The 60,948-nt window shown below is 39.3% G+C and overlaps 8 protein-coding genes, 2 long non-coding RNA genes and 1 pseudogene across 19 annotated transcripts in view; 5 read left to right on the forward strand and 6 right to left on the reverse strand.

Annotated features, from left to right (window-relative positions):
- Positions 1–3,393, forward strand: part of LOC111320778 (gamma-tubulin complex component 3 homolog) — a 19,036-nt gene extending 15,643 nt beyond the window's left edge. Inside the window, exons 18-21 of the mRNA XM_088728095.1 lie at positions 403–534; positions 1,387–1,527; positions 2,404–2,523; positions 2,991–3,393. Of these exons, the coding sequence (XP_088584221.1) occupies positions 403–534; positions 1,387–1,527; positions 2,404–2,523; positions 2,991–3,158 (561 nt within the window). The 3' untranslated portion in view covers positions 3,159–3,393. The remainder of the gene's footprint in view (positions 1–402; positions 535–1,386; positions 1,528–2,403; positions 2,524–2,990) is intronic.
- Positions 3,394–6,576: 3,183 nt separating this feature from the next.
- Positions 6,577–7,706, reverse strand: LOC148727394 (melanocyte-stimulating hormone receptor-like). The gene has a single exon (XM_088728096.1). It carries the CDS (start codon positions 7,585–7,587, stop codon positions 6,700–6,702), a length of 888 nt encoding a protein of 295 aa, XP_088584222.1. The 5' UTR covers positions 7,588–7,706; the 3' UTR covers positions 6,577–6,699.
- Positions 7,707–10,839: 3,133 nt separating this feature from the next.
- On the reverse strand, positions 10,840–11,981 carry LOC148727395 (uncharacterized). Its single transcript, XR_015989832.1, has 2 exons — positions 11,609–11,981; positions 10,840–11,348 (listed from the first exon to the last, which is right to left on the reverse strand). It is a non-coding gene; the product is annotated as an uncharacterized LOC148727395 (long non-coding RNA).
- A 9-nt stretch (positions 11,982–11,990) lies between these two features.
- LOC148727396 (uncharacterized) lies at positions 11,991–13,892 on the forward strand. 2 transcript variants are annotated; one of them, XM_088728149.1, is made up of 3 exons: positions 11,991–12,506; positions 12,597–12,840; positions 13,242–13,892. In XM_088728149.1, exons 1-3 carry the CDS (start codon positions 12,262–12,264, stop codon positions 13,248–13,250), a joined length of 498 nt encoding a protein of 165 aa, XP_088584275.1. In that variant the 5' UTR covers positions 11,991–12,261; the 3' UTR covers positions 13,251–13,892. The 2 variants fall into 2 exon arrangements, with proteins under 2 accessions (XP_088584275.1, XP_088584274.1); XM_088728148.1 differs by having other exon boundaries at positions 12,597–13,892.
- LOC148727397 (uncharacterized) lies at positions 13,698–16,809 on the reverse strand. 7 transcript variants are annotated; one of them, XR_015989830.1, is made up of 5 exons: positions 16,036–16,809; positions 15,294–15,722; positions 14,943–15,028; positions 14,148–14,339; positions 13,698–13,859 (listed from the first exon to the last, which is right to left on the reverse strand). XR_015989830.1 is itself a non-coding variant. In XM_088728147.1 (3 exons), the coding sequence occupies exons 1-3, from the start codon at positions 16,411–16,413 to the stop codon at positions 15,023–15,025; spliced, it is 813 nt and encodes a 270-aa protein (XP_088584273.1). In that variant the 5' UTR covers positions 16,414–16,809; the 3' UTR covers positions 14,860–15,022. The 7 variants fall into 7 exon arrangements, 1 of the variants encoding a protein (XP_088584273.1); XR_015989829.1 differs by lacking the exon at positions 14,943–15,028 and adding an exon at positions 14,577–14,725 and having other exon boundaries at positions 14,148–14,295; positions 16,036–16,808; XR_015989828.1 differs by lacking the exon at positions 14,943–15,028 and adding an exon at positions 14,577–14,725 and having other exon boundaries at positions 16,036–16,808.
- Positions 16,810–24,149: 7,340 nt separating this feature from the next.
- LOC111338095 (uncharacterized) lies at positions 24,150–32,507 on the forward strand (annotated as a pseudogene). Its single transcript, XR_015990036.1, has 7 exons — positions 24,150–25,286; positions 29,471–29,574; positions 30,045–30,160; positions 30,343–30,400; positions 30,664–30,744; positions 31,246–31,301; positions 31,512–32,507. The product of XR_015990036.1 is annotated as an uncharacterized LOC111338095 (transcript).
- On the reverse strand, positions 31,432–32,703 carry LOC148727398 (uncharacterized). Of its 2 annotated transcripts, XR_015990038.1 has the most exons (3): positions 32,591–32,703; positions 32,388–32,500; positions 31,432–31,989 (listed from the first exon to the last, which is right to left on the reverse strand). It is a non-coding gene; the product is annotated as an uncharacterized LOC148727398 (long non-coding RNA). The 2 variants fall into 2 exon arrangements; XR_015990037.1 differs by having other exon boundaries at positions 32,388–32,617.
- A 145-nt stretch (positions 32,704–32,848) lies between these two features.
- On the forward strand, positions 32,849–38,820 carry LOC111320728 (uncharacterized). Its single transcript, XM_088728942.1, has 2 exons — positions 32,849–32,932; positions 36,279–38,820. The coding sequence occupies exon 2, from the start codon at positions 36,348–36,350 to the stop codon at positions 37,191–37,193; it is 846 nt and encodes a 281-aa protein (XP_088585068.1). The 5' UTR covers positions 32,849–32,932; positions 36,279–36,347; the 3' UTR covers positions 37,194–38,820.
- Positions 38,821–39,430: 610 nt separating this feature from the next.
- Positions 39,431–48,682, forward strand: LOC111320774 (uncharacterized). Its single transcript, XM_088728047.1, has 10 exons — positions 39,431–39,597; positions 41,078–41,194; positions 41,939–42,035; positions 42,372–42,411; positions 42,534–42,628; positions 42,854–42,952; positions 43,998–44,074; positions 44,571–44,604; positions 44,914–45,064; positions 45,546–48,682. The coding sequence occupies exons 1-10, from the start codon at positions 39,542–39,544 to the stop codon at positions 47,078–47,080; spliced, it is 2,301 nt and encodes a 766-aa protein (XP_088584173.1). The 5' UTR covers positions 39,431–39,541; the 3' UTR covers positions 47,081–48,682.
- Positions 48,212–54,298, reverse strand: LOC111320747 (UDP-glucuronosyltransferase 2A2). Its single transcript, XM_022923435.2, has 5 exons — positions 53,886–54,298; positions 51,484–52,084; positions 50,625–50,831; positions 49,767–50,055; positions 48,212–49,497 (listed from the first exon to the last, which is right to left on the reverse strand). Exons 1-5 carry the CDS (start codon positions 54,027–54,029, stop codon positions 49,215–49,217), a joined length of 1,524 nt encoding a protein of 507 aa, XP_022779170.2. The 5' UTR covers positions 54,030–54,298; the 3' UTR covers positions 48,212–49,214.
- A 684-nt stretch (positions 54,299–54,982) lies between these two features.
- LOC111320685 (UDP-glucuronosyltransferase 2A2-like) lies at positions 54,983–60,315 on the reverse strand. The gene is made up of 5 exons (XM_022923348.2): positions 60,129–60,315; positions 58,604–59,207; positions 58,110–58,316; positions 56,888–57,176; positions 54,983–56,658 (listed from the first exon to the last, which is right to left on the reverse strand). Exons 1-5 carry the CDS (start codon positions 60,270–60,272, stop codon positions 56,376–56,378), a joined length of 1,527 nt encoding a protein of 508 aa, XP_022779083.2. The 5' UTR covers positions 60,273–60,315; the 3' UTR covers positions 54,983–56,375.
- Between the last annotated feature and the right edge of the window lie 633 nt (positions 60,316–60,948).

Raw genomic sequence — 60,948 nt, forward strand, 5'->3', positions numbered from 1 at the left:
TTTTTAACCAGTTACAATGACGTTGATCATTTTAGCGTAACTGAAACTTAATTTTATTGATAGTTTTATGCTAATCCAACATTTCATAACCTTCCTCTCGCTCGACCTATCCCAGCTGTATTCTTATTGTAATTATAGTTTATAGATATTCGTTGTAAGAATATTTTTATAAGTGTAATATAGTTTTTACTATTGTTAGTCCTATTCATACATACACTTATACTTCCTTTCTTTACGACATGTATTTTGTTACTTAACTCTGTTTCACAAATTTAGTTTGAGGGCCACTAGTTACTCAGTTGAAGCACTGTCACGTGTTACCCTCGTTAAATAAAGTTGATTGATTGATTGATTAACCTTTCAAGTGCTGTAAATAAAGAAATAAATGTCAATTGTATTCAGGTATTGGAATGTTGCTGGGCAGACCTGAAGAAACAGGTTGCAGAAGCCAGTGATTTGGATCATATTATTGCCGCACATGAAACATTCCTGGACCAGGTTCTCAACCGCTGCCTTTTGGACACCGAGTCAAGAGTAAGTTATGTAGTTCTTCGTGGACTGGACTGAGCGCATTTCAATGGAGTGTCGTAAAAACAAAACCAAAGTAATCACAATGGCCAATCAGGAAAAAGGAAAAAACCTTCAAGAGTCAATGAGAACTCAGAGTCAAATCAGCCAAACTGCCAAAAGCGCGGAAAAACGCGGGTTAACCCTAACTGCCAAAAGCGCGGGAAAACGCGGGTTAACCCTAACTGCCAAAAGCGCGGGAAAATGCGGCTGACCAAGCCGTGATTGGTTTTAGTTTTGCATCCGGTTGATTGCGCGAGTTTTGTGGACCAATCACCGAGAGAAGTAAGGCGAAAACGAGGCAATCTCGGTTTACTTTCGACAACCAATTAAAAACTGCTTTAGTGTAATCTCCATGTAGAGCATTTGTTTTAAGTGATGTTATACCTAAACCGAGATAAAATATCAAGGGCTATTCAGACCGAATAAAAAGCGAGGAGGACTCTAAGTTCAAACATGAGTATTGCAGGAAAGCGCGAGAATTTTGCATTTAACGGGACAGTGTGAACTCGAAATGAAAACACGCAAACGTTTTAAGTTGGTGGAGGAAAGCATGGGAGTTTTGCATCTGACTAGTATAGGGGCTTTGAAGATTTGTTTAGACCAGTCATCATCATTGATCAGTGACACACTGACTCGGTGCGCCTCGTGTTGTTAATGATACCATCATCTGTCGTCTATTACTAAACAGACGTACGGAAACATGGAGTCTGTATTTTAAAATGTTAACACCCCTCTTGAGAATATTTCTATCGTGAAGTATTTTCACTAATTTTATTTCATGCAATTAAAGTGTTATCACTGTCGTTTTTTCTGCAGCCGATGCTGACCCAACTGCGGACCATCTTTGATCTAATCATCCAGTTTCAGAATGCACAAGAATCTTTCTTTTCTGCTGCAACCACTGAACTACAGTCTCGGCAGAGATTAGAAAAAGCTGTTGAACTTCGAACGGACGAGGTCAGATCGTGCTCTGTTTTCCTTAACGCTAAACTTCATGAGGACCCCTAAATGAATGAAAATTTATTTTACCCTTATCATGTCAAGTATTTATTATTCCACTATTACGCCAATTTTTCCCACAAGGGCATTGGAACGCGCAAAATATACCACATTTCACTGTAGACTAGGACAACGACCCAAATTTGATTTTATTCCGAATTTTAGGTTTTGTCTTTTAGAGCAACAAAATTAAAGCGCATCAGATTTTTTGTAGGCCGTTTAGAACACTTATGGATTATATTTTCAGGCTTTGTTTGCACAACTGCTTATGGAGCGTTCATAACTACGACGATCACTCTCATCTTCAAAGAATACTTCGATGCTTGGATAATGCTGAAAACTTGAAGCCAAACCACTCGAAAATGACATAATAGTGGAATAATAAATCCCTTTTTCGATGGTTTAACATGTAGTATACGTGCTATATTTCCTCGTTGCCTGTAAAATACAACACAACTCGCAAACTATCCGCCCGTATTAAACCTAATAAGATGTATGTATCCAGTAAACAAAAATTTTGAGATTTAATGATGGACGACTTAGTGCAGTACACATCAAAATTAGTAGTTACATTCTCCGTACGGTTCTCTCCAAATTTCCTATGCTGCTGGCAAGGAGAATTTGTGGAACAATCTAGAGTTTCTTTTGTCGGTAATCATTTCCTTTATTCTTATAACATTGATGTTTGATTTGGAGTGATACTGTGAGGTGGTTCTGTTCTAGGGATTAAACAGTTCGGGGATTGATGAAGAATAGCTTAATGAGATTCTTTTACTTAGTTAGACGAGACAGGTTGTGTTTCTGGAGCTTATGTTTGATTTTCTTGTTAACCAGGGTGACTGGGGTTTGACGGAGTGGGACGAAGAAGAGGAGAGGAAGCGGTCTGTGAAGTTTATAGATAATGTTATTCCAGATACTCGAGCTCAACTAAAAGTGTTGTCCAAGTCCTACCAGGTGAGGCTATGACTATTATGAAAGTAAAGTTTAGCGCCAGTTCTAAGCTGCTAGACTTTTTTTTTTTTAATCCATAATCAAGGTTCACTTCCTCCGGAACAATTTTCAATCGAAAGAAATGTGGGACTGAAAACGTTTTGCGTTAGTTTGCTCTTCCATTTGTTTTCTTTTGTTTAGTTTGAGTTCTCATTGGTTGCTTGTGATATTTTACTTCGTTCTGATTGGCCATTAATGACAATAGTTACAATCCCATCGACCAATCGGAATGAGGGTTTACATTATCATTGACCAATGCGAACTTAAAGTGAAAACAACCAAACTGCTTCAGCGCGCGAAAACGCGGCTGACCAAGTCCTGATTGGTTTTAATTTTGCAACTAATTGGCGGAAAAGAGTGGCGCAAGTTCCTGGACCAATCACAGAGCTTAATTTGACACTGACATTGATTTTAATATTCTTTTCCTCCAGGATATGGTTCAACAGTTTCTTATGATGCTGACCAGTCATCAAGATGTCAGCTTGAGGTTCCTCAGCTTCAGACTGGACTTCAACGAACATTACAAGAAAAGGGAACCCAAATTACGAAGTCCTCTTACGCACAGATATAGTAAACGTGTTAAGACCCCGGTACCCTAGAACGTTCTCTGCCTCTATTACGCTCTCAGAGCCTTCGTTACCTCTGTCCAGCGGAAAGGGAGCAGGGGACTCTGATTTGCTGATAAATCAAACAAAAACAAGGATGTGAAAAGAACGAGTTTCTGGGCAAACTAAAAATAATGTCTTTGACCCGAGTCTTGCGGTGACAAGGAAAACCAAGGGGATTGTGTCAGGGAGCGAGATTACCTTTACATTAAATTTTCCCGACCCTCAAGTTTTTTAGTGCAGTTTTGCTAAAAAAAAAAAAATGTGTAGAGATCAATTCAGGATTTCGGACCAATTGTAATTTAAAGGTCGGCACACACGAGGGGACTAGTCCCTGCGACTAGTCCCAGCGACCAGTTTCATGCGACTAGTCCCTTCGTGTGAACTACACATTTCTGTGGTCGCAGGGCCCAAAATTTAGTCCCTCCGACCAGTCGCAGGGACATGTCGCATGAAACAAATGTTTGTCCCTTCGTGTGAACTGTTTGTGCGACCATTCCCTGCGACTAAACGGTAAATAAACCAATCACGGGTCAGTAGGATGCGTGACTTCCGGTATTTGTAAACATTGCAGTTTCTATGAATTTTCCCCGACTTCTAGATTTCTACAACTGAAGAATAAAAAACTATTTCTACTTTTGTAAACATATACAGATGTCTTGGAGCCGTTTTGATGGAATTTTTACCCTATTTGACTCTGTGTCTGTTAAAAATAATAATAAAAAAAAAAAAAACGGAACACGTAAAAGCATGAATAATCCGACTGAATAAGTGTAGTTCGTTTGCGTTGATGTTGAATAGTGCTACAATGAAAAGTTACCAAATTTTAATTGTTTTCGTGTAACGCTCCAGACTAAGAAACATCTTTTGCCTCTTAATTTTCCTATGTTCTTGTGCAATTGAGTGCCCTCGTGTGAACGCCTTAAGGGACTAGTCCTTGCTACCGGTCCCCTCGTGTAAACCCTTCAAAGACTTGTCGCCGGGACTAGTCGCACGGACTAATCGCAGGGACTAGTCCCCTCGTGTGTGCCGACCTTAAAGGTAAAGGGAGCAATAGGAAACAGATACTTCAGTTGCCAAATACCGTACATGTGAATATCCTCGAGAGGAGAGGAGTAGAACCTTTTGCTTAAATGTGATATGAACACAATAGGTAATAAATTCGTGTATCTTTGTTTGAGTTCAGGTACGCGAGGTCGCTTCATATAACCATTTACCAAGCTGATGATTAATCTGAGTGCGGGCATGGATGTGTAGCATGCAGTGGGATTTCCCTTGACACACCTAAAATGCTCAGTTGAAATTGTCAAAACAATTGGCTCGTCAACCCCAAAGGGTATTTGTTGCGTTTGCCTTCGAGCAACTCTTACGCTTCACTCGTGTTCTCCAAGCTTCCCACGTGCTTCCAGATTTCGATATTCCCACGCTGATGCGTTGATAAATCATGCAGAATATAAGTCTCAGGTTGTAAAATACATTTGGTATTTAATCCCCACTTAATACCTTACTTTAATCCCTGAAGCAAACACTTTCCCTTCAACTATCAATTTTTTGTAACAACCATTGCCTGTCCAATTATTCTTTTGAATGTTTTCGTGATTGTGGCAGTAAAAAGATACAAGAAATTACAGACAAATTCGAACATTCCTCTGGCCAGTTTGGCTTGCGTTGATCTCGTAGTTGGCGCAGTTTCTATGCCATTGACAATCGCTCTTGATGCACTGATTCTCCATAGAACTGGGTCGGAGAACATAATCTGTGCGATCGATCGCATTGCTGGCTTTGTACTGTACTCAACCTTCAACGCATCATTTTATCATTTGATCTTGATTGCAAATGAGAGGTATGCAGCTGTGGTAGCGAATTGTAAGCGAACTGTATGAGCGAACTGTATAAGCGAACTGTATAAGCGAACTCCAGAACATTATAGGCATAAAGCTCCACCATCAGCGTAACTGTGAAAACTTGCGAGACGAATTTCAATTCACGGGGCTAACATTTGGTAATACTTGCTTGCATCTGTCACGCGAAGCGGCCGTGACATCCATTCGTTGTCGGCTTCGCCATCAAGGAAATTGTGAAAACTTGCGTGATGAATTTTTCTTCACCGGGCTAACGGTTCGGTGATAATTTGCGTGCATCTGTCACGCGGCCGTGACATCTTACACGATGCAAGAGAAATATCTCGTTAACTGTGGCGCAAAGATTGAAAGTTCAGCAAAAAGTAATACCGACTCCCGGTTAGCTCAATGGATAGACCGCTGGACTGTTGTGCAGGAGGTCGAGGGTTCGAGCCCCGGCCGGACCAACACTTAGGGTCTTAAAATAATTTAGAAGAATTTGCTGCCTTTCTATAACATCAAGAAGTGGTTAGATATTCTAGTCTTCTCGGATAGGGACAAACAAATGGAGGTCCCGTCTCCTGCAGGGTTGGGGTAGGAGACGTTAATTTCCCACACACGAGATTACTGTGTGATGGATGTCCTCCCCTGGGTTGAGATTATTGGGCCCGCAGTAATCGGCGCAAGCTGTTGCGGTGTCACTGCCGGTTGGCGAAGCTAACTAAAATAGAAATAAAAATAAAATTAAATAAATCGAAAGATAACGGCAAACTTCAGACACCGAAGGCCACAAACGATTCCCCGCAAAGGAAGTAATGATCAGCGCCGTTATTTTCGACAAAATTAATGCTCGGAAGTGTTGAAGAATCCAAAAGAACTCTAATTTTTTCTTATCTGAACATACACCAGGGCAAAAAAAGCTGTAACTAAGAGAAAAGGATAGAACATATTCAAGATAAAGCGGCAAGTGTCAAAAATAGGCCCGCATATCATCGTGTTTAGGCTTCGGCTACCATATGCAATGACAAAGAAAAGAAACCTCGAATGGTGTTGTAAGGGGATCAATTTCATAAACATGACTTTTAAAAAAATTAAAGCATAATATATACCTGTGCAAATACACTTGACCAGCGCAGATTAAGACAAACGTATATTAACAGAATTAAATGTGATATTTAAAAACCGCTTTCACCTAAGAAGACTAATAACTTAACAGGGTTTTCTCAGTCGGGGAATTTCAGAACTTCGTATCTTTGCTCCGTTATTTTTCTCTTTCGGCTCATGATTACAGCGTATTATAGTGTATACTCATCTATGCCCATACTCTGTCATTTGATCGATTTAAGAGTTGTAACTCAAGAAAACAGTTATAGATAACTGTAAACCTTTATCTAAGTCAATGAAATTGTTTGCTACGCCGTCAATAGTACTGAACTAAGAAAACAACTCATTTCTCCGCCTAATCCGGTCGGCAGATTTCAAGTGTAATCGGCTTTCCAGCAGTTATAAACAAACAGCTTCTCCTCGACATTTGAATTGATTGTACTCCAACTTGAGGTGATGCAGTAAGACGAATTTGGTGCAGCTGGAGGTTTATACCTCGATATGACTGACTCCGTAATCACTTGATAAATAACGAGGAAATGCGCAGCACCGTGACTGGAGCTAGAGTCTCTGATCAGATCATAAACGTTTCAGGTCTGAAACGATCGCCAAAACAGTTGTTTCAAGGCTGTCCTAATTTCGGTATCTCGCCAACTGTAAAACAATGGATTTAGCGAGGAGTTGACAAAAACTAATGTCATCGTTGTGATATAAACAATAGAATCCCTCTTGCTCACAAAATTCAGTTGAAGGTAAACTGCAAAGGGCATATAACAGCACAAAAGTAAGATATACAGGAGAAAAATATTCACAGCGGATCTCACGAATCTTTTTATGTGCAATATGTTTTCGTTATTCGCCGGTTGCTGTTGTAGCTGCAGCTGTTGCTGAATTTGTCTTTGATGGCGTCGAACAATGAGGTAGATTTTCAAATAAACAGCAAAGTTCCCAATTAGAATGCATATAATAAAAATGCTGGTAACTTTGAAAACCAAGTCGAAATTCAGTAGCCAAAAAATTGAAAAAAGGGCGCCGTAAAGCCAAATAAGTATTACTATCAAAGTGGTACGAAATGGTGTAACTACCATTTCATATCTCAAATGCAGTTGAACAGCAAGCAAACGGTCTAGTGTAATTGCTGAAACAGTGTACAAAGACACAGTACAGGTCATGCTGCCCAAAATATGAAAGTAGACTAAACCTTCTCTTGTTGCTGAGGTTTCCATTTCAGCCACAAAAATAGGTTGGACAACCAAACCAATGGAAAGGTCTGAAACAGCAAGACTTGATAAAAGAATATTCGACGCCGAATGCAACGATGTCTTCCAAATGGTTAGTAGAATGCTTGAGTTTCCGAGTAGCGCTGTACAGCTGAAAAAAATATTTATATAACGTATGACGATCATGTAATTTCCTGAGAACTCTTGCACAGAAATTCCTTCGTCTTGTAAAGGGTTTTTTGTTGTGTTATTGAGCATCACTGTATCCTTTGAACGTATTTTCCTAAACTATGAAGGTACGCCTCAATGGCGAACGATTTTAAATACTATGATTTCTGCCTTAAATCTAATACTCCCTCCGACAGAACTTCATTTATTATTTATATCATCCTGATTGACTCTGGCAATGTCAACAAGGTTAGTGATGTATTTAACAAACTTTTTAAACAATATGTCCGATTTTAATAGTTTTCTTTTTTCGCAGACAACCTAGTATGCCTTCAAACTGTAATCTTATTGGCTAGATGTGAGAGAGCGTAGCAAGTGTGCTGTTTCTAAACCGAAGTAACCATGGGAACCCTAGACACTGGCATGTAATGAAAATACAAGATCCATTCACAATACTAAAGAAAGAGGTTCTTGATGTACACATTTGTAGAACATCCATTAATATATAGTTATAATTTAATTAAAGGAATTTATTCCTAATCTCTCTTAAAAAGCTGAAAACATACGAACAAGCGTTTCGACCATTTTCTCAACTACAAAATCTATCAAATGTGTAAATAGACAGTGGCGGATCCAGACCTTGAGCTAAGGGGGGGGTGTTTTTGTTTGTGTCTATTCACCTGCCGGCTTTCCTTCCCTTAGCGTTTATCATTTTACCCAAAATAAGGCAGGGCGGCCCCCCTCTACCCCTCCCTTAGAACTGCTACTGATAGAGATGATGTATCATATATTATGCAATGGTGGCTGAAATTTTTCTCCCTCGTGTCCTCGACGCATAACTTGAAGCTGTTATTCTCGCATCGTGATTTTTTTGCTTTATGTCGTGCCTGTTCCTGTGATCCGTGAAGTTTTCCTTTTAACTTTTTTTCCTACCTGCTTAATGTGCAGCTGCCTAAATTGTACTACAAACTGCATCATCCAGAGTGAAGCTTGCACCCATAAAGGCAAATAAGCTCACAAGGCGTAAGTTGTCACAGTGTGACTTTATATCCAACAAATCAGATTAGAACGAGAGCTAGAACAAACCATTAGACTCAGTGCGTAGTACAAATTGGAATTTAATCATGCTTGATTAAGCTCAATGCCAAGCCTCAAAAAGTCCATGATTATATTAAAAGCTTTTTTTTTTTGCTCGTCTCATGATAACCCGTTAGTCACTTACCGATTACTCTTTTTCAGGCGACTACTTCCATCTGCTACGCATGCATAATACTCCATGGTGATTGATAGGTTTCAGAAGGCAGTTTTAGTGGATTTTGATTCTTGCTGCTTCGCTGATGGGTTGTTTCTATATTTGTGTATTGCGTTTGTGCATGACCGACACTTTGAAGGAAGTTCGTGGTCACTTGCGCTTGACTGAGCACATTTTGCTTCACTCAGTTAAAGTCCCTATGACACTTATTTTTTTATTATTTTACATCAAAATAGAACGACTCTAGAACATGTTTTAAAATGTCTGGCCGAGCAAAGAGGGGACTGGGCGCCTACGTCACAGTGGTAATTTAAGCATGTGTTCTTATCATACAAACAAGGGCTTTGTAATTAGTAATTTCCCTGGTTATTTCAGTGATAGTTATGTGTCATTATGTCCGATATTTCCTGTTGTTCTGACGAAAGTTTCTTCTCCGATGACTCGGATTTTAATTACATTCCGGAAAACGTGGGGATTAAATCCGAAGTTGCAACTCAAAGCGGTGAGATGGAGGACAGGGAGGACAACATAGAAGGGCCAAATTCAAACGAGCCATTTGCGTATCGAAAAAAATAGAAAAGGGACAGAATGTTAACAAGTCCTTTGAAAGTTCTCGAATCTACGGGAAAGTGGTACGTTACATGAATTTTTGCCGACTTTAGTGACCGCAAGTTTAAGCTGGACACCGTCGTCTTCTCAAGCCGGGTTCTCGAATCTTACATCAATATCGCTTCTATTTCTCTTACGCAAGACTTAACAAAGTTTTGAAGCAAACAACTTGCAATTTGTTTGATATGGTTGGACATAAACAAAAACATAAATTTTGTACTCAGCACATCGTCTTAGATCTTTCCAGCGGGAATTTACAAATTGGTGTCGTTGTGGCAATTGATGCACCGAGTTCTTGTTAAATTTTAAAAGGCCATTGTTGTCATAAGAGCAAGGATTGCACCCATTCTCTAAAATCACTGGCTGAGCTGGAAGATACGAGGGAGCCGATCAGTTGAGAAATCCTCCGGCTTGAAATGTACCATATTGATATTTATTTTCCTATTAGTCTCCTCTCGCAGCCGTTCCTCGTCTCGGGATCCCTGTGTCTCCCTCCCCACAAGCAGCCGTTTGTGGGGAGGGAGACACAGGGATCCCAAGGCAAAGAACGGCTGCGAGAGGAGACTATCATCCTATAAGCTGAGGGATTTCTGCACGAAAATACAATGAGAACTAATCAAACGTTAACAAGACTGGGGGTTCGGCTTACGGCTGAGTATTTCTTTAAAAAACAAAATTCTTACAAGAGAATACCGAAAATCGAATATATATTCGGCTAAAAGCCGCGCGATGATCAACACACACAAATTACTAGTCTTATGCAAAATTATAGTTACCCAATTAATTTTATTTGAATGGAGCCGTTTTTTTTAGTGATAACTTCAAGAATGAGTGTTAATTCGTCGTCTTCTTTGCTGTCGGCCTCAAGGCCATCCTATAGTCCGCTAGTTCAGGCAATTTCATTCGTGTGAATGTTATCATCTTCTGTGGGGTGTGGACAAAACGTGGCCTAGGCCATGGCCTACCCTATGGCCTACCCACGACGAGCTTTATACGACTTTGAATTTCTTGCCCCCTCCCGATTTTGCGCTATTGAATAGCGCAAAGTCAGGAGGGGGTCTAATTTTTCTTCACGTAGCATCTCTGCGGGGCAAAAATTTAATGAAGGATTTTCACAAGGTGTTGAAAAGTGAGGTTCGGCACATGGCTATCTATCAACAGATTTAATTTGACACGTCAGTCTAGACAACATTATGAGGTAAGTATCGAGTGCGCTCCGTGGATCACAAAATGTAGAAAATGCATCTTCTCAAAGTAAACAAAAATTACGAGACGCCCATATTGAAGTGTGCGTCGTTTCCTTTATGTTGAGCCAAGCAGGAGCACTTTGAAATCTTTGAGAAAAAGTAGGAATTATAAGTACGAACCTATGAGAGATTAGCTAGTACGAACATAGTTCTCAAAGCCATTAATCAATCGATCGATGATACAGCGCGCGATAGTTGCTGTTCTTATCAGAGTAGGAAATCAGTAGCTTTGACTCTTAGCAGAGCGTTTTATTTCGTGGTTCCTGCTTCTACATTCAACAGTTACCTAAAGCCAGCTGAAAGATGCTACAAATTAACATGCGAGAGGGTCAATGTGGCGAAAAAAAGTTAATTTGAAATTTTTTCACCCAGTAAAAAGGTTCAGCTATTCCTAAACTGCAAATATATATATATTTTCTAAAACTGGCCTCTTGGCTGGATGGAGGTGCACTGCATTCTGAAGTATTAAGGATAAGGCTTCCATCTCTTATTTTTGTAAACATTATTCGCCATAATTCCCAGACTAAAATTGTCACTAGCGACACTTAGTCCATGTTGTCCCCCTCTCAACGAGTTCTCCTTCATCGACGTGTTTCTGATTAAGGACCTCTGCCTCTGTATTTATTCGCCTGCGGCGATCTGCGATCCTAGCTTACCTCTTTTCTTTCTATCTTTTCGTCTTTGCTTTTGCTTCTTTATTCGCTCTTTGTGAATTAGCCTCTCCTGTTCGTCGCTTTCGTCTTCTTAAAGAAATCGACAACGCACAAATAACTCGAAGTAGAACGCAACGCAAAGTCGCTAAACACTCGGAAAGTGACTCCTCTTTATTCAGGTATTTCATACGTCAACTTAATCGGAGAAAAATGCTGCTTTCGTGCTCTTTTTAAAGAGCATGTAATAACTTTAGAGATCGCTAAATTGCTGTGGAAACTTGACTGCGAAAGAGAATCACTATTTAGATCTGGGTAGTGACCTGGAAATAATGGTAAATCTCATTACCTACCGCCGGCTTGAATACACGTATCCCTTGTCGTAGCTTTCATATAATGAATCTCCGGTTTGAAACACACGCGTTTGAAACTCATGCCGGAATAGTTGGTTCTTCCGCTCCAAGAACGTGAATGGCTGGACGCGAAAACGGTGCTCACTAACCATGGCAGAAATCTACGTTACAAATTGCCTAATATGCGCGAAACACATGACAACAAGAAGGGCGTTAGAAGAGCATTACAACCAAAAGTATCCTTGTTGTGATACTCCACAGAGTATCGTCTTTCCTAACTTGGGAAGTAAGCAGGCTCTAGTAGAGAAGCCACAACTTTTAACTGGAATGGGCATACTTGAAATAGCTGGCAGAAATCATGGAGCGTTTAAAGTGTATATGACACGAAATTTTTTTTTTCGTTGATAGCTAGTTCCATGTGTATAATAAACGGTTTGAGAGTTTAAAATGAATGAAACAATTTTTTTGGTCGATTTTTAGCGCCCGAAACACGCTAAATTTATGTGTAAAATTGTTCCCGGAGACTGGGCCGAGAATTGGGACTCGTGACGTCAGGTTGTTTGATCCTATGATTGGCAAGGTCAACAACTTTCAGTGTTTTCCTTGTAACACGCTGTGATTACTCGCTCAATTCTATCGTTTCACGCTTCGAAATGTCCAGCGATTCCGAGAGTATTGAGTCGTCTGACTCTATAGAAAGTATGGATTGTGGAATAAGCGACAGTTCTGAAGAGGAATGGGGAGTTATCACTGGTGTGATAGCTCCATATCAAGATGAGCCGCTCGCGGACGAGAACGACGAAGAAACTGGCGTTTCGAGCGAACAAACCGATGTTGATGGACTTACCCCGTCAACTCTGGAGGCTAGATACGAGAGAACTGTAGACGTAGACTCCTGGTTAGTAAAACTGGTCCTTTAAAATTCCTTGTAGATAGACTTATAGCAAATCTTTGTTAGACAACAATTCATTTTTGCTGTCTTCTTCAGGTGTCGCTGCAAGCAATGTAATACCGGGACGTTAGTTGGTTCCCTGGAGTTTCGATGTTGCAGAGAGGTAACAAATTCATCTGCAAAGATGGTTTTTGATGGTTCCATTAAACGGATAAAATGCATCACACAACACGAGGACTACGATGCGATTAGGAACCGCGCAGTTCTTCTCCAAGTGGCTCCCTTGTTGAGAAACCAGGATGGTGGGACTTACCGTCGCCGAGGTGGAGTCAGAAAACGAGTCAGTACATTTTTAGTAAAAACATAAATAAAAACATACAATGTGTAAACTAGCATAATCACTTTGCTGGGCATAAAAGATTAAGCTTCAGATAAATCAGGGTAAATTAAGGCACCTCAAGCTATAAAAGTTGACCAAGTTAAGTTAGATTTTGCATTTACTTGGACTTTTATCTGATGCACTGACCTAAGATAAAACAGGAACTAATAAGATTGCTTGCAAAGTAGCTTGTAGGAAAATGTAAGCTTGAGAAATGCCCTGCAGTTCATTATCAATTCCTAAACATAAATATTTTTTATTTGAATGTGTGTGTCATGGGGAGGTGAAAGGCAGGGTCCTGTAGTAATGTAGAGCATTCTTACACACCTTCCTATATAATTTTCATTGTGCTTTTACTCTAGGTTCATTAGAGCTGTTGGATACCGATGGACCACAAGGTGGCTTTGTGGCTACATGGGCTGGGATAACAGAAGACCACTACCAGCCTGTGTTTACCATAATATCAGAACTAAATACCAGTCACAAAAATTAATACCAGAGGTTTTGCTGCTGCTCATGACAGAGACTAGCATAGTACACGTAATCAAACCTATGACATGATTGTTCTACACTGATTGTCTCGGTAAACAACAATTTTCAAATTGATTTTCATGGGTGGTTGTTTCTTGTTCTATTGTTTGGTAATGTATGGACTGTGAACCAGAAACAGCTTAGGTTCTACATGCACACTAGTTTGACTAAATTTAAAATTTCAACTTGTTGTAGGTACAGTGCAAATATTGTAAGTCGATGAGTACAGTGCAATGCAGGCATGGAAAATTTGAAGTAAGAAGGAAAATTGTACCACGCAGAAAACCTTCCTGTGACAAAAGTTTGGTCACTTTATTTTTTGCAACGGCTTTTGTGACTTCGCAATGGTTTTTGTCATATTGAGCAATTGTAAGGTCCTCTTGAAGTGGGTTGACTGCTGCTTGAGGTATTGTCACTGATAGACATCTGTAGTTTCGCCTGCTCTGCTTCTGTAAAATAAATAAATTTATTTAATTATGTTAGTGCATTTTTAGTTTGTTTGTTTAGCATCCTTTTACTATGGAAAAAACATGTAGAAGATATCCTCCGTGGAGACAATCACATTGTGCATTACCATGATGGCAAACTTGTTCCCAAGGTCTATCTTTTCCCCAGTTCTAGTGGGTGGGAAGAAGATAGACCCTGAGGACAAGGTTGCATGACAGTTGGTACGTAGAACATTATGTCATATTTGAACATTGCGCTTCATGAGCTTTGAAGAGTCAAAGCAAACTAACCTGGTGGAAATAGTGACGTTTTCTTCGTTGCCTTTCTTGCCTGGTAAAACTTTACAGCATCCTCTTTATTTACTCTGTCTGGGAACTGCTGGTTGAGGGGTTCTGGTACCCTTGCTGCATACTTCTCATCTACTTTCTTCATTTCTGCCTATGGCAAGGTGAAGAGAAGATTCTTCAGTGTGTCAACATACCCTGAAAAGATCACAGCCCAATTCATATAAAATGTCGACGTCATTTGAAAAACATGCAACAGTGTTTTATCAGATATAAGGAAACAAGGTGAAGCAGAGTCCTTTACACAAGATGCTGGTCAATAGTACTTATCATGGTAAAAAGAGTGATCTGACTCTTAACAAAAGAGCATAACATTTCCTACACTTAGTTCAGTGTAGCCACTGTACTTTTAAAATCATAATGGTCAATAATTACCATAGCTAGGTGGAGATGCCACCTCTCTAACAACCTCTTCTCCCAGTTTAAATTTTGGATAAGTCACCCGAATGTATTCTTTTCCATCGCTTGATGTTTGGGTTTCTCTTCTGAGGTTTTCATTAAAATGCAAGCTTGCCAGTATGTGCCTAGAAAATTTTACTTTAGATGAGCGAACACATGAAAATCTGAAAATGAGATTGTGTATGATAATGGTTGGAACACAAGGGAAAGAACCAAGGAAAGGAATTAAGGGGATGGGAATGTGATAAATGATAAATACTGTTTTGTGTAGTTGCATACATTGTAGACATGTTGCATGATGTCTGGTCAATAGATCATGTGTAACATTTAGCAGTCACATACCCATTCATTTTCAAAAATGACAGTTTTGAGCTAAAAGTGCAATACAAAACACTACTTTGGCCATAAAACTTCCAGGAATACTACATCTGCAGAGTGTAAAAGGAAAAGGATAAAATATTGTTTGCAACATATTTAGGTGGGAGTCACTGTAATACAACATATACATAGCTACAAAAAGAACCTAACCAATTACTTTCTATAATAACAAACAAACAAGATGGAATAAATTATCCAGTACTAGTGAGAGTGAGTAGCACTAGGAACACTTGAATCAAGTTCAATATGGATACTATTCTTTCGCCATTATACAAAGCTACAAGAAAGCATAAATAGGTTTTGTTTAGCACTCACACTTTTGAGCTCTCTTATCTCCTTTTTCTGTTCCTTTACTATTCTCCTTAGACGTATAGTTTGCTTCTTCTGACTTTTTAATTTGGATTTATATACACAATCTACACAAGAGCTGCCTTGCAATGGTGTTACGTTGGGGGATGGTGTTGTATTGACTGGCGTAGCACAGGTATTGTTGGTGGAGGTCAAGGCAACTGGAGAAGTGAAAGGAGTGATAACAGAAACAGTAGCAGTTGAGGTATTGGTGCTGCCAGAACTTTCATCAGTTGGGCTCATGCACACATCTGTTGCGATGTTGAACGGATTCTCTTCATTTGTATCATCATCATGATCATCTACAAGGTTACTCATTGATTCTTCCCTGGCCTCATCAACCTTCTTTTTCTTCGCCTCTGACTCATGAAAGTCTGCAAAGGCATCACGCCTTAGCTGCAGCAAAAACATAAAATATCCTGGTTGATAAAATATATCGAGCACAAGACACCCTTGCTTTTGCTAAGATTATGTGTAGGATTCCAAACGATCACAAAGCTTGTATAAATCAATACTCAAAACTCCAGTGAACATGTTGATGATTCACTAAGGTATAGGTTTTAGCAGTTCAGTTTGCTTTCAGCACGGCAAAACCGCAATTAGACACGGACATTTTACACATAAATGCTTCCAAAAGAATAGGTTATTTACATCAGAAAAACTTACACATGTTAATGTTTATGATCGGAGATCACGAGAAAACGCTTACCTGTCGCCTTTTGCGATCTGTCAGAACTTCAGGACCTTCTGGTAGAACTGCATGTCTTGTTGGAACAGAGCCCTTGATAAGAACTTTGTTCCGTTTTATCTGCGTCATACCGTCCAGCGAAAATGCCAAGCTGCCCTCGTAACAACTTTGCTCAAAGTGAGCCGAACACAACGAGGCATGTTTGGCAACAGGTTCGCCGAAATCAACTCGGTGCCGCTGCACGAATTTCACCCATTGGGCTCTCACTGTTGGATTTACAGGAAACTGGTGCATCGAAATACCAGGTGTGTAGCTGGTATTCGTACAGCTTCTATTGTTGGGCGCCCCAGCCACACAATAACGTCCACCTTTCCGTACTGGCCTATTCTTTTCCGCCATAGACCACTTTCATAAATGGCTGCCGGATTAATATTCTTTTGTTTAAACTTAAATTTTCCCGAGTGGCCTCGCTTGAGATAATGTATTCTTGTGAATTTTGTACTGGAGAACGAGGCCACCCTGTCAAATTTATATGTAAACAAACGAATTGTAATGCGGCAGCCATTTATGAAAGTGGTCTACTGAGTCAAACAACCTGACGTCACAGGTAAAGTTCACGTGACCTTTTGGCCGAGCGTTCGAGGGGACAAATTTCAAGCCAACTTAGCGCGTAGTTTAAACGAAAACTATGTATTTATAATTATTTTCAACGATTTTTAACTCTCGAACCGTTTGTTATATATATCGAACTAGCAGAAAACAAAAAAAAAAATTTCATGTCATATACACTTTAAACTCTGCACATAACCCTAGAGTTCCTGGTAAGTACTAAAAAAACAAACTTGGATCAAACTCTTCAGACTATTCGTAATGCTACCATTTATCTTTCTCCAAAGGGTTTTTTTTCTGCACAGTTCCACGTGTTATAAGAGCTTAATTATTTCGTTGGGTCTTTGATCAATTTTACTTCAGACAGCCGCTTTTTATCAGTGTAGCAAAGCAAACAATTTCGGCTTTGCTCGAACGAAGTGCATCAGTTTCAAGGCCGGACTGTATCGACAACGGCTCACATGCTCGCGCCCAGTATTGAAAATGAGAACAAAAAATGGCCAGTTGTCTTGATCCTCTATTCCGCATATTTTTACAAACTATAAGTGAACTAGAACCCCGAAACCAGTTACTTGCAATGGTTGTAAGAGTAAGACTTGTGGCCCTCACTATGACTTTCCATGTCATGTACTTTTTGTTACCAGGCAACGAACAACACTGGTGTATGTTTTGAGACCAAAAGAAGATCAAATAGCGTAATTCAAATGGCGACTGAGGTTATATACGCCCAGGAGTATATAACCTCAGGGTTACACGTCGTCCTGAGGCCATCTTGAAGCACTTCAGTGAGACGAGCGTTACTTTTAGTGTTTCTTAAAAATATTTTTATCATAATATCGTGAAATTTTAATGTATTTTGTACGCCTCTGTGGACTTGACTAATACTTTAAAATTCTTTCGCAGCAAAGTGATGCCACTTCACCTTTACAAATGTAAGACTTGATTTTTTTGGGTCATTTACCCAGCAAAGTAGGACAAAACTCTTCGTAAATATGTCCTTTAAAACTTACAACCTTGGTGACGTGGAGCGAGCTCTGTCTGACCAAGTTAAGGTAAAGTTGTGCTTGACAAAATCCTTCATTGGCTCCACAGAAATAACAAACGTTGTTGTTAATCTGTCGGGGCGTGCTGCCCTAGAAGCTGCAAAGAAAATGCAAAATTCCAAGAAACCCTCTCTGCAGTCACAACTAGTCATAGATGTTGGAGAAGAAACGGAACTACTAGATAATGTGAATTCATATGGTATCCAATTTTTCGGAATTCAACAAATAGAATTATATGGGAAAAGCCCAATCTATAAAATATATGACAATGTAACTAAGAGAAAAATATATATGACTCTTTTGACAACATATCTTTTCTTTTCTTGCTTGCCTGCATGTTAATCTTTCTCAAAGCACTAAGAAATGTCACTCCAAGGTTTCCATCACAATAATACACCACCTAGATAGAAACAATATAGGCACTGAATAACATCAAAACCATTATTATAGACATTCATAGTTACTTGTATTGTACTACATACAGTGGATAAACACATACATGTAGATGCCATCAAATGAGACATTCAGTTTTTATTGTGGCTTCTTGTTAAGACTGAAATATTTAAGAAAACCACTCACAGTAATGATTCAAATACATGTACTATAAAAAATACTTTTGGCCTCATTGTAGAATAGGTAACAACAATATTCCTTTGCTTGCTTTAAGTAGTTGAATAAAGACTGAATTGATCATGTTAAGTTCATTATAATTTCCACTTTTGTGTGCAAATGAGAACCACATGAAAAAAATTACCATACAGTCATCACTAGATAGATAAGCCAAGCTCCTTTCCTGTTTCAGGCAAGCCAAGCAGTGATCTCAACATTTATTCACTAAAAAAATATGAAAACAAAGAACCAAAATTTTTCATGTGATCTTACCCTGTTAGTGCCTGGCAATCACCTGTAAAAATTAGACTTCCACAGAGTACCAGCTTAAAATAGGTGAACCTTTTGTCTGCTCTAGAGAACTAAAGTTCCAAAATTATTGTCCTCTGGTTACAAATTAGGATATTATCAATCAAAATATAGACTTGTTTATAAGTAATTACATTAACATTTTAGTACCCAAGAAACACCTGAGGATAAATTTCCCACAGAGTCACAGTTTGAAAAGCCGAGTTCCTCTGCTGTTTCAGGCAGGCCAAACAGTGATATCAACAGTTTTTCGTGCTCGAAAAACTAATTTCAAAAATGGTTCAAGTAAAATTAATAACATTTTAGTGCCCTAGAAACACCTGAGGATAAATTTCCCACAGAGTCACAGCTTGAAAAGCCAGGTTCCTCTGCTCTTTCAGGCAGGCCAAACAGTGATACCAACAGTCTTTTACTCGACACAAATTAAATTCAATAATGGCTCATGTGGAATTAATAACACTTTAGTGCCCAAGAAACACCTGAGGATAAATTTCCCACAGAGTCACAGCTTGAAAAGCCAGGTTCCTCTGCTCTTTCAGGCAGGCCAAACAGTGATACCAACAGTCTTTTACTTGACATAAACTAAATTCAATAATGGCTCATGTGGAATTAATAACACTTTAGTGCCCAAGAAACACCTGGGGATAAATTTCCCACAGAGTCACAGCTTGAAAAGCCAGGTTCCTCTGCTGTTTCAGGCAGGCCAAACAGTGATACCAACAGTCTTTTACTTGACATAAACTAAATTCAATAATGGCTCATGTGGAATTAATAACACTTTAGTGCCCAAGAAACACCTGGGGATAAATTTCCCACAGAGTCACAGCCTGAAAAGCTAGTTTCCTCTGCTGTTTCAGGCAGGCCAAATGGTGATACCAACAATCTTTTACTTACTACAAACTAATTCCTATAATTAGTTTGAAAGGGAAATTTTACCATTTTAGTGCCCAAGGAACACAGAGCTGCAGTTTGAAAAGCACAGTTCCTCTGCTGTTCCAGGCATGTCAAACACTTACCAAAGTTTCCAGTTCAAATATTTTGTTCCCAAAAAGCACCTGGAGATGTCATTTCTCACAGAGTCACAGCTTAAAAAAGTCAAGTTTCTCTGTTACTTCAGGAAGGCCAGACAGTAACTGAAATTGAAAAGGACAATTATTAACACTGAAAGTGAATTATTTGAATGGTGCAAAAGTAGTAGCTACATGTAGTGGCCCATATTCCATAGAAAAGAAAAAAAACTCAAAAAGAAGCCCATTTAATGATCTGAATCATTAACTGCTCTCTGTCAACTGTTCAAGAGTTTACTTGCTCAAGTTATCTTTTGGATCAGACATAATTTCTTGATTAAGGTTTTGACTTCAAATAGTATCCACATTTATCCATCCAAAGAGGAAGGCTGTTAAGAATACAAAGGGCAATGGTATCTCAAATGCTAAAATTTGTAAAGGAACAAAGTGGATATTCCAAGGGCTAGGTGGCTAACACCAAAAACCTTCTGAAGGGGATATGGGGATGCCTGTTTTCTAGAAACATTGACACTGCTTAGGCTCAAGTTTTGTTTGTTTAGTTTTTGTTTTTTTTTGGAAAAAAATGTTCAAATTACCCTTAAATGTATGACATAACAAACAGAGTTCAACACTGAGTCCATGCCCAGCTAGCACAAAATTTTCTTCATTGACTTTTTCAAGAAGCATGTATATAGTCAAATGTAACTAAGAAAAAAATAAAAGTAAAATGATAATTTACAAAAATTAATTTTAATAAAATATGACCTAAACCTGAAAAGGTTAATTAAAAGTATTTTTTATGTAAAGCATAATCCAATCTGAAATGCAACCTTTAAAGGTAGCTTTGTAATGTTTGCCGTCAACAGTGAAGCCTTCTTCTTTCAGAACTTTATTCTCCTCATTTAGCCAAACAAACAACTTCTACACCTTGCTCCTGAGAAAAGTAAAAAAAAAGTCTAAGGGTAAGTCTATGTTTGAGTTTGGATTATCAATTAACAGTTACCCATTACCTGTGATAGGGAATGATAAAGAAGTTATATCCACAGTATAGTAAAATCAAACTCTACTAACTTTTTCTCAACACAATTAGCAATCGCAATTGGATAAACAGCCAGAGCTAGCACTCTATTAAGAACCACAGAGCCCTTTGCCAGTTGTGATAGCTAAATCAATTGGAACAATTCTAATTCTCTCCCTACAGTACAAACAAACAGTGTTATCATTATCAGCAGCAGCATCATGCAGTACATGTATGTGCACAAATTGAAAGTGGATTTAAATGTTCATCTTAGATTCAGCCATTTAGATAACCCAAAAATTTTCCTTACCTGCAAGAGGTCTGCCAGCTCGTTTCATGAATAAACGAGGTCCTATCGATTTATCCAACTTCAGCAGATCTTTAAGCGGTCGCTTTATATCTGAAAAGATACAGGCGCGACCACTGTGTCGGCTACTGTAGCAGGCGTAGATAGTGGCGTCTCCAATCCAAGCGATCCAAGCTGTCTTGAGCTGCCGCGAAAGTTCGATCTTCCAGCCATTTCCGAGTCAAACTGGTGAAAATTTAATAATTCCCTCACCAACCTAAATTGATCTGAAGCAACCACTAGCTATTCAACGAGATTTTTTCGTCGTAATGCTCTTCTAATTATTCTGAAGAGGGCTGAAACATTAACAGTGTCCTTCTTTGGCGACGAACCAAACCACGGTGGGTCGACTTGTCCACCATTTCCATCGACCAGATCGCGGACGCATACGTCTGCAATGTCTTCAATCACTCCTCATGAACTCTCTTCATTTACAAAACCAGTCGTTTGATACAGTGTATCAAATTTTGCCAGGATCGAGCGACAGTCCGAAAATTCGGCGAAGAGGATATAGCTTCGCCGCCATATCTCGTTCGCGCCAATTTTTGTATTACGCGCGACGAAGCACTTTGTTATATATTAAGTGTAATTAGAGTCGAAAACAAACCATTTATGGACACATGATCTGGTTTTCATTTGTACAGCGCACTCAAGATATACTTAGCACCTTCATCCACCGCAAACTGTGCAGTCATGACAGATCTGTAGTTTTGCTAATTCGATTTTCTTGACTACCCCGGAAATTAGAACCCATACCCAGCTGTGAATTTCAAAGTCGCATAAAGCTCGTCATGCTATGGCCAACCAGTGGTCAGATTTTTAAAAGGATAGCATTGCTGGAAACCTTTCAACGTTTTCCTGAGTACTGTCTTACCAACGACTTTCTTCTGCTGTTTTGGCGGCCACATTCCGATCGAAATTTCTTAACCTTCTGATAGAATAAGGAAATCGAGGAACAGAAGCCGGTTAAACGCAACTTTTGGGCAAACGTCATCATATCAGCTCTCCTTTCAAATTAGTGCAATACTGGCCCTTTCTTTGGAAAAGCAAGTAAAGTTTGCGAAATGTTTACGACGGCGATGTGTGCGTGTCCCGGGGTGCTCGTTGCAAATTCATTACTCTACAGCACTTGAGGGCACTTAAAAAATTGGCCCGGCACGTAGTTTGCGTTTTCATACCTGGATATGTATGCTCTCTGATATAACGCCGTTCATTACATTTTTACACCAGCACTCCACTATATGTTACTAACTGACCGCCTGCATCATAAAGCCCCATTCTGCGTATACTCTGCGACTACGTAATATTGGCCCCTCCTATCCCCTCCTCCTTAACCTACCGTTATAGTTGAGTGCTGTGATATTTGCAGTGTTTCGTTCCCTCGGACGTTGAAAATCGTGTTAGCGACATCTTAGAATACCCTTTTCAGAGACAGATAATTGTACACCAGCGTATTCGTTCGACTCTTACTGATTTTATTTTTATTTTCTTAAAAATCTGACCACCGGTAGGCCATAGCGGGTAGGCCACAGGGAAGGGCACAGGGTAGGCCACAGGGTAGGCCACAGGGTAGGCCACAGGGGAGGCCATGGCCTAGGCCAGGTTTTGTCCACACCCTCCTCTGTGCCGTTGAGCGCGTTCGAAATCCCTCATGTTGTAGATGATTTCTCCTGGAATTTCTTCTCAAGCCCGTTTCACTTTGGATCGCTACACAATTTCCTCACCTTTAGCCCCAGAGTTTATCCGCTGATAGCATATTCCCGTAAAGAATGAATGAAAGCGAGATTTTTAGAGTAACTGCTTTGACTTGTTTTGAAAACATCCGCAACTGGCCAATCAGAAACAGCTGTTCCCACGGCTAAGTAACGCGATCTGACAGAAATCAGCTGAAGCTTTGTACTTTGCTTCCCAACATTGCATTTTATCCTGACTACTCTGCCTCGAAAAGGAGAAAACCACTTCAGAAGTGTTTGATCTAATAGAGGATACTTCGAATACAGCTCGTTTTGCTGATATTTTAAGCTCACCATTCGTCTCAGTTAACAACTCGTGTGGACCTCTTTATAATATTTCAACAAAAGTTTGCGTCTCGGCTTATAGACGGGATCGGCTTATAGGAAAATGATTGGAGTACTGAGCATAAGCGCAAATTCAAAGTCGGTGTCCACTTATGGCTTATTTTTCATAAAAATCCAACAGTTTCTGAAACCTTAAAGCGTAGTACTTTAGCGATTGGCGTTTTTTACGAGAGCCTTCCAATTTACAACTACTCATCTTTTCTCCTTTAAGAGAAGCCTTAGAACAAATTCAAACATTTTGTTATTTTCTCTATTTTTTACATACACAGATGAGAAAGAAATAGCTTATCTGCTCATTATCCTATAATAGATGCGCAACAGTCTCAATTCTCTCAAGGGTGGATAACGCTGTCCACTGGTTAATTAACAATTATTCCACGAGCGTGCGTTGGATATGAGATGATAGATAGCCAACTCGGCGCTACGCGCCTCGTTGGCTATAATCATCTCATATCCAACAAGCGCGAGTGGAATAATTGTTTTATTCAAAAAAAAAAAAAAAAAGCCCTCAAGATTTTAGACAAATCTTCTCGACTTTATTTTGTAAGAAGAAACTGGATGTTACAATGTACAGATATTAGATTATGGTGTATATTGGCTCATATACCATAATGGCTAAGCGATTAAAAAGTCTTGAATTGTATTATCCAATGATCCAGTTTTTAATAAATTGCTGATAGCGTAATAATTTTTAACAATAATTAATAATTATTCTCTTATTTATCCGCCCTTTGAATATTCGGGGCATTCGACATAACCAACGTCAAATTTTAGGGCGAGATATCAAAATAAACTTGCTTGTTTACGAAAGGAAATCTGGAGAGCGTTACCAGATATCAATCAAAAGCACATGATATTGTCAGGATTAGGGCTTAAACTTTCGTTCCTGTGTATTTACACTGCTCGAACTTCTTATTGCGTATTTGGGAAAAATTACATCCTTGCTTTTTCAGCTTGTTTATAACCTGAGAAAGCAGCCGTCCTTTCGCTCCCTTCGTTTCCCCGCAAAAGAAACGAAGGGAGCGAAAAGACGGCAGCTTTTCTCAGGCTACAACATAGGGGAATCCATCCTCGGAGACCCAGGGGCATTGAGTCGATTTCAAGTAAAGGGCAGAAGAGCCCCTGGGGACATTGTCTTACAAGACTAGTTCCAAACGGTCGCAGTCGTTCTGGCATCTGATTGGTGCCAGAAAATCTTTGTGTTTTTCTGCCCAATCAGAGTGAAGTGTCGTTTGGAGTCCTTTCGTGTGTTTTAAACACGAAGGCGCGCTATAAAAAGGCATTAGCTCCTCCCCCTAATTTTGAATTCACCCCAAAAAATAAAGATGGCGGACGATGAGGAGAACCGCAACGAACACTTAGTATTTGTTATACTTGTCAAAAGCAATAAAACATAACCAGAAACGGTCGCAGAATATCAGTAGAGTTATTTTTCTGTGAGTAGTTTTGTTTGGAGTACAATATTTCCTCGTTTCGTGTAAAAAACTTGCGTTGTTACAGTCAAATTCAAATCGCCCGCCATTTTGAGCCTCCCCTACCCAACAGGCTATCCGTGGGGCTATCTTTGTCTATTGTGAGTCTTCATTTCACCGGTACTGTGGCAAGCAGTGTTCCAGTGAATTTATGCGCCAATATTCGATATATTACAGGCCCGATCGAGCAGTAACGCGAACGAAATAATCGTTACTTCGCTTCGTAAGATCGGAGTTGTCTGAGAGAATTTCTCTTAGTGTGAGACCTTTTGTTGAGGTTACTCTACGATTCGACTCGGAAAATGGACAGCTTTCCCCCTCCAGATAAAAAGAAACGTACAAAAATCAACAAACGTGCAAATGAACGGCGAGATCCAGCGGAACGAAACCCATTTTCAGTCTGACAATTGAAGTAAAAAAGGATCAGCAAAGTCGTTTGGAAGTTATCAAACAGAGGAAAAGCAACGCTAAATCGGCTCTTTGTATAGGTAGACAGACGCAAAATACTGATTTAATGGAAAGACTTCTCTCGTATTTTGAAATGATTTGTTCATCAGCTGTGGATAGTAGCTCTTTATCCATCACCAAGACTGATGTGCTCGAATGGCCGAGAATCCATTTTGTGAATTTTGTGGCGAAGATTACAAATAGGCTTCAGCTACTTTTTCAAGTCAAGGGCACGTTTGTAAGATTGAAGTTCATTCCCTGTGTGTAATGACTCAGTTACTAGGCTCAGTTTTGGAGTTTTGGGACACCCTGCAAAGTACTACGCCAATGTTAGGTGAGTATAATATGTACATGACGGCTTACTGTATTTTGCGAAACGAAACGAAACGAAACGAAACGAAACGAAACGAAACGAGTAAACCCGTACTGTATTTTGCGAAACCAGCTCTTCGAAGACTCTAGCGATATATAACTTATTTCTTCCGATTCGTAAACACAATTCGTAGATATAACTCGATGCAGTGATGATTTATAAATAAAGACTTTGAGCCAAAAGGTCAGAAGTGCGCCGTTTCGCAAATTACAGATATGTAAATCTGTAATTTGCGAAACGAGCTCTTTGAAGACTCTAATGATATGTAACTTATTTCTTCCGATTCTATAACACTTTTCGTAGATACAACTCGATGCAGTGATGATTTTTTAATAAAGAGTTTGAGCAAAAAGGCCAGAAGTGCACCGTTTCGCAAATTACAGATATGTAAATCTGTAATTTGCGAAACGAGCTCTTTGAAGACTCTAACGATATATAACTTATTTCTTCCGATTCGTAAACTCAATTCGTAGATACAACTCGATGCAGTGATGATTTATAAATAAAGACTTTGAGCCAAAAGGTCAGAAGTGCGCCGTTTCGCAAATTACAGATATGTAAATCTGTAATTTGCGAAACGAGCTCTTTGAAGACTCTAATGATATGTAACTTATTTCTTCCGATTCTATAACACTTTTCGTAGATACAACTCGATGCAGTGATGATTTTTTAATAAAGAGTTTGAGCAAAAAGGCCAGAAGTGCGCCGTTTCGCAAATTACAGATATGTAAATCTGTAATTTGCGAAACGAGCTCTTTGAAGACTCTAATGATATGTAACTTATTTCTTCCGATTCTATAACGCTTTTCGTAGATACAACTCGATGCAGTGATGATTTTTTAATAAAGAGTTTGAGCAAAAAGGCCAGAAGTGCGCCGTTTCGCAAATTACAGATATGTAAATCTGTAATTTGCGAAACGAGTTTCCCACCAAATCTCACACGTGTCACGCATTCTATTGCGTAAGAATGAGAAATAACTAGATTCTATAACACTTTTCGTAGATACAACTCGATGCAGTGATGACTTTTTAATGAAGAGTGTGAGCCAAAAGGTCAGAAGTGCGCCGTTTCGCAAATAACATATATGTAAATCCGTAATTTGCGAAACGAGCTCTTTGAAGGCTCTAATAGCATTTGGTTAGTACCAGATAAAAACCAGGTCAAAATTGGAATTCTGCCCTTTGACATTGCTGTAGCATGTGTTAGAAACCTTGCGCGTACCGCAATGTATGTTTGTACATTTATTAACCCATTAACGTCCAGTGCGCCCTCATGCGCCCGGAAATAAAACCCCTCTGAAAATCCAGTGCGCCCTCATGCGCCCTGTCAGATATGACTCGTTTTTATTGGCTGTAGCTAAGAAACCGTAGTCCCCTGGGTATTGAAATATAACTGAACGTGACCTGCATAAATTAACCTTTCATTTGATGTTATGTTTTTCATTCAGCGATTCGTGTGTGATTTTTAGCGAATTTTTGAAAATAGCATTCAGTATTTTAGCGTGGCTTTTCGCGGATTTGACGATACTTCGCGTTCTTCCGATGAAGAAGAAGAAATCTTTCCTGGTTTTTCTCTCTCGAAGTGGCTGAAAATCGACAGGAACGGCAGAGAAGGCTACAAGAAAAATCTGCGTGATGTTGATGGAGAAATCGGGTAGATCTTTGATTTCGGCAAGCGCTAAGGGGGAACAAACTCCGATGTCCATATTTTTGCTAGCAAAGAAGAAGAAGACGATGAAGTAGATAGCGACAACGAAGATATGCCTTTGGGGTTCAATGGTCAAACACATTGAGTGAAATTGACATCGAAGAGTTTACCATAATTTCCTCATGGCCCAACGAAAGATCTGGGCGAGGGTGCAACATCGAAGGATTTCCTTAATCTTTTCATCGACGATGGGAGAAAGCAAAGTGATAGACGCGCCTTCGAAACATATGCTTGTGAGCAATGCGGCGTTGCATTATGTCAGCAAATGCGTGGCGAACTCTCCTGCTTTTCAAAATAGCACGAAGGAAATTAACTCTTAAAAAACACTTAACCTTTGATCTTAAATTGTACCTTGTTTTTTTTTCGTTCTTTGGAGCGCTGTATTAGGCCGTAAAGCCCAATTTCATTTCACCTTCACTTTGCAAGTCGTGAACTGGGCAAAGATAAAAACAACTTTCTTTGTTTGGTATAATCTAAGCTTTGTTCGTAGTCTCTAACTGAAAGGGTTCTATTCAATCGATAGTTATTTCATTCTTCAATACTTCCATAGACGATTTACTGCCAGGTCTGTGTAAGCTTAACTCGTAACTTCTAGTTTTTTTTTACCTCCTGACGTTCACTGATGTCAGCACTGGCGGTAAATTCAAATTTGATCTGTGCAAGAAAACTTACGAATTTCACTCTCTTACCCGTGAGATGGCCTGTTTTAATGCAAAATGTTTTTGACCAATTCTTTTTGTTTGCATTTCTGCTGAGTTAAGAGCAGCAATTGAGACTTACTGTGGTTTTAAGATGTTTTCATTTCCTTGTACATAGTAGGTAGTACAGCGATGGTCACTTTGTTTACTTGATGTCCATACTTTAATATTTTTTTTAAAAAAGCATAACATACATCTTCAGTATTTAAGCAGTTTAAGTAATTCTTTATTGTATTGGCAATCATGTTTTAAAGTTTCACTGCTGAAGAGTAAAACCAAGACATAAAATGGTAAATTTGTTTGGACCATGTGGTTTTTTTTAATTGGACAGCCATTTTGTCTGGATTTTCAGGGGTGGTCTGGGCTGAGGGCTTTGGACCTTAATGGGTTAAAATCTACAACAATTTTGTTATTTTTTACCGGCCGCCTAGTCCAGTTGATAGTTTATGAACAGAAAGCAATTTATCTTTAGGGACTTCTTTCCTGTCCGCTACCTTTTTTAATTACCATATTAGTCTTTCCGAAACATTTCCATATCAGGTTACTAGTTATTTCTCATTCTTACGCAATAGAATGCGTGACACGTGTGAGATTTGGTGGGAAACTCGTTTCGCAAATTACAGATTTACATATCTGTAATTTGCGAAACGGCGCACTTCTGACCTTTTGGCTCGAGCTCTTTATTAAAAAATCATCACTGCATCGAGTTGTATCTACGAAAAGTGTTGTAGAATCGGAAGAAATAAGTTACATATCATTAGAGTCTTCAAAGAGCTCGTTTCGCAAATTACAGATTTACATATCTGTAATTTGCGAAACGGCGCACTTCTGGCCTTTTGGCTCAAGCTCTTTATTAAAAAATCATCACTGCATCGAGTTGTATCTACGAAAAGTGTTATAGAATCGGAAGAAATAAGTTACATATCATTAGAGTCTTCAAAGAGCTCGTTTCGCAAATTACAGATTTACATATCTGTAATTTGCGAAACGGCGCACTTCTGACCTTTTGGCTCGAGCTCTTTAGTAAAAAATCATCACTGCATCGAGTTGTATCTACGAAAAGTGTTATAGAATCGGAAGAAATAAGTTACATATCATTAGAGTCTTCAAAGAGCTCGTTTCGCAAATTACAGATTTACATATCTGTAATTTGCGAAACGGCGCACTTCTGGCCTTTTTGCTCAAACTCTTTATTAAAAAATCATCACTGCATCGAGTTGTATCTACGAAAAGTGTTATAGAATCGGAAGAAATAAGTTACATATCATTAGAGTCTTCGAAGAGCTCGTTTCGCAAATTACAGATTTACATATCTGTAATTTGCGAAACGGCGCACTTCTGACCTTTTGGCTCGAGCTCTTTATTAAAAAATCATCACTGCATCGAGTTGTATCTACGAATTGTGTTTACGAATCGGAAGAAATAAGTTATATATCGCTAGAGTCTTCGAAGAGCTGGTTTCGCAAAATACAGTACGGGTTTACTCGTTTCGTTTCGTTTCGTTTCGTTTCGTTTCGCAAAATACAGTAAGCCTACATGACCTACTTTGCAAGTAAGCATTATCGAAGAAAAATATCCCAGGAAAGTTTGTCACATATATATATGAAGAGTTTACATGTACAAATATATCCTCTTCGATTATGTAACTTATGGCTTTCCACTCTGTTCTCCCATGTTTTGTTTCTTGTAATAAATCTGTATGCTCAGGTGAGTGATACTAAGAAAATATATATTTGCAGAGTGGTTCCTGCATTCACATGTACTGGACTTACTGAAACTCAGTATCATGGTTTTACTGAGGCCGCTGGCATTGGCTGTGTGATGGACAAAACAATAGACACAAGTATGTGGTTTTTAACATATACACTGTTGTACACTATCTTTACTATTTCTAGGATGTGATCCTCCCTGTGTTTTAACAGTAGTGTTGTAATAAACTTTATTATAAGACTCAGGCAGCCAGAGGGCCAGTATCTAAAATCAACCAATCAAAATGCTCTATTGCCGGTCCAATATTCTCTAAGTATTGGACCGGGCATTGTCCTGAATGATCCTGCACTTGTGAAAAAGCTTTCTTCAGTCGTATGATAAATCTCTTATTAACCAAGCTTACTCGGGACTGTACTAGGAGAATATCGGCCCTTGGTCTTTTTTTGTTCGGACCTCCCTGCACTCAGTCCATACTGTCAAGACCTCAAGTCGATATTCTCCCAGTATGGCCCTCGCACTTGGTTAACAAGATATATATCATGATTTAAATCTAGCTTTTACTGTACCTTGCAGGTTATTGGGCTGTATCATTTTGTTTGGCAGTATATAAAGACCAGGGATTTGGATATAGGTCTGTAGTTCAGGAATTGTGCAACAAGACAATGGCTGGTGCAAGGGCAGAAGTTAAAGCTATGCAAGGCTATATTGCAAGTGGGGATGTAAGTTAACATGCAACCAGCTACTTGTTCATTGTGTGGGTTCAGTGTTGTTGAAGTTATTTGCAGTGGGCAAAATTTGAAATAACACCTTATGCAGTGCTAGGTCATTTTGTACCTTCATTCAAGTTACCTTCAATGCTCAGTTTCCTTCCATTCATTTTTTATTCTAATTACTCTTTCAGTGTATGATAACAGATGCCAGACATGACTGCATTCTACAGTGACAGCTATTTCTATGAGGTAAGCAATTCCAACCGAATGCTAAGCCCCATGAATTTGATAACTTGTGCCTCACTTTTCTGAAAGCCTGTTTCCACTTCTACCATCTTATCAGTCGTCTTTGTGATTTTTGCCCCCCCCCCCCCCCCCCCCCCCCCCCGCGGCATTTTTAATAAATCGATAGCTCTGTTTCTCCATTTTGGCTGTTATGATGTGGGATTCCTGTCTTACTAAAAACCATAACATATCAAACATACCCCTGCTTTTAGCATACGACTTAACAGAGGTGGCCCATGACTGTGTCAGATCATTGAAAAATTGGTTTGAGCAAAGAGGCATCAAGAATTCCTTTGACACCTGGCATGGTAAGTATGTATAAAAGTTCATATGTCAATGACTGTGTGGTGCTCTTCAGTTTTGTCATAATTTATTTAATCTGTTACCAGCATGTTATCTAATAATCTAAAGGAATCAAACATAAACAAGACTTTTGGTGTTTGTTGATCAAAAAAAGTACTAAATCATTCACTCATGTCATGTCATGCATTGAGTGCACTTTACAATTTATAACACATTGGCATTTTTTTCCTCACTGATAAAGTTGTTATTTTTGTAATCTATCTATGGTCACGATCAATCACAACTTATTATCAAGACTGAATTCATTTGAAATTAGTGTTCCTTTCACATTTGCATCTATTTTATTCAAGACAGTACTTGTATTTACATGTATAGTATAGTGACGATGCTTGTAGGCTTTGCCATATGCCTTGCCTAGTGTATATTTGACAGCTTCTAGGTTGTTTGCAGAAGCTCTTAAAGTGTCACGATATAAGGCTACTACTTGTTTGCTTTCCTTTTTTCAGAGATGATGTAGCTTTGGTCTTGGAATGAGTTTATTGATGATCAAGGATGGTTCAAGGCAAAGTATTATTTCAGTTGCTTTTCCATTTTCTGTTGAAATGACTCCTTTTTTCAGTTGATGATGCTCCTTTAATTCTGTTGAATATTTTGGATTCATATTCTCAGAAATCTTTGTGACTCAATGACAATTATTATAAATAGCATCTGTGTATAATCTTTATTGAGAGGAAATAAACTACAACCCAATTCCTTTTTTTTCTCCTAGTAGGATCACAACCTAAGGTACAAGCAGTGGAAGAAGAACGTGGAAAATGCTGATCAATCCCTCAAGATAATGCATAGTGGAGTTCAGAATTTGGGCATACAGTGTATTGTGAAACAATATAGCTTGTATTGTACCTTATTGTCACTATACAAAGAAATGTATACTATTTTGGAGGGAAGTGCTGATGGAGTATTGTAATGGTGATTTTATGAACGACGGTGAACACAGTAGGGCACTCCATCAGGATTTGGCCACTGTTTCCGAAGATCTTTCACAACACAGACTGGCATGACCTTTCAAACATCTTCCACGTAACATCCCAATGCTTCCTTCCTGGCTATGTAAATAAGATCGCGCTATAAACCGTGGCGGTTTAGAATTGTATAAAAACATCTATTGTCGATCTCTTGACTAATGAGCTCGTGCTGCAGCTCGACACATGTTGCCGCTGCATTTTCCGTGGCTTCCTTGTCTTCGGAAACTGTCAAGGAAAGCAAAATTAGAATGATGCATGAGAACATAACCTGTTTTGAACTGGTAAAGCGCTGTAAGGACATCGTTCGAGAACGTTGCAAATGGCGGGTAAAAATATGTTTCGGCAAACTAAAAGCCCATAAGATTTTGTAGCTCGCAGAAAAGGGCATACAATTCAGTTTTAAAAGTATGACCCAAAATATGGCCTTGAAATATTTATCCGTTTTGCGAGTTCCCGATCACTGGAAACAGCACATTGAATATTTATGCTTCACGGTCTGACAGTATTATACAATACCCCCTCGGATCGGACTTGACATTACTTTGGCATATACATTGCGAATAATGGAATAATATCAGTTTGTAATCTTGGTGTAAATATGATTCGTTGAAGAGCCAACTTACCCTGGCGTTGATTTTTTCTTTCGTGGTTTCTCTACTCGAACGATCTCCCCGTTGTTCACGGTAAGCCAACCGTTCAGCTCCTCGATTAAACTTTCGTCTAATAAAATTCTAATCTGTGAAGTTCTACTTGGTGTTAGATAAAGATATTTCAATTCTAGGGCAAGTAAAGACAGGAAAGGCACAGCAATTCTCGTATACCTTACCTTTCGAGTGTTCAAATCGGCCGCCATTTTAAATTTGACCCGCGTACGTCAACGGTGAGTGACAAATGAGCCTCGGTCTTCCCAGGGAAGACTTTCTTATATAGCGCGCCTTCTCCCTATTAGTTGTGTCACGAACAACGCAACACACTTGCGTTACGCACGTGATTTTACTGTGTAATTTAGTCAATCATCGCTATCTTTCGCAACCCCGTAACCCGATCTTTTCACGACCTTTGTAACGGAAACGACCTTAGTAAGCTTTAAGATATACGCGTTCGTCGCTTCTACGGAAAGATTTGGAAGAAATCTTTTTGCCTTCACACAGCCAGCAGGAATTATAAGGTAAGCCTAATTTTAGTTTATTTTTACATTAGCAACACTAATGTATAAAGTAAAGAACGATCTAGTACCCAGCTATATATCTGAGATATTTACTCGAAAGGGTACTCGTTATAACCTTAGGAATAGTGACTTTGAAATACCACGATTTAACACTATACGCTATGGTAAACACACACTAAGGTATCAAGGACCATATATTTGGTCCAAATTAGAAAATGGTATGCATGAACTACCAAGCCTTAGTATCTTTAAAACTAGAATCCGTAGAGTTGACCTGGTCAGCCTAGTGGAAGACAGTGGCAACTGCTGCAATCTTTGCAGCACGTGATTTTTTTTTTTTTTTTTTTTTTTTTTAATTATCTGCATGGTACAAGTATTTTTATGTTATCTGAACACTGTTGATATTTCTAAATATTTTAAAATTTTAATGCATAGTTTATCGGCTGTATTGTTACTTATTATGATACTGTACATAGTTTTTTTTATTAATTTAGTAAGTAGGTGTCCCCAATTAGCTCTATGAGCTAAATACATTGACACGGTAATAAAGATTTTATTATTATTATTATTATTATTATCCTCTGCCACTTATTTCGTTCGTTAACCAAAATAGAAATTGTGCCGCCTACGATTTACCCTGACGGTGCCGCACAGATAAATTACAGGCCTGAGTGAAATACATGTGAAATGATGTATTCTTTCCCCGTCAAACTTGAAGACTTGCGAAGCAATGTAAAACTGAAATGTATGCTATTTCTAAAACTTGTGTTCTTTTCATTAGCCTACGTGTCGCCGTACCCTCCCCGAGGGAGAAACGTTTCTCCTTCGGGGGGAGGGTACGGCTACACGAAGACTATCCGGCCGCTTTTCGTGGACTTTGATTTCAAAAAAATAAGCGTCTTGATCTTAACCTCTGACGACGCAAATAGTGTCCTAAAACATTCAAGATAAGCTACAAAATTTGGGAATGCCTAAATGACTGAGTCGGGAAACATAAATTTATCAGATTATCAGTGTAATGAAATGAAAGTCTATTCATCTCCATTCAGTTTTTTTTTAGTAGACTTTTGCGACTCTTCTTTTTTTTTTTTTTTTTGGCACGCTTCTTATCTTAGACTGTGGGATGAATGTAACAGAGTAGTCAGCACTGATAACGTAGAAGAGGCACAACGGAGCCAATCCTCAGAATAGCTGCTCCCCAGCTACCCAGCCTCTACTGAGATGATTTTCTAATAGGGGAGAATCTGAGCTGGGACTGCGTTCTTCATTTTGAATTTCATAGCTGGAAAATTGAAGTTAATGTTTTTGTGGCTGAAAGTCATCCATTGCTCCCCCGTTTCCTGGCGAGACCAGATAATAAGCCGACTGTAAAATAAGCAAAACGTTTTTCTTTCATTGACCTTTTTCTTTCGTTGACGTTTTCCTATCAACGTCCACCAAACATCTCAGAGTGTGTGGTGCATAAGCCACAAGAAACATAAGCGCAATCAAGTTGACTTCTGTAATCTCTTTCTGTGCGACAAGCCAGCTGTCATCTACAACGAAATTCAAACTTGATATAACACCAACTTCTTTGTAGTAATTTCCGTTGTCAGGGTAAGGTCATTAGATTTACGGTGCCTGAATTAATTGACTAACGAAAGATAGAATAGAAATGATCAGAGGAGAAAAAAATGTCAAAAATGTAGTGCCAACCACAGGCAGCCCAAGCTCACTATTAGTAGTGAGCTTGGGCTGCCTGTGTGCCAACTTACATTGTTATTCAATTTTGGTTCAAATACAAGTTTGAGTGACGTTAGAAATATCAAGCTGCTTTAATACTTTTATACTTATAACGCGCAGATATAGATTTAAATATGCTCATATCCTAAAGAGGAAAAATACAAATGAGATAAATGAAGGTAATAAGATAAGCTACACGTGGCGCGGTCATGACAGATTCAGCCGACAAGACCACAGGTAGCCCAAGCTCTCTTTGAGAACCACACAAGGAACATAATTTGCATATTTATAAGGATTTGTATGGGATTTTCTACAAGATCTCCATAGAGATATTTAAAAGTGAAAATATTAGATAAAAATGGCTTACCTTATTCCATACGTGTGTTGTTTGCTCCTGGTGTCGTTATTTTACCGATTTCACTTGATTTAAGCGGGTTTTTTTAATCCTGGTCTTCTCTTTATTAAAGTTGTACTTTGACATCCTCTTCAATGATAAAAAGTGTTCATGTGACAAAGATTGTTAAGGGGTTCTTCCTAGTACTGTAATTGAAAATGGGAAGATTATTTTGTTCAGATAAACGTGGTCCACGGGAAGTGAAATGTCCATAGTCTGTAATTTGTCTACATTCAGGTTTAGAAAAAGTATAAACGGTAGACGAAAGAAGGCCAGGAGTGAATGTTCCATCCTTACCTATAATTAGGATTAATGACTACGTTATGACCTTAAGAAGTCGCTTGAAGAAAAAAAAAGTCGCAGTTGGAAAACAGAAGTCGTAGATATATATAAAGAAAAAAACTCGTGGATGGAAAAGAGGAACTCGCGGGAATATAATCATGATAAAATAAAAAAGTTGCGGAAGAAATAAAAAAAGACGAGATGAACATTAAAGGTCGGTGTCTCTTCCAGGCCACCGTAAAGCATGCGCGATAAAATTTTTTAATGTGATTTTTGAAAAAGGATTCATCGAGAGGTTCCTTTAGGAAAAATAAAATGAATTTCGAAAGTTTGCAACTTTCGACTGATTCTCGATATTTACGGTCAGTGGCTCTTAAGTCCTTCTTTAACTTGCCAAAATGAAATGAATGATATTTTTGAACTGTTTGCCGACAACCGTGTTTCTTCGAATAAGCCTCAACGCTCTGAAAAAAACGCCAACCCTTGGTTAGAATGGCAAATAGACATCATCTTTTATCACTAAGCTCTCCTGCCCTGTCTAATCACTTTCTTGTTCAAGTAGAGAGAGTTAAAATAATTTTTTTCTTGCTTGATTTATACTCTCTTTTAGCCTTGCCACACCAGTTTCAGCTCATGTCCCCTCCCCCAAAAAAAATACTCCATATAATAAGGATTCTACCCAGTTTCACAAGAATTTTAAAAAAGAGAGCGAGCGTTTTATTCGAGGAAGTACGGGATCTTAATTTATGTTAAACTTTCGCGCTCAAAAAATATGATCGAAAATATGATCGAATGGTCCTTTATCGTTTTAAACTGTGATATCACGTTGCCGCTCATTGCTTCAGATCGTATTCACACCAGGGTATCTTACTATGCTTTATTTGGGTGGTGTAACAGACAGCGCTAGTTCTATTTGAGCTCGCATGACTTTCAGTATTTTTCTTTCAGGATCTTTTTCTCTTGACCACAGAATTGGAACAGATCTGAACGGTTTTAGCTTCATATTTGCGATTTACGATGTTTCCTCCCTTGCATGGACTGTGTGGTATACCATGCATCATCGTGATTTCTGTTCTCTGGATGTCTGTCTCCGCCTCTCCAACATGCCCAGGTAACAATATAACCATCTGGGATACAGTGACGCGGAGCGTTCAGTGCCAGGACTGCCTCGTATGTCCAGCGGGGCAGGGTCTCTCTGTGAACTGTGGTGATGTAATTACACCACAGACGCCCATACTTTGTGAGCCGTGCGAACAAGGAATAACTTATTCATCCAAAAGCGAGGCTGGGGCGTGCAAGAGTTGTATGAACTGTGGAGAATATCAAGAGACCATAAAATCTTGCACACTCATTTCTAAAGCAGTGTGTGGGAAGAACTGTAAGCTTGGAGCTTACCCAGAAGGTATGCTCGGCACGTGTAGACCATGTTCAGCTTGTTGTAACGACGGAAACGATATCTTCGAGCCACAATGCCAAGTGCCAGGGGTGCCCAAAAACAAGCAGTGCAGTGAGCTTAGATCAGAGAAGTGCAGAAAGAAGGTAGCTTCTACGAGAGTCAACGCAACCGCAGAGGGAAGTCACTCTGTGCCATCACTGTCAACCCACCCGGGATTACGAGTGTCCCCCCCGGTCACCGAGCGCCCTGCGCAGGATTCAGCCCCCACGAACGATGTTTCTCCATCATTTGGCGCGATAGTTGGTGTTCCAGTTGGTGTTATAGCGGTGATCGTGATACCGACAGTGGTAATCTGTATGGTAAAAATAAGGCGCAAAAGGCAACCGTGTAAAAAAGGTACACGAGGGGTACAGGAAACACAACCACCGGGTACACATGGCAGTACAAGTGAAGTCTTATATTTATAAATAAGGTCACTACATTTATGGAGCCTGAATTAATAAAGAGAGATAGAAGAGAAATGATCATTTCAAAATGTGTGTAATAACTAGGATTGCGTAATAGCTTGGATTGTAATGGTCTTTGATGGTCGTGTGATGTATGTAAATCCAAACACGAGATCAGTCACAAACCTCTAGTTCTTTGTCGTTCTTTATTATCCTCGATCGGCCCATTCAGCGCTTCACAATCGGAATACTCAGGCTATCATCTTACTCGACTCAAACAACTGTGCCACCGCAACAGTTAAGCTCGAAAAACTTTAAATCAACTACACAAAAGGACGAGAAAACGAAAGGCAAAGCAAAGCAAAGCTTAAAATTTCGTGACTGACTGCGAAAACTAAAAAAACCACGTGACCAAAGAAAACAATGAAACACATTAAAATAATTACTATTGGCAGGAAAAGACACGACAGCTCCATCACAAAATATATTACATTCGAATCACAAATGGGTTCTATTCTGGTTTTTCTGTTTCAGGCTACAACCCCCAGGATTCCTTTCAAGGATCAAACCTGTCACCTGTTGTCAAATCAGGCTAATGAATCAACATCATTATATAAACCATTCTAAAGGCTTCTTTTCACGTACGACGGAGCCGAAGTCGTAATCAGTAGCGCAGAGCGATACGATCAAATGAAAATCAATGAACGAAAACGGAAGAAATTTATTGTCGCCTAGGATCCAGTGTAAACTAAATTGTCGGCATCATAAGCGAAAGACTAGACTGCGAACCCAGAGGACCTGGGCTCTGGGATTGTAATTGGTTGGTTTTACCGCTTCTTCTTGCGACTCGGACAATCAAGTTTTCACTGAATCAATCCGACACTGATGGTGAGCATAACACAGTGCATGTAAAAAAAAAAAAAAAAAAAACAAAAAAACAATATGTAACTGCACGTTTCTTCATCTTTCTTATTCTTAGCTCTAATGCCAGCAAAATGTATGAAGGACATTAATATTTCAAACTGTAATTGTTACCAGTATATTCAAATTCTAATGACATATCCGAGTCATAGTGGAATCGAAAGAGATTGAAACTGTTGTGATTCTTCTGACCCCGATTCCATAAAGCTTGGGACCCTGCTTACGACCCCGATTTTAGATTTTCACCTGGAAGCGGTCTACGACACCGACTACGGCTCAGTCGCCGGTAAAAATAAGCCTTAATAGAGAGCCTTTTAACTGAGTGTTGTAGAATTAAAGCCAAAATGATCGCAATGATCAATCAGGGGAAGTCATAATGTCACAAATGGCGTGCGTTATCCAAGTTATTGATTCAAAAAGAGTGAACTGAAACAAACTCAAGGCCATTCTGGATTGTACTTTCGACACTCAATTAAAAAATAGTTTGCCCCACTGCAGAATTCTAATAGATAAATAAAAGAAATTGTTAGAAATCATGATCTTTGCATATTTGGCGCCCCTGTAGTGTATCGAGAACATAGCAAAAGTACTTGTACTAATGTTAGTGATATTACTGTAAGATTACTGAATGATGTGAAAGTACTCTTTTTAAGTAAGACTATTGTACCAGCTTATAAGATACTTGATCAATGAATGAAGACAGAATATAGAAAGCAATTAATTTGAAGAGTGTGTGTCTCCACTAAATGAATACACAACAGTCCCTATTTCTTATGAAGGCGATCTTGGTTGGTTTTATAATTCTGTTTTATTTTTTTCCTTCAGCATCAAGTACCAGTTGCGCAAGCGCTATTACAACTTAGCTAAGTAGTAGTGGAGGATCTTCACAGGGTGATGGCTTTTACAGCTAATGGTTAAAATTTTGGCCAATTTACGGTTAACGGTTAACTTCCTTCCTTTATGATTAAATAAAAAATTTTTAATGTTAACGTGTTTTACGACTAACCGTTAAAATCATGTGTTAATTTTTACGCCTAACAGCTAAATCTTTTTGGCCGTTCTACGTACGGCTCATGGTTCCCTCTATTGAGATCCTTATAAAGGGGAGTAGGTTAGCCCGAAAAAGAGTTTCAGACGCACAAAAGACCAGATCCTTGCGTGCTGCCTCGTAACCATGTAAATATCTAAGCTTCGGGCAATCTGGAAAATTATCAGTTGCGTCAAAAAGCAATCTGTTTGTTAAAAAACCCGATTTTTGGTGGTTTTCCCGCCATCTTCTTCGCTTATTTGTTGCCATGACATCATCACACATATCACGTGACTTTCGCTCTGGTAGTCCTTGTCTGTACAAAATAGAGCGAGTCCGTGGAGCGATAAATAGGTTTCGCTGTTCTTTAAGTTTTTCTGCGGATTCTTGAATTTCACACGTTTCAGTTTTGTTTCCTGGAATGACAATTGGTTCAAGGATGTCTTACGACGCCTCTTACGTGAAGGCTAGAAAGAAGTAAGTGGAATTTAATTCATCGAGTACTAGTTAGTCTCGGCAGTGCTATAATGTAATTAAAATCCTCTAGCCTTTGCGTAACATTGCCCAGATTAGATCAAAAGCTTTTATTCCTACGAGCTTACAGGATTATTAGGCATCACTGTTGAAAATACGACATTTCTAAATTTAATTTTTGGCTTGCAAACTTGATTTTACTCACCTTAATCACTATTGCTGTTGTCTTCTATCATTTTACGTCAGATTTTCTGTTTTATTAAAATCCGACAAATTGGGCAAATTTTATATCTGGAAGTTAAGATTCGCTTTTCGATGATCAATTCGTGTAGTTCTTATCAATCAATGAGGCCCTTCGATATTGAATAACTGCATCTGATCTCTGGTAAATGTTGTTGGCAGTTTCTTGTGTTGTAGACCAATTTATTTATATTACTTACTGCATGAAATGTTATCATGGACATTTCGTGTAGCGTGCATGAGAAACTCGATTGTTTGTTACCAAAATTTCTTTAGGTTTTAGTTGGCAATTGAAATGTTATGTATTTTCTCTTAGTTCTTGTTTAAAATGTGTCATCGATTGAAATGAATGTGGAGTGTATTCAATGAACCTAGTCTAAAATCTCATCCTTGGAAGTTTTTATGGCAACAACGATTTTCCGTTGACTGCCAGGAAAAAAAGAAGGAATAAAATGTGATTTGTGACAACAGTCAAGCCAGAATTTAGGAATTATAGAGGTTTCAACTTCAATCTTCCTTTCCTTTGAAGGGTTCACCTACTTTAGAAATAATGCACCCAATCATCTCAAAAATCTCTAACATGGACTGTCAAGCTAATGAGCCACTGAACCATTAACTGATATACTAAAACAGTGGATAGCGTTGAAGGCACGCTCTGATTGGCTAGTCAAACTCCAAATGTCCTTTTCTATTTACCTCTGGGCAACTTGAGAAAAAATGGCATCTTGGTTTGCATCTGTGGCGAAGGAATCACTCAAATTAACGACGTGATGTATATTATCTCACTGTTTTAGTATATACTAAAACAACTATTCAACTCAGTGTCGGTGGTTTACGGTGGATATTTACTTCGCTGCTTTGCGGCTCGGTATCCACCGCTAACCACCTCCACTTTGGTGAATAGTTGTTAATTATACAGTTTTCAAGTGTATCGTCTCCTGCAGGGTTAGGGGCAGGAGACGTTAATTTCCCACACACGAGATTACTGTGTGATGGATTTCCTCCCCTGGGGTGGGATGGGTGGGTAACTGGACCCCCATTGATACCTGTGTTTACTACACTGAAGGGGCTATCCTATATAAATAAAGATGTCTACTCTACTCTTATGGAAAAAGTTTTGAAAACCTTTGAGTACATTTTCCAAATTGAAGGGTTCAGATAAAATCTCCCTTTAATGGTCCTTGCACCTTTTTTTTTTTATTGTCCTCCTTGATAAATAGTTTTTATTGTTCTTTAAATGAAGGGCTGCGAAACAACTTAAAAACAGTAATGCACAGCAGCTGGAAATTGAAACACTGAAAATGGAAGAAAGGATACGTGCATTAAAAGAACAAATGTTTAAAGAAAAAGAGGAAAGAGAGTAAGTTTTGATTGCTTATCATGCATGTAATAGTGTGCCTTTAATCACACTGCCCTGTATTTATCAAAAGGATGATAAACACCCATTATTTTAGAGAAGAAAGTAAGCCTCTATCTTGAGACAAGCACATTTTAAAATAAACAGTTACAAAAATTCGAAGTATAGGATTTGTTCTCATTATTATACCTGGCTGTAAAGTTTGCGGACTATATTTGACTTCAGTACAAAAATGTTTGGCCAACCCTTTAACCCCCAAAGAGTGAGTAGCTTTTAATTTCCCCAAGGTTACAATATCTCCCCAAATCACACATGAAGGTCACAAGAATAAAGAAATGATCATCAACTAATGAAGCTCTTGATTGTTAAACAAATTCTCCTTGTCAGCACCTTAGGAAATGTATAGAGGAAAGAATGGAGAATATACATACTGATGTTAGGGTGTAAGGGGTTATTCCACACAAAAGTCATGCAACTGTGGAATTTGTGTTATATTTGAAATTACTTCAACTAGTCATCTCGAGGGAACTCCATCATTTGAAATTTTTGCTTTTTTGAGATATTTAATTTTCAGGTTTGCCCAATAATTCCCCTTTTAAAACAAAGATTTGGTGAATTCCTTGGAAAGAATACATAAACCACAAGATACACTTCAATATTATTTCATTAAGAACAGGAATGTATAAGTGCTATAAAAGTTATGTCATTGATATTATAAATATTAAAGAAATTCCTTTTTTTGTACAGAAAGCAAGGTGGTATAAGATGGGCATCAGGAAAATCAGGACCACTTAATTGTCATGCGCAAGATGTGCTAAAGAAAAAGAACGCAAAAACTGATAAAGTAGGTTATTGGAATCTCTTAAGAAATTATTCAGGACAAACATTTGGTTAATAGAGGTTCATTTTTGTAGTTGATCCATTTAACACATGGATAAGTATAAATTTTGCTACAATAAGAGCCCAAATATGCCATACAGACAAGTCCCATTTGGAGAGAAACTGTTGTAAAGAGATAGGGATGTAATATAATGTTTTATGTTTAGAAGGGTTGAGAGTTTGAAATAAGACTGAATGGGGATTGTCTCCCTTGAAAAAGTTAGAACTTTTGTAGGGAAATGGCCATTGCAGAGTAGGGCCATTTTTAATTTCCTTTTTTTTAATATTTGTTTGTTGACAGACTCCAAAGAAAATAAAGATTCTTGGGGATGAACCTTTACGTAAGTATGGTCTAAACTTGACTTCCTAGGGCATCTGTTTATCAAAGTCTCAATTATCAACAAAAGCTTTACTACTTTTTTGACTTGCTTATAAATATAGTGTGTTTTTCTCTAAACTTCAGACTCTTACAAGAAGAAAGTAACTCCAAGAGTCCAGCCACAAGACAACCTGGGCATATCAGGGTGTGGTCAGTGTGAAAGGGCAAAGGCAACTTTGGTATGTAACTTTCTTTCTTCTTTAAAATTTCACTCTACCTCTTGGGAAGTGTTGTCTGCTTTTGATAAGTGCCTATTGTAGCAGTGTTTGCTATGACAATATTATTTAATTTGCTGCAATAATTTCCTGGTGAGTTTTCAAGGGCTCTCAAGATTTATGTCACATGATACTTGTTGAAAAATCTATGTGAAAGGGTTTAATTGTTCTGTGTGATTTATTTTGTAGGTCTGCATTGAATGTGAGGAAAAGTATTGTGTTAGCTGCTTTATGTCATTCCATCAAAAGGGGGCTCTCACCAAACACACCACACAATCGATTGAACAGGTACAGTACCATTGTAATAATGATAATGAAGTATTTCTATAGTGCCATATCCATTATTTCATGATGCTTTACTTAACAAATAGTAAACACCACAGCGTACACCATTGAGTTATGGTTGCACACGGGAGGTTGCTGAGCACAAAAGAAGCGCAAGAGTCGCTCGAGGCAATAGCCGAGAGCGACTCTAGCTTCTTGAGTGCTTAGCAAACCTCCTAAGTGCATCCATAACTCAATAGTGTATGCTGTGGTGTTTACCATTTGTTTTATAACATAGCATTGATACATTGTAGCTAAAGAGTTCCCTTTTATTTGACAAATCTTACATGACCAGAAAAAAACAAGCGCGCGCGGAAAAATAGTCTTTGCATTTGCTCACGTCAGCAGCGTACACCCATGGGCAAATGCGCTCTGATTGACCAATCAGAGCGCATGCTTTACTTTGGTTATGTTATAAAACACTTTGGGGGAATTTAGCCACACTGAATTGATTAGTTTACAATTTTTAGAGAAAACTTCTACTGATGCCCCCAATTTCAGAATCAAAATCCAAGCCAGATCACAACACCAGGAGCTGCATTCCCAACTCTTTGCAATAAGTGTGTGGTTTCTTTAATGTCCCCTACTAACCTGTACTGAGGAGATGCAGCAGACAGGGCCAACAATTTTTTCATCCTTATCCGAGAACTAGAATACCTTAGCATTTGTAGAATTCATCCAAGGGCAGTACTTTCACGTCAGTTATTTTTAATTAAGACCCTGAGTGTGGGTGCAGTATGTGGCTTGAACCCTCGACCTCCCATACGGCAGTCCAGCATTCTACAACATCAGCTAACCAATTTTTTTTTGTTTTTCACTGTTGCAAGTTAATTCCATTGATAACATTGTGATGAAATAATTTTTATATGACTTGCGGATGAAAATCAATCAAAGGAATGATCCTGGCAGGTGAACTGCACTTTTAGCAATTGCACAAAGGAACTTTGAAAAGAATTTAATTTCATTGGTAGCTTTGGAACTATTGAGTTTGGTTTTATTTTTATTCCAGTATGAAGCAGAGCTACAAATGGGAAGAGATGGGGGTTATAAAAGACAGGAAATATCACCTTCAATAAGTACTGCAAGGTACACAATTTTGTTATTTTATTGTATAAGTTGGACACATTAAGATATCTGGGTTATTGACCAAGCGCGTGGTCAAGGTGGCTGGATATTGGCTGAGTTCTTTTTTGACGCTTTTATGGACCGAAACAAAGTTGAGGTTTATTGTGCAACGAAAACATTTGGCTTTCTCTTCCGGCTCATGAAATAAACAAGTCATTCTTGGTTCTCATTAAAGCGTAATCTCTTTGCTATTTAATAAATCCTTTATTAACCAAGCTTGCTCGGTCAAGATGGCTAGATATTAGCCTCCTTCTTTTTTTGTGTTTGTATGGACCGCGACCTTGTTTCGGTCCCTACAAACGCAAAAAATAAAAGAAGAAAAACTCGGCCATTATCCTGTCATCTTGACCGAACAAGCTTGGTCAATAACGCACATTTACTGCAGACCGCAAACCACTGTTTCAAGGTTGCCTTTTGCAAACTGCGGTCTAACAATTTCTTTGTCTTTTTTTGGCAGGTTTTCCAGCAGCGATCAGGTCAGATTTTCACAGGTAGGTGGCATTAAATGTTCACAGTTTTAAACCCCAAATTACTCTTATGCCCCATTCAGTCTTGTATAACAAATCTTAAAAACATTGTTTTTCATGAGCCCGTGTCTCTCTCAAGGATTAACACTGCTTCAGTGTCGCTGCAGTAATGGTTTTAAAATATAAATCCAATTAATAGCATGCTGAAAATATTTGTCACCTACGTGGGAACAAGAAAATAGTAGAGTCCGAAGGAGAATTGTTTGACAGACTCTAAAACACCCTGTTCTTGCGTGAAAATGTTTTCCAGACTGTCTTGTTTCTGTTCTGCAGATGAGTGATTCCAGAGGAATGGGCGGGGGAGCATTATTACAAGGCTCGTACAACGAAGAAGAAAGCGCACAATCGTTTGCACAGGCTCTCATGGAATGGAGAAATTCCGGAAAGGAAGAGAAAATGCAAAAGAATCCGACAAATGCGAAAAGTATGTGAATTTTGACTGTATCCTTTCTTTACCTTAGTGTGGGCTGTAGGTGATAAGAAAAGCTGGACAAACTTATCAGCCCCAGGGTTCAGCTTTATGAAACTCAAAATTCGCTTGCTTACTAAAGAAAAGATGTTCAGCGGCAAAAAAGGAAAGTTGCAAATCAGGAATTTGGTCAAAACGAATGACTTCAGAGGGTGTCGTGACGTTGCTCTTCAATTTTTACCAGACCTGGTTTACCCTTTAACTCCCAGAGGTGATTAATATGTAACTTCTCCCTATAATATCCATACCTTATTCAGCAAACGGGTAATGAGAATACTCAAAATGTCAGGCAAAGGTTGTTATCTTGATTGAACACCAAATTCTCGTGACTAATTTAGAGGAAATATGTGGCAGCTAGAGGGGAGAATTGACAATCAGATCATAGAGGTTGAAGGGTTAACTGACATGTTCTGTCCAATCTGCTTCGTTATTTCAGGCAGCTCTTGTGAGACAGGTACTACCCCAGAACCACCTAGGCACCAAGAGGTAAAGGTAAACTTCGGACCAAATAAGTCATTAAGTTATTTTGACCGCATGCTGCTCAAGAAACACCAAGGCGATCAAACTTTTGGTGGTCCACAGGCATCCTTTAATGGAATGAAAAGCAACAGTTCAGAACTGTCATTAAATTCGAACAGTGATAGCAATGAAAGTCCAAAAAGTGAAAACCAGCTGGGAATGAATTACAGAGAAATTTTTCAAAGCCTCGGGGCTTCAGACAAGAAAACCAGCCAGGAAAACTTCCAAATGCCTCCCAGAAGTGTGATTTCTATTGAAGAAGTGAACGACGCCGATTTGAGCGGAGATGAGACTACCGCCTGTATAGTCGAGGAAGAAGACATTCACCCCTACCCACAGAGTAGGCCTTTGTCACACGCCGGTAGGGTCAGTGTTATGTGTATGACCCCCACGGGGAGATTCGAAGTTCATACGGATGCGCTAGTGTTGGAGGATGTATCACCAGTATCCGCTCCCAGTCCCTCCTTAACGCAGGCCACGCCCCGTTCAAAGCAGATCGCGCGTGGTACAAGCTCTCGTCAGGGACTCCACTTAGGAACAAAATCACGACTTAATGGGTCGGTAGGAAGAGTGTGGAGTCCTCAGCCCTATCATGTTGGTTTGTCGGAGTTTTTTCTCGCTGGTGTTCGGGGTGAATCGGCTTCGGGGAGAACGTCTCGCGAAAGGAAGACGATTTTTGACCCAGCATTAGTGAAACCCGAAAAGTTAAGCAAAACTTTGTTATCACAACATGTATGGAAACCACGGGAAAGCGTCTTTTCTAGTAATGATAGTGACACTCCAAATGAACAACAACAACAATTAGAGAAAGATGATGATAACAAAGCTCGCACAGACAGTCCTCGCCCTATCATTCCCCTTTTACGTGCACCAGAGTTGCTGGATACAAGAATTGATAGACCAGATTCGCAGTCATCAACGATAGTTCCACCCACGGCAAATGAGTCCGAATTCACGAATGATGCTAAGATTCACGACTTCGGAATCGTAGATTTCCTAAGAGCCCCGCCATGCTTGCCCAAAGGCTTTGAGGATTACAGTCAGGTACATCGCGTATCCACTGTGTCTCCGCTGACTCTTAGCCCAAACCCTCCGAGTTTTCATTGGTCGGATGATAGCGATGACGACTTTCTTGCACAGGTTTGCTTCCAAGGAAATCAAGATGACCAGAGAGCGGACCAAGACGAGGATGACCGCGCCACCTTGACTGACTTGGCCTGGGAATTGGCCTCGACTACAGGGCGGTTGACGCAGTGTGACTTAGACGACGAGGAAGGGGAGGGTGAGGAGGAATTTGACGAGGACAGTATTGAGAGTAACGACCTTGGATCTGGGTTGAGCTCAAGCGAAGAAGACAATACCGCAGCTGATATTCACAGTGCAAATGTTGACAATGTAAAAAGCAAAGACGATAGTACGCGAGCGGAAGAAGAAGTACATGCCTTGGAGTAAATCTCGAAGGTTTTGGCTATTTTTAGTTTTACCCGTGAAGGAAGTAGATAGATACCAGAACTGATGGTGTGACACACTTCTTTATACTTATCGATCAGCTTTTGAAGGAAAATGAAACTTCGAAGCTTTCGTAACCACCCAAGATTGACTAGGAGTTACGGTTCTGATAAAAGGCGCTTTTCGATTGGGTTCGACCTTCGATTTTTGCACTAAACCTGTACTCTCGTGAAACAAAATTAACCAATCAAATCGTAGGAAACGAACGCTAATAGCAGTAAGGACCATTGCCAGCAAGGGTCACGATGAATTTAGAAGGAATTTGTTGCTCTTTTCCTGTCGTCGTATTGGTCAGTTTACGTAATTGACCCCGCTGACGGAACTTGCTCTGTTAAACAGCAACCAGAATTAAAAGCAACAACACATTTCTTTTGATAGTTAGTTAGGCGACGCGAATTGCTAATCTAGCTGAAACAAAACCACAGTTGCCAGGTATTGCCTTGACAGTCAAACTGAACTCGCTCTGTTAAGCTCTTCAGAGAGTTCCCTATTACCTGTTGAAGTGGCGGAGCAAAAATATGAAAGCGTGGGCAACTCTTGGCAGATTTTAACCCGTTCGATCCCATGATCTCATTCGTAATTCTCCTTACTGTCTGCCATATTATTCTTTTGATACGTATTTGCGCACGATACTCGCAGTAAAGAGCACTATTTAAGCAATAGTGAAAATCATACCTGATAAAATAGGTTGTGTTTGATTTATCATCTTACGGGTTTATGTCGGACTAATTTGATGACCTGCACCCAGTTGGCTTGTTAGCTCAATTGGTAGAGCGCTGCACAAGTATCGCTGAGGTCAGTGGTTCGAATCCCGTACAAGCCTGAATTTTTTCAGGTCTGATTTTCACTATTGCTTAAATAGTGCTCTTTACTGCGAGGATTTAGTTACAAGTTTACAAGTTAAAAGTTCAGTTGGTCTTCCAAAACAATTACTTAACATAAACACCGCCTGCAAATAGCGAGCTAATCTAGGCGGGCGATGTTAAGGACAAACAAACACCAATTACTAATTGAAGGCGTTAAAAAAGTCGTTTTTGAATACATTATTTGTCAAAAGAGGAAAAAAAAGTGATAAAAAGTGAAGACAAATATTATAATTTATGATTGAATTGTAATTAAGATGCCTTTTTTATTTCAGAAATAAGAGTGCTAGTGTCAGCATAACTGTCCAGAGTTTCTAGAGTTTCAAATAGTAATACTTGAATTTAGGATCGCGCACAAATGTGTTTCTATAACCGCAGTTCAGATACAGTGGAACCCCGATACAACGATCCTCGATATAACGATATTCCCGGTACAACGATAAATACGCTTTGTCCCAGCAAAAGTTACAGTAAAATGTATGGGACAGAACCCCGTCTCGATCTAACAGTAACTCGATACAACGATCTAATTCCACTGCTCCCTTGGCATATCATTATATCGAGGTTTCACTGTATATGAATTTCTTATATTCCTGGTGTTTGATTCTTATGATGTTTAGTTCAGAGAATTTGGTATTGGATCAATAATAAATCCGCTTATTGATATTTTTCTTAACTCTCATCACTTGTCTGCTTGATGTTGTATTGATATGGTAAGGAGAAATTCTGACTTGATCACTCGTGGGAGTCAGAGGGTGAAACAGTCTTTTGATAAGAGTAAAATGTTTTTTACAAGTATTACATTGACCTTTTTATGTCAGGAGTCGCTGGGAAAAGAAAAAACAATGGTTTAGCTTATATGTTAGCTTGCGTTGTAGTATTTATTTAGTGTCCTCTTTTAGTGTACAGTTGAGTTAATTGTGTTAAAAAAAAAGATGAAATGCTTAACAATTGCAGTCACGTACTTGCTTTACTTTTGTAATATCTACTTATCAATTGAAGGGGGAAACCGCGTCATCGTGCACGGCTCCGGCGTTTTTCAATGTTTTTCAATAAAAGAGAGCGCGAGACAGAACTTGTCATATGAAAAATGGAATAACTACAACACAGATGACCTCTCCATCTACCAGACGACATTTCGAAACCTCAATACCTCCGTAATGATACGCTCATCATCACTTTTAAAATAGCAATCAGGCTAGTGTTTCTCTAATCTATTCTTTCTTAGGTTTGCTTTCAGTCAGTTTGCAACACAAACGACAACAGAATCTACACGTAAACCAAAGCACCACGAAAACTAATGTTATTATGGTAACAAGAAATGCTACGACGTCGAGTAAGTGGTGTTGGTACCATGGCATGTTAAACACTTGGGCTCTGAGGTGCTGGGCTCCTCCATGTCTGATTACGTACTCCAGCCAGTCACCGGTTTCTTCTAAAGGTGTTCGTCGACGATCCTTCAATAGGCTAGAGATGTGTAACACTTTCGTTTTAAATCTGAGGAAGGGAAGGCAAGGCAAATAATCAGTCACATTTTACTCAAACGTACCATAACGAATTATTTAAAGAACGCTGTGGGGATCTGCCGATACTTCGATCATTCTCGTGACGGGGGTCTCTTCCATACGTGACATCGTAAGAGCGGCTGCGAAGGAGACCATCCTGTTTGTCAAGTGAACAAAAATTCTCGCATTCATTTGAGCTGGTTAGGTCATTTGAGGCCATGGCAGCCGTAACATCGCTATTTCCCTGTAAGGCGTTCTTACCTGGGTTCACCAATGACGCGTTGAATTGTGTCGAAAAGATCCTGAGCGTTACAGCCTTTAGGATCCACAGCTAAACCAATACCCAAGGTTTCTGCCTTTCTAGCATTAAAATGTTGGTCTGCAAATTGAGGAAAAGCCACCAAAGGAACTCCGTGGTATGCCGACTCATAAAGGCTATCGTGTCCCACATGGGAGACAAAAGCTCTGATATCGTTGTGAGCCAAGAGATCATTTTGAGGTAACCACTCCACTACTTTGATGTTAGATCCCAAGAAGGATGGAATGTAACCTGTGAGAGCAGACACGAGGTTATAGAAATATAACGGGATGGTTTTTCAATAGAGTTACAAGAATGGACAAGCACAATTTTCGTGATCTTGACGGTAAGAACATTCTCGTTGGTAAAATTTTGAAAATAGCAAGATTCGGGGTTAAGTGTACATTTGACCGAAAGTGATTAAAACGGGGTCTATAATTGCTCAGCGGCATACCCCAAATTGACCTACCCCCATTCAAGGCTTTTGTAAGTCGTTCCAATCTTCCCATTCTTATTAACCATTTCTCCGTTCTTCGTTGATTGATTTGCAATGATACCACTTCAGTGTGATGTGTTGTGGGCGTGTTTGTGTGTCTTTGTGCGTGTCTATTACCGTAGTAATAGTTTTCTATTTCCTTCAAGCTGAGGAAAGATTAGGAAATCCCAAAGTCACGACCTAATGTAACTCATTGACTTTACAATGTTAATAAGTATAGTAAGGAATTTCTATCTGTACTAAAACAAAATTGTGTCATTTAATTAAATGAATTATTTTAAAGTACACGTCTAAAGCAAAATAGCGAGACATATACTATTGATACCTTTAAGTCTCCACACAACTCGCTGTTTCAGCTTTCCAAATGCTGTCGCTAACATGTCCACAACTGTTCTTGGAAGAATCGAGGCCAAGTTTGATCCAAAGGAAACAATGATGAAACCATTCCCTCCTGAATTATTCACGAATTCTTCAAGATCGGGGGGGAGTGGTTTGCCTTCTTTGACATTCAGTGGTCCAACCATTATATTCCCTTTTTAAAAGTAACATAGACGAAGATGAAACATTTAAGAATGCATTTTGTTCAACAAAAGAGACTAGGTTAAGAGGTGAAAAATTTTGAAGGCTCCTCCCCTTTTTTTCCTCCTTTTCCTCTTAATTTTTCCTTTCCTTTCCCCACGTTTTTTTCTTCTCATCTTGGTTTCACATTCACAGCTTGTTTTGGAATATCACGCAACGCTCCCCCTGACACCTCGAAGAAAGGAGACCATTACTCACCCCGTTCCTTTTCTGTGATACACATGCCTCATAAATCGAGAGTGTAGCGAGGAGGGGGGGGGGGGACTAGATTGCCTGTGCTCTCCCCCCCCCCCCCCTCTGTAAGAAGAGTCTTTTAAGTCACCAACAGACAAACTTCACAAATCAAGTGGCGAGGAAGAGTGAAAGCATCAACGCAGAATCTATGCCGCATGTAGCACTCATTGCTCGTTCGAAAAAAAAATGTCACCTTCAGTAAAACAAGGGTGGGTGTCGAAATGAGGGTTAATCAGGTATCCTGGGTGGGACACGTTTGACCTTCTCCTCCTCTTAGAAAAAACCCCAGCTACGTTTCCAATGGGAAAAAATTTTTTTTTCCTGGCTTACAAAGAGTACCATCCGGCATAATGATGTTAGGGAAAAACTACCTGGCAAAAGAGGCTGGGCATACTCTATTGCAAAGTCTGCTCTGATTAAAACTAGTTCCGCGCCATCAACAGTCTCCTGGTAGCTTCTTTCAGTTGTGATGTTGTATTTCAGTTTCAAGGCATCCATTGGCCTTGCAAAGAGAATGTCTTTGAACAAGCGTAGTCCGATGTATGCGACTACATTGGCAACTCGTTGCAAAAATGTCATTTTGTCCGTGAATCCCGGAAGCACCATCATTGGGATATAGGAAAGTGGTGTGGGTATCATATGGTCGAAAGGGTTATTGGGAGTAACCAACATTTGTACTCTTGGAATACCAAGGCGATCACCGATAAGGGCACCACATACTCCAAGTACATCATACACAAGAAGATCAAAGCCTTTTAGTTCCTCCATAATCTTTGTATCGTTTAAAACACTATCACACACGGCAGGTAGCACTTCCATCATTTTGGACAGCAGCTGAAACTTGTTACCTTCTAATTCTAACCTCAGCAATTCAATTTCCATGAAACCGGGCTTATATGGTACTTGGAAAATCTTGTGTTGTACTCGGTCACTGAGCTTAACTTTCTCAGTTGACGGAATGACCATAGTTACCTGACAAGAAACAGTCATTTTCCTGGAAAAGAGGTTCTCTGATCCCGAAGATAAATAAACATTACTCTAGTTCTCTTATAACATTTCAAAGTAAAGAGTCTAGCGAAATAGAAAAGGTATGGCGATTGATTTATCCATATAACAAGAAAGAATAACGAAGACCGAACGAAGTTGTGAAAAGACTGGCGTTGGGTCGCTCCCTGAGTCCCTAGTATCTTGATATGGGTTTCACCCCCAGTTTTCCCAATTCTGACCCTAAACTTAATCCGGTTTAAGGCCATGATAGTAAAAATCCGTCTTAAATACATGCGTCTGCTGCGTACAAAGGGAATCACCGCCCACGAGGACAACACACACCCAACTACCAAAATTTAAGAGCTAAATCTTCGTAAAATCCGTCGTTGTAACGCATGTTGTAGTGGTCTCGGTCTCTTCACATCCAGTTCGTCGTAAAATACAGTTAACACCCGAAAATAAGAACCTTATTTTTTGGCAGTCTGGCAAAAAAGGATTTTGTTTAAAGGGGTAGTTGTTGGTAATTTTGGCAAAACAGGTTCTTAATTAGGTTTTTAATTGCTAAGAGGGGGGTACAGTTGTCATTGTTTTGCATATATATCATAAGAATATTAAATAAGTTCAAAACGGGCTAAAATTATATATAATACTGTATAACTGTAACTTTCAACTACTGCAACAAGTAACTAACACTAAATGGTGCTATTTCTATAGAATTAGCTATATATCATATATAGTTAGAATGAATATGTGAAGTTCATATATTTTGAACTGCGGTATTAAATACGTATGATGCACGATCCTTCGCAGTAGATAGCGCTGTTTATGCAATAGCGAAAATCAGACCTGAAAAAAATCCGGCCTGTACGGGATTCCAACCACTGACCTCTGCGATACTAGTGCAGCGCTCTACCAATTGAGCTAACTAGCCAACTGGGAGCAGGCCGTTAAGTTGATTCGTAATAAACCCGTGATGATAAATCAGATACAATGAATATATGAAGTTCATAAATTTTGAAAATATATATGAAAAATCAGACCTGCGAAGGATCGTGCATCATACGTATCATATATAGTGTTTGCACCATTGTATCATATTGGGCACTTTGTGTAAATTATCTTCTATTTCTTTTACACACACCATTAAATTGTGTCAGTGACTTGTGGTTTCTTTATCCTGTAATTTAGCTGTAACCCATATTATAAGAACCTGCTTGATCATGTTTGCTAAACAGGTTCTTATTTAAAGAGGTATTAAAATGGCAAATTCCTGCCAAGAGGCTCTTAATCCACTAGGTTCTTATTTTCGGGTGTTTACTGTATTGCGCAAATCAGGGTTTGCTTGACACTTAAATAAATACACAACCAATCTCTATTTGCATAACATAGACGTCATGGGATAAGTTTTATTTTTTTGAATTAATGACTTTGAGAGCGCATTGATTCATTTCACCTCTGCTCAGTTGCATAGAACAAACTGACTGAAGGACTTTTGGATCCTACGAACTAGCAACTAAGTTTCTTGTGGCTCACGAGGCAGACGAGTAGCTTCTATGTCTCACTGTAGGTCGAGATGAATCACGCGAACGTCTTCACGATAAAGGCAATCTTTGATGTTGAGCCAGCTGAGGACGTGTCGGTTTTTTAGCATTTATTCATCACTAGCTTAACAAATTTCAGACGAGAGAATATATGTAACCCCTTGAAAGAAGGGTTCGGTTTGTTAACCCAGCACCATGACCGCGCACAGACTCTGCTAATTTGACATTGACCAAAATTGTCTTACCTCGTGTCCTCGAGAGGCCATTTCTTCCAGAATACCCCTTAAGTTCATGTACTGTGATTTTCCTATCGTGCAAAAGGCAGCAATCCTTGCTGAAAAAGCCGAATTTACTGTCAATGACAGCAAAAGCAATACTAACAACGCCATCTTAGAGCTGGAACTGTGCAATGCTTTAATTGCTGCGTCAGTCGGATTATTTTATGAGGTGGTCACGCAATCTCTCAGCACCAGATCTCAAGAATGATGATGCAATAATAGCATCAAACAATGTCAATCCCATAACATCCCTGTTCCACAATCCATGGACTCCAAGTGTTCCCGTCCCTGTAAGATTTCTCTCCCAAAAGAAAAACTTTTGTAGTTTAACGAGGGAGGGGTAGGGGAGCGTCTAGAAGGCGGTGAAATCAACCGTGTAATGCCATATCGAAGGCGTTTGCCGAGGGTAAGAGTAAACAGTAATTTTGGTCAGCGGGGAAATTATGAAACCCGCGAATATTGCGAAATCCCGCGAAAGGATGACATTTAAAAACTGAAGACAGTTTTTGACTAAGGCACTAGAATGCGTAATCATAGCGACGACTCAATGAATTTGAATATATGAAAATCATATAAGTGTACTGCGGTTTCATGAAAGGTATAAAAATTGATAGTGGAGAATATTTTTCCCAGTGTGGGACCAGCATTCATGTAACAATTTAGCGTTGACAAGTTTTTCGTGTTACGTAAGTAAAAAATTCGATTCAACGCTGCAAGGAGAATCTCTCTAAAACTTTACTCGATAAGAGTCAAGTTACCGTCAAAAATTCAGACGTCACTGTTAGGTTTATTGGCGCATTGATAAACTGGTAAATAGCTCAAACATACTGAAAAAAAATTTTATTAGTTTTTGTTTATCTTTATCCTTTGTTCAGTACGATCTTACACATTTCGGGTTTGAAACTTTTGTGGAGAACAAGTGTTACACCTTACATGACATATTTTAAATTTAACCGTTGCACTATAAACTTGTGTGTTCGACCCTTGACGAACGCCTTCGATGTAGCGTCACCCAAATCAACCGCCCCCAAAATTCGTCCCAACAGTCCAGACAACAGAGTAAATAAAATAAATATGAACTTTATTCATCTGACTTTCGATTAAAAGGAATTGGAGAATTAAAGGTTACAATCTCTAGTAATCGTGGGATATTACAGTTTTACTATTGTTTGGCAATCTAGCTTTCCAAAAGCGATTGGGTTCTAGCTAGCCTCGTTTTCATGTTGAGCGGGAGATTCCCGGAAAAGCACCAACCTTTTTCCAAGAAAAAACGAAAGCACTTACGCCAGTAATTCTACCTTGTATCGAGACCTCTGTGATTCTCTTTCGGTAATTTACTCAAGGAGTGTGATTTCTAGTGAACACGTCAACGACGCCAATTTGAGCGGAGATGAGGTAGTCGTAGAAAGAAGACATTCACCACTACCCGCAGAGTAGGCTTTTGTCACTCACCGGTAAGGTCAGCGTTATGTGTATGACCCCCGCGGGGAGGTTTAAAGCTAATATGGACGGGTTAGTGCTGGACTGATTAGCCATCAGTATCCGCCCACAGCCCCTCCTTGAGGCATGCCACTCCCCGTTCAAAGCAAACCGCGCGTGGTATAAGCTCTCGTTAGGGACTCCACATGGGAACGAAATCAGAACTTGATGGGTTAGTAGGGAGAGTGTGGAGTCCTCAGCCCCATCACATTGTTTTTTAGGAGTTCTTTCTCGCTGGTGTCCGGGGGTAAATCGGTGTCGGGGAGAACATACAGTTAAGTTAACTGTGTTTAAAAAAGAAGATGAAATGCCTAATAATTACAGTCACGTACTTGCTTTGCTTTTGTAATTGTTTCGTTTAGTAAATAGGCGTTGCCTATGATGACAGATATAATTTAATTAATACAACTCATGATTGACATTAATTCCTCACAATGATTTAAAAGGTTAGCTTCTCGTGATTTAAACCAGTTTTTAAGAGAGAGAAGTCGATTTTTGTATCTGTTCGCTTACCCGAATCCGCTAACCTGATCGATCGAAGTGAGAAACCTGTTTCTACGACCCGCCACATAAGTAAGTTTCCAGTCACGTTTTCTTGAATTTTTCCTCGAAATTAAGACTAAATTTGCGTTTTCTGATTTCGAATTACAAATGTATTTCTCTTAGATCGAATAATCATTAAAGTTTGGATAATATTATACGGTTTGTGGTGGTCGTCTGAGGTGACCAGTTCTACTTATTAATTGAAAGGGGAAACTGCGTCAACGTGAACGGCTCCGGCGTTTTTCAATGTTTTTCAATGAAAGAGCGCGCGAGACAGAACTTGCCATATGGAAAATGGAATAACTGCTACAAAAATGATGTTTCCATCTAACAGACTACATTTCGAAACCTCAATGTCTCCGTAATGATACGCTCATCATCACTTTTGAAATAGCAATCAGGCCCCCAGGGCAATCAGGCTAGTGTTTCTTTGATCTATTCTTTCTTAGCTTTGCTTTCAGTCAGTTTGCAACACAAACGACAACAGCATCTACACGTAAACCAAAGCACCACGAAAACTAATGTTATTATGGTAACAAGAAATGCTACGACGTCGAGTAAGTGGTGTTGGTACCATGGCATGTTAAACACTTGGGCTCTGAGGTGCTGTGCCCCTTTGTGTCTAATTACATACTCCAGCCAATCACCGGTTTCTTTTAAAGGTGTTTGTCGACGATCCTTTAACAGGCTAGAGATGTGTAGCACTTTGGTTTTAAATCTGAGGAAGGAAAGGAAAATCATCACATTTTACTGAAACGTTCTATAACGAACTATTCAAAGAACACCGAGGAGATTTGCTGATACTTCCATCATTACCGTGACAGTGGTCTCCTTAGATCTCCCCCTTTGCCGCTCGTAACAAGGTCACGCAACATTGCGTGACATTATAGCACCGGCTGCGAAGAGCACTACGTGACTGTTGCAACATTGCTGTAGATCGGTCTTACCTGGGCTCACTAATAACGCGTTGAATTGTGTCGAAAAGATCCTGAGCGTTACAGCCTTTAGGATCCACAGCCAAACCAATACCCAAATTTTCTGCATGTTTGGCATTATAGTGTTGGTCTGCAAATTGAGGAAAAGCCACCAAAGGAACTCCGTGGTATGCCGACTCATAAAGGCTGTTGTGTCCAACATGTGAGACAAAAGCTTTAATATTCTTGTGAGCCAAGAGATCATTCTGAGGTAACCACTCCACTACTTTGATGTTAGATCCCAAGAAGGATGGAATGTAACCTGAGAGAGCAGAAACGAGCTTAGAGAAAACACAAGGAATGAAACTGTATCAACAATCCACAATGACAAAGGAGGACAAATAAGTATTTGGATGTTTTTCTTTAGAGGAAAGCTTTGCATGTACGCCTCCCTCGTTCATCAACAAACATTTCTTTCAAGCGAAAGGCTTATGCCTCTCAAAGGGGCTACATTCGATTTTCCAAAGTTGTTATTTGCATTTCGTCCCAATTTTCCCATCAGGCTACAGTCGCGCCAACTGCACGATGTAGTCCGGATAATCGTGGGTCCGGATAATCGAGAATATGCCGGAATATTAATGAGGAACAAAAACTGATTAAATTAAGAAAGCGACATTTAATCCTGAAACAAAACATTGACAAATCGTTTTGAAAAGACATGGTCTACGTCTTCACTGTCCTACGAGAACACCTCTACACGTGTGTATTAATAATTAGAATTAATGAAAAAATGTTTCTACATAGACCTACTATGTGGAAGTACGTCAGTTTGTCTTAAAGAAGAACATCGCCTTTACTTCCCTTTTCAATGCTATAGCTTTCAAAAGAATAGGGCTACGGATCTGGATCATGACTAATGAATATTCATGAAAAAAACATTGGGACCACAGAAAAAGTCCGGATAATCGAGGTTCGACTGTATTCAATTTCCATGGATACTATTACAGGGTGCGTGAGATTGCGCACGTGCGTGTGTGTTTGAGTCATCTTTCTGCGTGATAATTTTCTGTTCTCACCAAGCTGAGGAAAGGAAATTAGGAAGTTGCAAAGTCATGACCTAGTGTAAGTCATTGTTCTTCATTTTGGTATAGTAAGGAATTTCTATCTGTACGAAAACAAAATTGTGTCATTTAGGTAAAAGAATTATTTTAAAGTAAACGTCTAAATGAAAATGTGAGACGTATACTCTTGATACCTTTAAGTCTCCACACAACTCGCTGTTTCAGCTTTCCAAATGCTGTCGCTAACATGTCCACAACTGTTCTTGGAAGAATCGAGGCCAAGTTTGATCCAAAGGAAACAATAATAAAACCATCCCCTCCCGCATTAGTGACGAAGTCTTCTAGATCAGGGGGGAGTGGTTTACCTTCCTTAACACTCAATGGTCCAACCATTATATTCCCTTTTGAAAGTAACACGGAAAAAGATGAAACATTTAGAAATACATTTTATTTAACAACCATGTCTAAATTAAGAGATGAAAATGTTTAAGCTCTTGAGATAATCAGTTCGGGGTCGACAAAACGCAAACTTTATAATTCAGGAGGCCAGAAAGGTTGAAGCAGAAGAGCCTACACGGTGTGAACCTCCCTGCCTTAAAAAAATCCCAGCTACGACCCGACTAGTATAACATTTTGCCCCATGCTTAGACTGAGTAACATTAAGTAAATGAGTCTAAGGAAACCTCACCTGGCAAAAGAGGCTGGGCGTACTCTATTGCAAAATCTGCTCTGATTAAAACAAGTTCCGTGCCATCAACAGTCTCCTGGTAGCTTCTTTCAGTTGTGATGTTGTATCTCAGTTTCAAGGCAGCCATTGGCCTTGCAAAGATAATGTCTTTGAGCAAGCGCATTCCAATGTATGCGACTACATTGGCAACTCGTTGCAAAAATGTCATTTTGTCCGTGAATCCGGCGGGAAGTATCATTATTGGGATATAGGAAAGTGGTGTGGGTACCATATGGTCCAAAGGGTTATTGGGCTTAGGCACCACTTGTATCCTTGGAATACCAAGGCGATCACCAATAAGGGCACCACATACTCCAAGGAAATCGTACAGAAGAAGATCAAAGCCTTTTAGTTCCTCCATAATCTTTGTATCGTTTAAAACACTATCACACATGGTAGGTAGCACTTGCATCAATTTGGACAGCAGCTGAAACTTGTTACCTTCTAATTCTAACCTCAGCAATTCATTTTCCAGAAAACCGGGCTTATATGGTACTTGGAAAATCTTGTGTTGCACTCTGTTACTGAGCTGAACTTTCAGAGTTGACGGAATGACCATAATTACCTAGAAAGAAACAGTCATTTTTCTGGAAAAGAGGTTCTCTGATCCCGAAGATAAATAATTGTTACTCTAGATATCTTATGGCATTGCAAGGTAACGCGTCTAGCGAAACAAAAAAGCTAGGTATGGCGATTGATTTTTCCATATAACGAAAAAAATAACAAAGACCGAACGAAATTGTGAAAAGACTGGCGATGGGTCGCTCCCTGAGTACCTAGTGTCTTGATATGGGTTTCACCCGCAGTTTTCCCAATTCTGACCCTAAACTTCATACGATTTAAGGCCACGATAGTCAAAATCCTTCTTAAATACATGCGTCTGCTGCGTACAAAGGGTATCACCGCCCACGAGGAAGATACGCACCCAACTAACAAAATTTAAAGAGTAAATTTTCGTAAAATCGGTCGTTGTTACGCACGCAGTAGTGGTCTCTGTCCCTTCACATTCAGTTCGTTGTAAGATATTGCGCAAATCAGGGCTTTCTTGACCCTTAAATAAACACACAACCAATCTCTATTTGCACAACATAGACGTGACGGGATAAGTTTTATTCTTTTGAATTAATGACTTTGAGAGCGCATTGATTCATTTCACCTCTGCTCAGTTGCATAGAACAAACTGACTGAAGGATTTTTGGATCCTACGAACTAGCAACTAAGTTTCGTGTGGTTCACGAGGCAGACGAGTAGCTTCTATGTCTCACTATAGGTCGAGATGAATCACGCGAACGTCTTCACGATAAAGGCAATCTTTGATGTTGAGCCAGCTGAGGACGTGTCGGTTTTTTAGCATTTATTCATCACTAGCTTAACAAATTTCAGAAGAGAGAATATATGTAACCACTTGAAAGAAGGTTTCGGTTTATTAACCCACCTTGACCGCGCGCAGACTATACTAATTTGACATTGACCAAAATTGTCTTACCTCATGTCCTCGAGAGGCCATTTCTTCCAGAACACCCCTTAAGTTCATGTACTGGGATTTTCCTATCGTGCAAAAGGCAGCAATCCTTGCTGAAAAAGCCGAATTTACTGTCAATGACAACAAAAGCAATGCTAACAACGCCATCTTGGAGCTGGAACTGTTCAATGCTTTATTTGCTACGTCAGTCGGATTATTTTCTGAGGTGGTCACGCAATCTCTCTGCACCAGATCTTATGAGTAATGATGCCATAATAGCATCAAACAATATCAATCCCAGAAATATTTTTAGCGATAACATCCCTGTTCCACAGTCCATGGACTCCGAGGGTTGAAGTGTTCTCGTCCCTGTAAGATTTCTATACCGAAAAAAAAAGAGCACTTGCTCAAACCTTTGTATTTTGACGAGGGAGGGGTAGGGATAGGGGAGCGTCTAGAAGACGGTGAAATCAACAGCCCTCAAAACCCCTCCCAACACTCGAGACAACATAGTAAACAAAAGAAATATGAACATTATTCATCTGACTTTCGATTAAACGGAATTGGAGAATTAAAAAACGAAAGCACTTACGCCACTAATTTTATCTAGTATCAAGAGCTCTGTGATTCTCTTTCGGTAATTTACTCAAGGAGTGTGATTTCCATTGAAGACGTCAACGACGCTGATTTGAGCGGAGATGAGGTATTCGTAGAAAGAAGGCATTCACCTCTACCCGCAGACTAGGCCTTTGCCACACACCGGTAAGGTCAGAGTTATGTGTATGACCCTCGCAAGGAGGTTTGAACCTAATACCGACGGGCTAGTGCTGGAGCATTAGCCATC

Source organism: Stylophora pistillata, chromosome 7 (assembly GCF_964205215.1).
Source record: "Stylophora pistillata chromosome 7, jaStyPist1.2, whole genome shotgun sequence".
Classification (NCBI taxonomy): domain Eukaryota; kingdom Metazoa; phylum Cnidaria; class Anthozoa; order Scleractinia; family Pocilloporidae; genus Stylophora; species Stylophora pistillata.

What these genes read in the sequence shown, in the direction of transcription:
- LOC111320774 (XM_088728047.1), top strand. Translation starts at nt 39,542, where the DNA reads ATGACAATTGGTTCAAGGATGTCTTACGACGCCTCTTACGTGAAGGCT. An exon ending in TACGTGAAGGCTAGAAAGAA is followed by an intron (nt 39,598 to 41,077) that starts GTAAGTGGAATT and finishes CTTTAAATGAAG; the next exon opens with GGCTGCGAAACAACTTAAAA. An exon ending in CCACACAATCGATTGAACAG is followed by an intron (nt 42,953 to 43,997) that starts GTACAGTACCAT and finishes TTTTTATTCCAG; the next exon opens with TATGAAGCAGAGCTACAAAT.
- LOC148727394 (XM_088728096.1), bottom strand. Translation starts at nt 7,587, where the DNA reads ATGCTCAATAACACAACAAAAAACCCTTTACAAGACGAAGGAATTTCT.
- LOC148727396 (XM_088728148.1), top strand. Translation starts at nt 12,262, where the DNA reads ATGTCCAGCGATTCCGAGAGTATTGAGTCGTCTGACTCTATAGAAAGT. An exon ending in ACTGTAGACGTAGACTCCTG is followed by an intron (nt 12,507 to 12,596) that starts GTTAGTAAAACT and finishes TGTCTTCTTCAG; the next exon opens with GTGTCGCTGCAAGCAATGTA.
- LOC148727397 (XM_088728147.1), bottom strand. Translation starts at nt 16,413, where the DNA reads ATGGCGGAAAAGAATAGGCCAGTACGGAAAGGTGGACGTTATTGTGTG. An exon ending in CAGATCGCAAAAGGCGACAG is followed by an intron (nt 15,723 to 16,035) that starts GTAAGCGTTTTC and finishes TTTTTGCTGCAG; the next exon opens with CTAAGGCGTGATGCCTTTGC.
- LOC111320747 (XM_022923435.2), bottom strand. Translation starts at nt 54,029, where the DNA reads ATGGCGTTGTTAGTATTGCTTTTGCTGTCATTGACAGTAAATTCGGCT. An exon ending in TGGCCTCTCGAGGACACGAG is followed by an intron (nt 52,085 to 53,885) that starts GTAAGACAATTT and finishes GTTTCTTGTCAG; the next exon opens with GTAACTATGGTCATTCCGTC. An exon ending in CGCGTCATTGGTGAACCCAG is followed by an intron (nt 49,498 to 49,766) that starts GTAAGAACGCCT and finishes TCCCTTCCTCAG; the next exon opens with ATTTAAAACGAAAGTGTTAC.
- LOC111320728 (XM_088728942.1), top strand. Translation starts at nt 36,348, where the DNA reads ATGTTTCCTCCCTTGCATGGACTGTGTGGTATACCATGCATCATCGTG.
- LOC111320685 (XM_022923348.2), bottom strand. Translation starts at nt 60,272, where the DNA reads ATGGCGTTGTTAGCATTGCTTTTGTTGTCATTGACAGTAAATTCGGCT. An exon ending in TGGCCTCTCGAGGACATGAG is followed by an intron (nt 59,208 to 60,128) that starts GTAAGACAATTT and finishes GTTTCTTTCTAG; the next exon opens with GTAATTATGGTCATTCCGTC. An exon ending in AGTTGTGTGGAGACTTAAAG is followed by an intron (nt 57,177 to 58,109) that starts GTATCAAGAGTA and finishes CTGCTCTCTCAG; the next exon opens with GTTACATTCCATCCTTCTTG.